General features: G+C 41.0%; 2 protein-coding genes across 2 annotated transcripts in view; one reads left to right on the top strand and one right to left on the bottom strand.

The window, feature by feature from the left end:
* Window positions 1-23,185: 23,185 nt before the first annotated feature.
* ppm1f (protein phosphatase, Mg2+/Mn2+ dependent, 1F) lies at window positions 23,186-40,198 on the bottom strand. Its single transcript, XM_041998787.1, has 8 exons — window positions 40,005-40,198; window positions 35,114-35,314; window positions 32,743-32,873; window positions 30,846-31,048; window positions 30,567-30,755; window positions 29,705-29,848; window positions 26,471-26,564; window positions 23,186-25,703 (listed from the first exon to the last, which is right to left on the bottom strand). The coding sequence occupies exons 2-8, from the start codon at window positions 35,287-35,289 to the stop codon at window positions 25,291-25,293; spliced, it is 1,350 nt and encodes a 449-aa protein (XP_041854721.1). The 5' UTR covers window positions 35,290-35,314; window positions 40,005-40,198; the 3' UTR covers window positions 23,186-25,290.
* A 10,095-nt stretch (window positions 40,199-50,293) lies between these two features.
* top3b (DNA topoisomerase III beta) overlaps window positions 50,294-72,089 on the top strand; it is a 29,680-nt gene continuing 7,884 nt past the window's right edge. The window contains exons 1-12 of the mRNA XM_041998786.1: window positions 50,294-50,545; window positions 53,500-53,631; window positions 55,202-55,308; window positions 55,384-55,458; window positions 60,126-60,322; window positions 60,395-60,551; window positions 60,883-60,996; window positions 62,561-62,651; window positions 64,435-64,589; window positions 65,065-65,170; window positions 65,821-65,967; window positions 66,671-66,844. Of these exons, the coding sequence (XP_041854720.1) occupies window positions 50,476-50,545; window positions 53,500-53,631; window positions 55,202-55,308; window positions 55,384-55,458; window positions 60,126-60,322; window positions 60,395-60,551; window positions 60,883-60,996; window positions 62,561-62,651; window positions 64,435-64,589; window positions 65,065-65,170; window positions 65,821-65,967; window positions 66,671-66,844 (1,525 nt within the window). The 5' untranslated portion in view covers window positions 50,294-50,475. The remainder of the gene's footprint in view (window positions 50,546-53,499; window positions 53,632-55,201; window positions 55,309-55,383; window positions 55,459-60,125; window positions 60,323-60,394; window positions 60,552-60,882; window positions 60,997-62,560; window positions 62,652-64,434; window positions 64,590-65,064; window positions 65,171-65,820; window positions 65,968-66,670; window positions 66,845-72,089) is intronic.

Raw genomic sequence — 72,089 nt, forward strand, 5'->3', positions numbered from 1 at the left:
AACATTAATTAACCCAGAACGTTGGAAACAAGAATGTAAACGAAAATAAATAAAAACTGAACAAATAGTAAAATAAACAGCAGACTTTGCTTTGTTGAAAAACATCAACAATAAAGGAATGTACACACACACACACACACACACACACACACACACCTATACACACACATATATATACACACTCACACACAGGAACTTGCCAACAGATGGATGACACATCTGGAAGTCCCTCCTACTCAGTGCTTGGTGTAGAAAGCAGCATGCAGCCATGGAGCTCTTTTGCACTATGACACATAATGTCCAAGTGCATCCCGGGTTAAGCCTTCCTGGTAAACAATGACTGAGCTGAGAGTAAATGTCTTCCCTTGGAGTACCAGATTAGAGGGGAACTCACACAAAGGAAATCCCTTCTGGTTGTTTTCTTGCATTTTAGATGCTGTGGAAGGGCTCCCAAGGTCGGTGTCTATCCACAAAAGTTCCCCAACACTATAGCTGTGGGTTACTTTCCCAGCACACGGCACTTTTCCAGAGGTGAGGTCTTCAGTTTTTAATGCAGCGGCACTGAGAGGCACTTTTGATTGGCCTGAGGCAGGTGGACTCAGGAAGGTTATCTCCTTGTTCCACAGCAGTCTTAAGATGAGCCATGCCAGATGCCTGCAGGACAGCAACAGAAGATGAAACAAATGGCACATACCTTGTGGTACGTGTGCTGAAGCTGCAGTACTGTGAGGAACATTGTTTTGTGAAATAAACACTTGTAATATTCCTCATCGTCTTGTCTATTACAGTTGAGATGTGACACTGTGCATCAACCTGGAGGCCACCAGACTTCAACTGGACAGCTTCGAACATCCACTCAGCAGCTCTGCCCTCTGTGAGTATGTCTGCTGGGTTACACCCTCTGTAGCCATGGCTTTTACCAGCTGCAGGATTGGTTGTCAGAGACTTCACTGCTAGCCACATTTTTGAAGGACCAACTGCCACAGTAAGCACAACACAAGCACTCACAAAAAGCATCAAATGCACAAGTGTTAAGCACAGAGATGCTTGATTTGCCGAGTTTCACAGGTTGTTGGTTGTTTCCATTTTTTAATAATCCCACATTCACCTTTTTTGCTTTCACAGATGGATCTGCATGAAGCTGTTCAGGACAAGCAGAGAGGTAGGACGTCCTTTTTGTTGTTTGGGTGGAACAGCAAGGCCTCTCCAGTTTTCAATTGGTTCGTCTTCTGTGCAGCCAACTTTGATGGCAGCATCAGACTCCTCACAAAGGTAAGCATCTCTTTTTATTTTTCTTTCTACACTTTCTGTAGTTGTGGGTGCTGGTTGGGCTGCTGTTTCACTCACTGTTTCCTAAGCTGCATCCTCCTCTCCAGTGTGTTCTGCAGCACAAATCCGCATGTTGCCTTCAATGAAGGAAAGATGGCAACCGATGAATCGATCCACCCTGATGGGTAATTTTTCATGCTTGAAAAGCCGTGTTTGATACTTTTGAATTCTGCTTCTACCTCGGCTGAGCTTGAGGTGACATCAGTGGTTTGGAAGAAAGGGACCATCACTCCTGTCTACAGTGGTAAGTAGCTGACTAATCTTGTTATTTGAGGAATGATCTCGGGGAGATATGGATATTCTCTCGATCCCCATTAGCCATGGCAAGCGACCTGCTTTCCTCACAGATTTCTGTTACCCGCTGTCTTCGGTCAGTCTGGATCACATCAGATGGATCCGCTTGTTTCAGTTGTTTTCCCTCTGCATCTGGAATGATAACAGATTCCTCTGCAATCTGGGCTTTCAGGTATTTCTTGCATATCTCTGTTACGTCAGCTGATCCTGAGTGCAACCCTCCGCTCTTGGTTCCTGCATGGGATTGGTTGGAAGGGACACACCGCTGCTTTCCCCGTTCCTATTGGACGCGGTTGGACCAATCCCAGCTCTGGAGAACGCCCTCCAGGAAATAAAGCCGGGAGTCCCACGTCAGTCAGGGAGCAACTGTTGACACAGGCAGTCTGCTCCCGGCCTTCGGAATTGGTGTCAGTGTCCCAGAGAATCTGTGTCTTTGTTTTGGTGGCTAGTATTGAATAGATCAGGCTGTAAGCTTGTGTTTGTTTTGTACTGGTTGATTTGCTAGCGTCAGAGTTTTGTTTGGTGTAGTACCTGTAGACTTGTATAAAGACCTCAAGCCCTTTTGGCTTCGCTTTCTGTTATTGTTATACCTCGTTTTGATTAAAGAGTTTCAGTTAGGTAACGTAAAACTAGTATATGCTGGGCTAGATACTCGCGGTACGTGTGTTTCCTTTTTAGTTTATTGGAGCTGCCTCCTCACGGTTATTAACGTAGCAAGCCAGTTTTATTTTCACCTGTAGTATCTTTGATTTCGGTTTTGGCTGGCTGGTTTTGAGTTAAGAGTGGTTTTGCTTGGTTCATTTGTTTGGGCAGCTTCGTTAACCCCAGCATCCGTTAAGTGCCGCCAGCTACCCTTGGTTCTTCCTGTTCCGCTTGCAACAATAAACTTACTTATTTTCCTTTAAGACCTGGCCAACGCCTCTTTTGTTACACCTTTCCTCATACCCCTGAGTCTGGGTCGTAACAAAGTGGGGGCTCGTCCGGGAGTTATATTGTAATTCCCATTGTATTCGGCGTTGTTGTGGCGAAGAAGTGTTTATTGTTTTGATCAGAGTAGGAAATGGCTGCGCCCTTTAATTTGGAGCAGTTCCTTGAGGCTCCTTCCGGTGCTGCTCTCGAAGGTTGCCACAAAGCTGATTTGATGCAGATTGCGGATCATTTCTCTCTGTTGGTCCCAAAACAGGCTACCAAGGAGCAGATTAAGGTCCTGCTGGTGCAGCGGTTGGAAGCCTGTGAGGAAACGTCGGTGCCTGGTGAAACCGCAGATGTGGGTGCGGGCGCTCTGGCTAGGGGCGACCCAAGTAGGGGGGAGGTGGACCCTCTCCCTCAGACACCCAGTCCTGCGACCGCTGAGATGGGACCTGGAGCAACGCAACGGGTAAAGACTCCTGTTACGCCTCCCAGGGGTGATCCCTCTTCTCCGACTCCGACCAGCCCTGAGGCCGGTGGGAAGGCTCGACTGAAGTTGCGGTTGGCTCAGTTAGAGTATGAGGCCCGTGAGAAGGCCGAGGCTCGCCAAGCTCAAATGGAATTTGAGTTACGGCGGCTGGAAATAGAAGCCGACAAAATTGTGAGGCTCCGACGACTTGAGCTGGAGGCTCAAGCCCAGGCACCGCCCACTCGCCCTCCTGCAGCATCAGCTGTGTCGTCAGTCTCTTTGACTTTGTTTGACGTGAGTAAGTGTATTTCCTTGGTGCCTGCTTTCAGGGAAGCAGAGGTTGATTCTTATTTTTCTGCATTTGAGAGAATTGCTGGCGCATTGAATTGGCCCCGAGAGGTCTGGCCCTTGCTCTTGCAATGTAAATTGACTGGAAAAGCCCAAGACGTGGTTGCTGCTCTCTCCTTAAAGGACAGCCTGAATTATGACACCGTGAAGGCCGCTGTTCTTCAGGCATATGAACTTGTCCCTGAAGCTTACAGACAGAGGTTTAGGCAGCAGAGAAAGACAGCTGACCAGACTCATGTGGAGTTTGCTCGTGAAAAAAGACTGTTGTTTGATAAATGGTGTGCTGGGTCTAAAACCACAGATCTTGAGTCATTAAGAGAACTGGTTCTTCTTGAGGAGTTTAAAAATCGTTTACCTGAAGGTCTAGTTATTTACCTAAATGAGCAGAAAGTGGCAACACTTTCCTCGGCAGCATTACTAGTCGATGAGTATGTGCTGATTCACAAGAGGTCACAGCCTGTGGATGAATTTCACACTCAACAGTTTGAGAATAAGACCGCACCTGAGAAATGCACTTATTCTGTGAGGAAAACTCCTAATGTGAATGCACTTGAGGTGCGGGAATGTTATTATTGTCACAAACCTGGTCATCTTATTTCTGAGTGTTTGTCGTTGAAAAGGAAAAACCAGAACCGATCCAGTGCACCTAAAGGTGTTGGATTCATCCGGACACAGACCCACTGCAGAGACATGAAAGCAGATAAGTCCAAAAATGTTGATTCGTGTTTTGCACCATTTATATTTAACGGTTCCGTCTCTTTGACAGGGAACACTGGAGACGAAGTCCCAATCCGCATCCTGAGGGATACAGGAGGCTCCCAGACCCTCATGTTAGCTAATGCGCTACCCTTTTCCCCAACCTCCTCATGTGGATACAATGTGGTAATCAGAGGAATAGAGATGGGATATGTCCCCAGACCAGTTCATCGCGTGCATATAAAATCCGACCTAGTGAACGGCAGTTTCCCTGTGGCGGTATGCCCAGAATTACCCATGAAAGGGATTGCATTGTTAATGGGCAATGATGTAGCTGGAGGACACGTAGTCCCAAACCTGGAGATTTTAGACACTCCTAGCGCTACTGTCTCTGCAATTCCGTCGGAAGTAGAGACCCACCTGTATCCTGCTTGCGTGCTAACCCGTGCACAAGCACACAGGTATAACAAAGTTGATCTGTCGGACACTGAGCTTGCCCGCATGATTAAGGAAGAGATCCCCGGTAGTGGCATTGCAGCAAAAACTCTGAACCTGCGCAAAGAGGATGATTCTTCCCCAGATCCTAGTTCTGATTCGTTACCTGTCACTGGCGCCCAGTTGTTGGAGGCTCAAAAAGTTGATCCGACGCTGAAGAAATGTTTTGACAAAATAAATGGCGACAGTACCATTACGAACCCTCAGCACGCTTACGTCATAGAAAACGAAATTCTAATGCGTAAGTGGTCACCGTCTGGTTCGGGGGCGGATGAGTGGAGCGTGGTAAAACAGATTGTCATTCCACAACAGTTCAGGCAAAAGGTAATTTTGTTGGCTCATGAAAGTAAGTGGTCTGGACACTTAGACATAAAGAAGACATCCCAGCTGTTGCTGAAGCATTTCTTTTGGCCCGGCATGACCCAAGATGTGTCCCGTTTCTGTCGTAGCTGTCACGTATGTCAAGTTGCAGGAAAACCAAACCAAGTTATACCTCCGGCACCGTTATCCCCAATACCGGTGGTTGATCAGCCGTTTGATAAGGTAATTATAGATTGCGTTGGTCCCCTGACCCGAACTAAAAATGGACATCAGTTTATTCTGACCATTATGTGCGCAAGCACTCGATTTCCTGAGGCTGTCCCCCTCCGCTACCCTTGGTTCTTCCTGTTCCGCTTGCAACAATAAACTTACTTATTTTCCTTTAAGACCTGGCCAACGCCTCTTTTGTTACACCTTTCCTCATACCCCTGAGTCTGGGTCGTAACAATCTCTGATGTGCGAGGGACTCCAGAGTTATCAGTTCCTTCTGCCTCGCTGAGTGCCACAATAGTGATGGCATGTATCAGTTCTTTTGCTTCAGGGATTGTGATTTAATGAGTTGTGCTATTCACAAAAATCTTTTTTGAGTGGGGTTTTGTTTTTCAAGCATTCCCACTGGCAGATCATCTTGATGCAGTGTGAACATCAACTCTGACAAAACAAGGAGGCAGTTTTGCACACTGGTTTCCTTGTAAGACACCAAAGCACTTGTTGATGTAAGTCTTGAGGTCACGATGAGGAGTAAAACTTGTTTTAGCACAGGTGCACCTGCACGAATCCACTTTGTGAGCCACTGAGCTGCTGTAACAGCATCATGTCTTTCTGACAACATCTGGACGACGGGCCCACTGGAGCTGTTTGGTCCTTTCAGGACTCCTTGATATAAGAAGATGTGGCCAGAGGAGCCATTTGGTCTCACCAGTTTTTTCACCACTGAGCCAGTTGCATCAAAACACACTGTCTGCTGAGATTTCTTTGACAGTATCTTGTAAACATGCATTTGTGTTTGACTCCAGTAGTGGCAGAAGAACTTGTCCAGGCCGATGTCCCTGATGCTACCACTGTGCGGAGCACTGTATTTTAGCATCTGCAGTGACTTAATGGGATCTTTGTCACCCAATTCCAAATCATTTCTCTCCTGTTTTGCTTTCCACAGGGTAGCCAAATTGGCTTGGCTCAGGATCTCCAAAATCCATCAGCGTGCTTCCCCATGATGCCGCCATACATGGGTTCCTTCCTGCCCTCACACAGCTCTGTGGCTACCTGCACATGCATGTATCCAGACATGAAGCGCTTGGACTGACCTGTGTGCTTGGATTCATCAGTGTTTTTTATTTTGCACTTTAGGACCATCGGGCTGTTTAGTGCAGGCTCTTTCTCACACTGAATATCTAGATGGCTGAGACACTCTGTGCAGTAGTCTTTTATAGATATATAATCTGTTGTCTGTGATGGATAGACCATGGCTCTCTTAAATACAGATGTGCATGGGCTTTTAACTTCTTTCCAAATATGCTCATTTATAATATGAGTCCAGATGCCAGGCTTCAAAATTTTGTAGTCCCTTTTTTTAGTTGAAGAACCCATGTCCTTATATTCCACATCTTCGGGAATAAACTGTATCCATTTGTCTACTGCTGGTTGTTTGGGCATCTAGTTGAAAGAGAGATATCTAGTTAGTTTAAGCACTTTAGTATTTTTAAACTTTATTGAGGACTTTATTTATCCCTTAGTAGAAGAAGTTAAATAATACTGACGTCATACTCTTGTATGAGTTATAGTAAACTATGGTAAATACTATGAAATGTTAAATATTGATTTATATTTCATATAACTTAGAAAATACATGTAAGAGGCTTGATTTGGTTGCAGGTAAGGCCTAAATAAACTTGAATGGTTTTGAATTTATTGACATAATTCTTTCATGTAAATGCCATCAACAACTTAAGTAGTTATTATCAAGTATTCTCAGTAATCTGTTAAGACTCTAGTGCAGTCAAATGAAAGAACGAAACATCCAAAGTTACACATTTTGACAATTTTCAGTCATCTGGGTGTATTATACTAAATATATGTGAATCCCCAAGAAAGTCTAATTGGTTTGTCTTTGCATTCATTAGATGAACCTCTTTTGCATTATGCTAAGTTACTGCATCTAAATAAGAATAATGTAGCTCTATAAAGTCTGCATTGTATAAACAGAGTATTACCACATTTTACTTACCTTTAAATCTTTTGAGAACTAGTAAAAAATTATTTTCTGTTTAAGGAAAAAATAGCTAAGGTTGCAGTGACTTTCCTTTATTAAATGGTAGGGCTGACAAGTAAACTACAAGCAAACTGGTTTTATGCCACAAACTTCAGGTTTTCCGGCACAAAAAGAGACCCAAACATGTTTCAGATTTTTACAACAAACTTTATTGAATACTGGATTAAAACAAGGAAGAAGCTGGATGATGAAATTGTTGATGGCTATCTTCCAAACACAGTTACATTCTTCTAAAAACACACTACAACATACTTCTCTGTAAAGAGAATTATTTGTCCAGTTTTCTGTATAATAAAATGTTGCATATCGGACGAATCACAAACGAGCATTTTCGTGGGGTTGCATGAACGGTTTGCCTGCCTTGGACAGCAGGACACGACTGGTTATACTAAGATCTCTCTGGATCCACACATCAAATCTTTGTTTAAGAGTTGCTATTAACGGGTTAAAATTTTCACCACTCCTTAGTTTCTCATCTTTGATAATAGTAACTCCCTGGTATTTAACTTTAGATCTAAAAGGGATTTCTGTTCCACTGCACAGTTTTATGGAAAACAATTCACATTTGGATTTGTTGAGTTTAAGACCAGAAGCTTTGGAAAAATTATTAAGAAATTTAATTGCAACATTCACTTGGGTTTTATCCTGTAGAAAAAGGGTGGTGTCATCTGCTAACTGGCTTTTTGACATATTTTTATCACCCACGCTCTTCTCCCTCGGTCTCTGGAAGCCCTCGCAGCTGCAGATTCCATCTACGTTTGTATCTTGAAAGCTCCTGAACCTTATTTTTCCAAGTTCAGATCTTCTGCCTTGCTAACTCACTCAACAGTGACTTGCAGCGTACCTTTAATGTCTTGAACATCAGCCACCCAAAAGAGAATAAATGCTTTGAGTTCATCGATCGACCCTCAGATTGTACACCCTTGGTCCCCAATAGCCAGTTTTAGCACCACCACGATGCTGTCTGCCGTTTCTTTCTCCATTTTTCCTTTCTTTGCACAGGTAGGTTGTCTCGGTGAAACGGCAGGAGTAGGATCACTTCTACGTTTTGAAAGCAAGTTGATTGATATTACAGCTTTTTATAAAAGCCGTTGAAGATGCTATACTTTGATAAGAGTTTGAGGAAAGTTGGAATTAGCGTCTACTCGTCAACCACCATCTTGCCCGGCCTCCCAGAAATAAGTAAACGTTGCATCTTGTTTGCTCTCCAAGGCTGAGTCTGAATGTGCACCCTCCTCCTACATAGTGCCCTATATAGGGGCCATGACATTTTGTAGGGGTGTCCGAATGTCCAGAGAGAAAAAAGTAGGGCACTCAAAATTACCCACAATGCATCTTGAAAAGTAGTGAGCATCGATGGTCACTAGACAGGTCAATGTAGACCACAATACATTGCGGGTAGAAGCTCAACATGGCGCAAGGAGGCGAAAAAACATTTTTTATTGAATTCAACAAAGAATAAAAAATAGCATAAGGAATAAAAATAAAAATATTTACAAAACTTTGGACTGGATTTGGAATGACATCTTGACGAGCATTGTGGTTGCCGTGGTAACGGCTGGTAGTCATGGGGTCTGCGACAAGGGAAAAATAGGCAGCTTCGTGTCCAAATCACCAGGAGAATGAGTCACTATGTCGTGCAGCCTTATGCAGTGAAGGAGGGGTTAGAGAGTAGGATGGATATTACGACACATCCTAAGATTGCGTCTGAGTAATAAGCGGAAGTGCCGGCCCCTTTACCGTTCCCACAGCAACAAGAGAGAAAACAAATGTTCCGCCCCTCACTTTTACATAAAAAACCAAGAACTGATATAATCACAAAATCGTCACAAATAAAAACTCAAATAAATGTGGCGACCCTGTTTTAGGTGTGCCACAGTTAGGTTAGGAAGAGCTGGTGTTATGTTGTTATGTTTATAGAGATACTGCAGTTTACCCTTAAAAAATGCAATAACTTTAAAGTTTGTAGCAGGAAAAAAGCAAAAGAAAAGTGTTTCTTTGCATTTTTTCTTTTCTTTCGGACAGTAATAAAAATAATCTTTTTTCTCTTTAATAGTTGAGATTATAGTTAAAGATATAGAAACAATAGTGAAATGGTCACAATCTGGAACAGTAATGGGATTACTTTCGCTGTTTCATGCTTCAACTATGTGATAGAATTGGATCAGGTTAGTTTATTTACACACATTTTAATATATCCATTATAATCACTGAAAATTTTGTTTTACCAAACCGTGGAGGAATAAAATAGTTAAATAATTAAATTTTTTTTGTTTTTGATGTTGATCACCTGGACGGAAATTATTCAACTCTGTTAATATTTCGAATATCAGATAACACGTTCTCATGTCATCAGTAGAGGTTATTTTATCATTATCATTGTTTTATTCTTTAAAAATTTTAATTAAGTGACATTAATATTGTGTTAATTTCCTATTCTAAATAAACAGCAATAACAGCATTTAATTATTTAACTTAAAGGAATTTTTGACATTTCTTTTTCATTCCAAGCAACAATTTGTTTTCATTTTATTTTTATTGGGGTGTTTTTTTTTTTTTTGATAAACATAAAAAAAAACTACAATGTTAACCAAGACCAAAATAAATAAAATAAAATAAAATGAAATAAAATAAAATACAATAAAATAAAATAAAATGTGGGGGTGTCATCCAGGGCTCAATACAACTTCTTAAAATTAAATGTACCACATGACCATATACAGTGCATGTTGCTCATTTAAATATACATGTACAGGGGTAACTATACACACACACACACACACACACACACACACACACACACACACACATGGAGGTAGGTCTGGCTGAGTTCAAATCAAGTCATTCTCCTTGACTGTCTTCAGTTAAATGAGGAGGAAAACAAACAAAATCAACATTTTTATTACATTTCATTTTATTTATTTTTAATAAAACAATCAACATGAAGTATCCAGGAGTACAAACAGCAGAAAACAGTCGTAAGAATTAAATGCATATTAGATTTCAGCCTTGTAAAACACATCTTAGACTTCAGATTTGAATGAGCAGATGTGCCCAAGCTTTTTAATTATTTTTAAAAAGGCTCAATTTTAGGACTGCACATTTAATTTTTGCACAACGAGAGCCTATTTTTGGGGGTTGAATGTCTCATTTTCTTGGTCAGACTGTGTGGTCCTACAGATCTTTTCCAAACGCCTTTCCGTGCAAGCAGCTCATTATTTGCTATTTTAAGGCAGCGTCTTAGAGACATGAACCCAGCTGGAGAAAACAGTAACAGACAGCCAAGTTACAGTAGGACAGCCTCAGGCTGAATACTTGTGTGAGGTGGAGACGGCGTGCAGGACACTACATGGAGAAGAAGAGAAACCTCAGTTATGAAAATGACTTGCTGCACCTGAAGGTATCATCACAAAGATGTACGCTGGCTTTGAGGTCAGGTTCAGATAACAGTCAGGGTGGTTACCAAATATTCCACTTGATGATGTTCAGATTATAAACCAGTGTTCAGAAATTCTGACTGAGCTTCTTTATCTGTTTGTGTTGAAATAAAATGGTCATGGTTTTTAGCAGAAGCTTTAAATTAATTAACGGTTTGGATGAATAATAATTCTCAATGGTCAAAGAAAACATTGATAGTTGACAAAACTGCAAAGCTCTAGATAATGTTGGTTGGCACAATGAATTTGAGATCCTACAGTTCAGAGGATGTTTGCACACACATGGAAGCAGCAATGCTAACACGTAGCATAGTAACATGATGGTAAGAAGCTCAGTTTTATTCCTGTAACAGATTATGTTGCTCAGAAAAGGAACAGATGGGACTCATCAAGAACATAGCTTTTAATTTTCTATTAACTTACATCTCACATGGATTTTCTTACAGACAAGAGAAGCTTCTCCCCAAGGAGGAGGAAAGTCTGGCTTTTGAGCCCCACTCAGGTATTTACGACTTGGTTTGATGTATAAGAGAGCAGAACATATCAACGCTTCTCAGACAGGAGGAAAAGTTGGACTTGCTTGAACTATGATTTGGTTTTTCTGGACAAACCTCCTGCAAACCCGCAAATCTGTCATTGGGATGATAAACTATCATGCGAACCGTACTAATGTTTATCTGATCCAGATGTAGGTCTGGAACTGATGACCTGGAACTACTTTCTTTCACCCTTTGTGTTCCTCAAATTAATACGCTACCATCTACCACAGGTTTCTCTATTTCTGTGACACAGACCAGAACATCTTTGGATCTCTGCAGATCTTATAACAAAAACTTAGTTTAAATTAAGTCTTAATTAAAATTAATCAAGAAGGTCCTGGTGGTTTCCATGGTGATGAAGGGGGTTTTATAGTGAAATATTTACTTTTCCTATTATATACTATCTTGGGCTTCACTTCTTTCCAGATCCTCATGGTGTTTCTACATTTGGGAGTTTAGGACTATTTAACTAATTCCTAGGACTGCCTCACTAATTCCTAGAACTACTTTACTTATTCATAAAGCTACTTTACTAATTCCTTTACTTATTAACAGAACTACTTTACTAAATCCTATGACTACTTAACTAATTCCTAGCCTCTTAAGCCCAACGGACCCACCGGTGGGTCCAACAGGTGTAAACACAAGTTCATGTGTGTAAAAAATGTTACTTAGTGATGCAAGGATATTTTTTTATTTATAATGTGTCTCAAAGAAGAATACCTAATGCCACTAAATCAACTCTCCAAGTGCATTTAGTCAACAAAGTATTTGTTTAATAACAACTTTAAAATAGGTATGCCACAAACAACAGCGCCACCATAACCAGTAACACCCCAAACAAAATGCAACACAACACGTGATCCGTTCACTCCACCCAAACATATCGGGTATCAAATGAAACTAGAAAAGCTGCACTTTCATATGATACCAAGCATAAAAAGATATTCGCCAAGCACCTCACGTCAGTCTCAAAACAAACACAAAGCTAACCGTCGCATGTCACAGTTAGCCTTATCAGATAGCATGTTTATCACCAAATACACCAAATCCCAAAGCTATTCTCACAAACAGCAATATTTTTTATTTCCTTACCTGTTTGTGGTCATTTTCAGTCTATCCACATTGTTCTTAAACCAAAACTCACAGCGTAGTAATCCATAATGGTGAAACTGCGGCATGCCCTAACATGTCATTTGCTCCCATTCACAGCCATTTTGTTGTCTTTTTGTGGGTCTTGGCAGTGTAAATAAAGATCGTCAAATTCTACATCTTACAAGCTTTCCAACGATAACTTACACTTGAACAACACTTTATCCATCAGGTATAAATACTTGCGCGTAAACAATGGAGCATCGTTGCCATTTTGCTGAAGTTATGCACGTGGGCGCACCGGAAAGAGCGAATATCGAACAGCGTTCATTTCTTTGCTTCATTTTGACTTTTTATCCATTTAGAATGAAGGATAAAAGACATAAACATGTCCAAGAAATTACAAAGAACCAAGTACACTGTGTTAGAAGCTCTGGAGGAAATACAGACACAGGACAATTTGGCACAGTTTGGGTATCCAAGGGGCCAAATAGAGAGTCCGCCTGGTACTATCCACACTAAAACCTGCATAAAAGCTATGAGCTTTGTTCTATTCTCATAAAACTTTGTACAGTTGTAGTCAAGGAGTTGTTGAATGCATGCAGTGGTATCTTTATGCACAGAATGATTTCTGTCATGATGTTTTCATCTGTTTAAAAAAAAAAAAGTAATTAGGCGAGGATCATTTTTTTATTTTTACCTATGGTTTATCACAATTTGAACAGGCATATTAACATTTACAATGTTTCTGACACTGGATTTATATTCCATAGGGTCTTACCTTTCCATTGAGACCAAGGTTATGTATATTAACCTGAAAATTACAGAGTTACTGTTGATTTAATTTGGTTAGGTCTGTTCAGGAGAACTACACCTCTAAAAACCCTAGGGTTTAAGAGGCTAGGAGTACTTTATGAATTCCTAGGAATACTTCACTAACTCCTAGAACTACTTTACTTATTTATAGAGCTACTTTACTAATTCCTAAGACTACTTGAGTAATTCCTATGACACTATGCTAATTCCCAAATCCAAGAACCATTTTACAATTCGTAGTATTACATATTAATTCCTAGGATCAAGTTACTCATTTCTATAAACCACTTGACTCATTCCTAGCACTATTTTACGAATTCCTAATTCCTAGGACTATTTTAATAATTCCTTTAGACAATGGATCCCCAGTCCGGTCCTCAAGGCCCACTGTCCTGTAGACTTTCAACGTTTCCCTTCTTGAGCATACTTGACTCAAATGAATGCCTCAAAGCAGACTTGTGCAGAGCTTGTCTAAGATCTATTTAATTTTAATGAGGTGTGTTGCAGCAGGGAATCATCTAATACCTGCAGGATAGTGAGCCTTGAGTACTAGGGCTGGGGATCACTGCTATAGACTATTTGACTAATTTCTAGGACTACTTTACTAATTCTTAATTCCTAGATCTACTTTTCTAATTCCTATAGACTTCTTCACCCATTCCTAGGGCTAGTTTACTAATTCTTGGGAATATATTACTAATCAATAAGTTACAATACTAAATCCTTAGACTACTTTACTAATTGTGAAGACCAGAAGCTCAGTTTAAGAGGTCAAGCTGAGTTGATGTCTCCATGGGTCTGTGTTGTATTATCTGAAGGAGCATATAAATCTCTTCAGTATGAGGCAGGTGGTCCTGATGCCGTGGCCGACTGGTGGAACATGTAAAAGAACTGACCCACATTCGAGGTCTCATTCTGGACCTGGTTATTTCAAAGGGTGTTGATATTTCTTCTGTTGCAGCCACTGACTTGGCCTTGTCTGACCATTTTTGTATTTTGTTTGATTTGCTGATCACTCAGAATGTCCAACCAACCTGCTTCTCCGTTAGAAAGAGGTACATTAATGAAAGAACAAGTGCTAAGTTTGTGGAGGCCATAGCTATGCTACCAACAACCAGTGCAAAGTCAGTAGATGGAGTCCTGGATCATTTCAATCTGAAAGTCTTGAATGTAATGGATGCTGTTGCACCGATAAGAATCAGGAGCACTTTGAGCAAACAGAAAACACCATGGAGAAACACCACTGTGGTTACCAGCCTAAAAAGAGAAAGCAGGAAAACTAAGTGGAAATGGTGGAAAAATAAACTTCAAATTCACTATGAGCTGTACAAACAAAGCCTGCGTAACTATAACAATGAGCTGTGCAAGGCCAGAGAGCTGCATTTATCTGGAATGATTAACAGGAATGTCAACAATTCTCTCTGTTTGCTATGATTGAAAAACTTACAAATTTTCCTAAACAGATAAGCCCAGAGCTCCTTTCCACTGAGAAATGCAACCAATTTACCAACTTTTTTAGCCAAAAAATTAAAACAATTAGGCAAAATATTAATTCCACACAGTCAAACAAGAAAACTAGTCTGTGTCTAAAACCTGGAAATAATTCTGATGTTATGTCGCAATTTAAAATGGTTAATTTAAAAATCCTACAAGAAACAGTTTGGCATTTGAAAGCAACAACATGCACTCTGGACATTGTGAAAGAAATTTTGCTGCATATGGTAACCACTCATATATACTCATATAATAATCACATGTATATTCAGTTTTCTTTATTCATTTATTATTGTTAATCCATTCACTATTACGTTTTCATACTGTGTGTTCTCATTCTACAGAATACTGAAGTTACAGTTTTCATTGTGTGTGTGTGTGTGTGTGTGTGTGTGTGTGTGTGTGTGTGTGTGTGTGTGTGTGTGTGTGTGTGTGTGTGTGTGTGTGTGAGGTCAGACTGAGCACTTTCGTCCCAGAACTCTGATATGACAGAGTTGAGACTGGTTTTCCACCTGCTAGATAGCAATAGTTGTTTGGGATATCAGCTGTTGTAGTATGTGGGCTTTGTCTGAAAACTGGAAGAAAGTGGTGCCACTCAGTCTCTATTCCTCATTTATTATTTTGCTGTTTGACCTTCAGCTGGAGACCAGCTGAATAAAACTGTTTCTCTCTGATGAATCATCAGAGTCTCTCCCGACTTCAGGTGAGTCAGGACGGCCACTCTCATTACTTGCAAGTAATTCTTCATTCAGTACTTCTCCTGTAAATAAACCTTATATACTTTCACTCATTCCAGACTCTTGGTAATTTTTCTATAACAACATGATCCAATCTAACTTTTTAAAACCAGTTTTTACCTCGGTAGAAAATGATCTCCTACTGATAGTTAACAGCTCACTGGCATCAGGCATTTTCCCCAAGTCACTAAAGATAGCTGCTATTAAGTCTCCTAAAGAAAAGGACTCTAGATGCCTCTATAATGAACAACTATAGACCTGTCTCTAACCTCTTTTATTTCCAAGATTATTGAGAAAGTTGTATTTCACCAGCTTCATGACTTTTTAAATTAAAGTGGAAATCTTGATAAATTTCAGTCCGGCTTCCGACCTCATCACAGCCCTGAAACAGCTCTGGTCAAAGTGTTAAATGACATTAGGTTGAATACTGATTCTGGTCTAGTGTCAGTCATGGTTCTGGTCTAGTATCAGTCCTGGTTCTGGTCCTGTATCAGTCCTGGTTCTGGTCTAGTATCAGTCCTGGTTCTGCTGGATCTCAGTGCTGCATTTGACACTGTAGATCACAGAATCCCGTTAAACAGGCTGGAAAACTGGGTTGGACTTTCTGGAGCGGTCCTTAACTGGTTCAGGTCCTATTTAGAAGGCCGGAGTTATTTAGTTTCAATCAGCAGCTATGAATCCGAGCGAGTGGCCATGACTTGTGGAGTCCCCCAGGGGTCAGTCCTTGGACCAATTCTGTTCAACTTGTATATGCTCCATTCGGGTCAAATATTACAGAACTAAAGCATATCCAAATTTATGCAGATGATACACACCTTTATGTGTCTCTGTCACCAGACGACTGCAGCCCAGCAGACTTACTGTGTCAGTGTCTGGAGCAAATAAACACCTGGATGAAGGAGAATTTACTACAATTACATGAAGACAAAACTGAAATTATTCTGTTTGGAGGAGAAACTCCTCCATGCATCTCCAGTAGGCTGGATTACTGTAATGGTCTTTTAACACCTGCAGCTCATCCAAAACGCTGCTGCTAGAGTTTTAACCAGGGCTAAGAGATCTGAACACATCACACCAGTTTTGAAATCTTTACACTGGTTTCCATTTTCTTCTGGTTTACAATCAGTCACAGAATAGATCTTAGATCCAAAGACTCTGGTCAACTAGTCCAGACCAAAGTCCAGACCAGAGTCCAGACCAAAGTCCGGACCAGAGTCCAGACCAGGGTCCAGACCAGAGTCCAGGCCAGAGTCCAGACCAGAGTCCAGACCAGATTCCAGACCAGGGTCCACACCAGGGTCCAGACCAGAGTCCAGACTAAACATGGAGAAGCAGCATTTATCTGTTATGCTGCAAACAAGTGGAACAAACAGCCAGTGGAGATTAAACTTTCACCACATGTAGACATTTTTAAATCCAGGTTAAAAACATTTATTTTCTCATGCGCCTATTCATGAAATCTGCATGTTAACTTTTTAACTCATCTTGCTTTTAATCATTTTAATGTAATTTATTATTTTATTGTGATTCCTACTATGTGTTGCTGCCTTTTATTATTTCTTAATATCTGTAATGTTTTTGTTATATGTAAAGCACTGAATTTTCCAGTATATGAAATGTGCTGTACAAATAAACTGCCTTTCCTTGCTTTATAATTGTTGCTTCAAATTTTGTTTAAAATAGATTTTCATGCATTAAAAACTTGTTTTTTACAAAAACTTTAAAACTTTTTTACTGGACTACTTTTACTGAACCCTTGCTGATGTAAAAGGGCCGTTTTTGTTGCAGTATCATCTGCTACTGGAGTACAGTTTGGCTTTAAAGTTAAATTTAACTGATGACTGGCCAGAAATAAGTGTGTACTGAATATACAGTTATGATTATAGCCTGCATGGTATACCGCATATACATCACAAGAATCTTAGCTTTCCATCTGTGTTTAACATGTAGGTTCTTGGAAAGAAGACTGAAATACGTATTTACTTGTCACGCCTCACCCACGGAACAACTGGGACCAACATATTAACTTAATTTCTATTTTTCCCATATCTCCAGACTGCAGGCAGATCTCCTCCTGACATGAACTGACTAGCCAGTTTATCATGTAAATATATAACAAAGAAAGCAACACTTGTACACTTTTCATGGACACAATGCCACATACTCAACTCTGCATCCCATCCCACAAATACATTTTCCTTTTAAATGTAGCTCCATTTAAAGGGGAAATAAACAGACTTTCCAACTGTAGAGGAATGTTTGTTACAACAAAGAAATAATCCACTAAACCCTCATTTACTGACTCTTTGTTCTGAGTTTGACTTTTTGTTCATTGTCACCATCTGACACGTGTAGCATCCCCACCTGTTTTTAATTTACTGTTTCATTTATTTTTCCATTAAAATACAAATGGGATTTTGGTACATTTCTGTACATTACATTATGATTAAATAATTTACCAGTAATACAGAGAACACTGACAACAAAATTAAAAATGTAGGGAAAACTTGCTCCTGAAGGATAGCTGGAACTCTCAGTGGGACAATAAATAGATAAATAAATAAATAAACAAATACATTTATTGCCACTTTTACAGACACAATTCAGTCCCATTCATTGTAGTCCAGTTCTACTGCATGATAAATGAATGAGAAGTGTACTGTTCCTGTGTTGATGTGACAGTTTGAGGCCAAACACATTCATTAGAGAAACTCTCTGGTTTCTCAGCCAGCCGCCGTCTGCGTGTTCACATCTTTACTGAGCGGGTTTACATGGGTTCAGCAGCTTTCAGAAGAATCCTCAGGCAACATCACAATCTGCTGACTGGTCCATGCTAAACATCTGAAATATCCATTTTACTTCATGCAACAAAACACCAAAAACAGCAACAAGCAGTTATCAGCTCAGTTTATACTCCATTCAAAAGAAGAAGAGGATTCCTCATTCAAACGGACAGTAGATTCAGTAAATTCAGTAGAAACATGGTTTATCTGTCTGTGGTGGGTACATCTTTTCCTCCATTTTGAACCCTAACTCAGAAAGTCTCATCATACTGGCTTTAGTGCTTCCTTCCCTCATCATTAACATGGGCCCAGCACCAGCTGGAATATTTAAAGGCTCAGTTCAGCCTTTTCTCTTACAGTACTTCCGTTCTGCTGCCCCACAAAAACAAGCATGAGCAACGCTGTGAGGCAGAGGTGTCAAACTCATCTCCTTTCAGGTTCCACAGATAAGACCAATCTGGTCTCCGGAGGGTCGGATCAGTAAAATAACAGCATAATAACCTATAAATAATTAATAATAATTTATATTAATAATAATTTTAGTAGAAAAAAGTAAATTATTAAGATGTTTGCATTTTAATGAACTATCCTTTTAGAAAACATTATGAACAACCTGAAATTTCTGTAGAAAAATAAGTGATGCTTAAACCACATTTTTCCTCACTTGCACATTCACATACCCTCTGAAGGATCGGTTTTGGCCCCTGGGCCGTATGTTTGACAGCCCTAATGTAAACTAGCATTAACAGATAGCTCGGACCAACTGCAGAGGAAGATAGAGACTATGACATCCGCCGCTGACCTGCAGACTAATGATGGATCCAGATAATAATGATCTAAACTAAAAATGTCACCGTAATGATGAGACAGATGGCGTCTGGCTGACTGAACCCTGGTAATGAGGGAGATTTCAGAAGCACCTGCCTTTCCTGTCCACCAGGAAGAGGCTGTTAAATGCTAGCTGATTGCTTGCCTGCAGAGAGAGAGAAAGCAGCTCCTGTCTTCGCGATCACAATGATGGTCATAGTGCAGCTTCATCAAACATCAGCTTCATCATCCTCACCGGTCTGCTAGACTCCACCCAAACCCTCTTACTGCATGAAATCCTAATTATTAGTGCTCGTGCCGACAATGTGACAGAAACAACCTCGATTTGAAGATTGACCAAGAGAAGGGGAAGAAGTAGCAGGAGACTTCCTGTTAGCCAAACCTCTGTGACACAACATTCACCATAACCAGCTGGTAGAAGTCCAGCAGAGGCCGAGGCCACATGAAAACAGGTCCATCCTCCATGAGGACAGCAGAGCAGTGGAGGACTGAAACCACAGACCATCGGCTCCAAAGCGGCCAGGAACCAGAATCAGTGTGTCCTGGATCACATTGAATGAACAAAGAAAACTGTCCTGCCAAGTCCCACCAGACAGACTGAAGTAAAATGAAGCACAGTGCTCGCATTTAAAGCTGCAGCGCGGGACAACATCCAAGGTCAATGACACAAAAATGTCATTGGTCATTAAAAACTGGATTTCTATTGGTATCTAATCAGTTTTATACATAAGGCACTTTTCCTGCCAAAGGCAAAACTAAGAGCCTTAAAACAAACCTTCACACACCAAAGTAAGCAACACAGGAATTTCAAAAACACAATCACTATTATCTCTCTTACATGCAGTCACACAGACATCCACACACATGCACAAACAGAGCAAACACAGAAAATAGAAATAACTGAAAAGATGGAAACATTTGAAATAAATTTGCGTAGTTACTCAGACTCAAATGAGGGAGCAACAAACTATTAGTAAACAAGGACGTCATGATCATTTCATGACCCAGATTTAATGATTAGTTAATGATCACCTCACCTTAGTTATTTCAAAAACAAGCCAGGAACGAGAGGATAGCTTTTGCCTTACAATGTTCTTTCCTAATAATTCCTAAAGGAGTACTTCGCTGAGAAGTTCCAGAAAAACAAATCTCCCAGTCTGTTTTTACTTCTAAAAACATCTGAACTGGGAATTCTGGATTAACTCTTTACCCTTTAATGCCAGATAGCATAGTTCATTCAGTTTCTGAGACCTATTTCATCACGTTTTGGTAAAAATTTTCCTCCAAATCCTGTTTTATACAATCTGGTACTTGTTTTCTGCCCTCTGGTGGACACCTATGGGCTTACAATAATTCTTCATTGATTTGCTTTTATCTTCATTTTAAGAAAATTCCAGCTCATCTGTCAGTATTCAGTCAGTCATTAGAAATCAGAGGAGGAGCAACATGCGCTGATTCTGGGATTTCATTCATGTTTATGTCATTTTTCAATTTTTCATTTTTCAATTTTTTCTGGAAAAATCGAATTTTCTAGGTATATTTCACAAATCCAGAATATTCAGCTATTAAACAATTATTTCATATCCGAGTTTAATTGGTTGATATTCTTTTATTTATTTATTTTTTTGTTAAAGGTAGACCTGAAAGTAGACAACTTACTCCAGTGTGAAGATAACTATGTTACTGAAACTAACTGTTTGACTTAATATCAGTTGCATATGTTTTCAAAAGGACAAAAAATACTGGCCCAATGAAAAAGGTTTATTTTAAAGAGGACATCACAGTAGCTGTATAAGTTAATCTAAAAACAAAAATATAATCATATTCTTTTAAAATTCCAAAAAGGTCTTTGAACTGATATGTAAAATAAAAAAAATGGTTTACACAGAACAGCTGGAAGTCTAAAAGAAAACTTCAATCCCTGAAAAGAAATGGTAAAATATTAAAGTAAAGTACAGTAGATAATCCAGTTCAGCTCTTTTCACTGGTCTGAACTATCTGAGCATCACACTCGTGACTTTAAATGAGGTATTAAATCATCGCGAGTCTGATGTGATCAAACGATCAAACTAATTTCGGTGTGATGGAGGGAAGTTTGGGACATCCTGCTGGGATAAGATTAGATAATATCTAATTACTCACAACACAAGCTGTGGTGCTGCAACAGAGCAGTTTTGTGTTTGGTGGATGGGGCCGGCTCTTTTGTTTACTTTCAGTCTAACCGCCTACGTGTCCATGCAGAGGATGGAATCCTGGGAAACTGGTGAATTAGCATAGAACAATGTGGATGTTCCTCCCTGTCCCAACAACAAGCTTTCTGTCACACAGGAGTGTGAATGGGGTCAGTGCTCAGAGGAATCCCTCGTCCCTGTCCAACAGAAAATACCAGCATTGTTCCTTTACAGTTTAGACTGAATAGACTTTAAGTTGAACCACTGTTCCAGAAAGATCTGGATGCTGTGGAAATTATAAATAAAAACACCACAATTTGCAAAGCTCATAAAACCGTATTTTATTAACAATAGAAGGCAGTAAACACATCACATATTCAAACTGAGACATTTTACTTTTTATTAAAAATACCAGCTCATCTTGAACTTGGTAGTAACACCCAGGTTAGGTCAGGGTCACGTGCACGTGTGCAGTGTATTAATCCACATATGCAGGATTCATGGCCACAACAGGTTAATATATAATGATCATTGATGGTGATCAGGTCATCACATCACAGCATGAAGCTGCAAACCAGCAGGTAAATTATTCCAGTTTTGTCTACATCTTAAGGAAACTGGTGAGACTTAATTACTTCTTATACAGAGGGAGCATCAGGAAGGGTTTCTGTTCCCATAAACCAGATTTGTTTCAGAAAAGCACTTTAGTCATGTGACTTCTGTCAGATTTTTACATACATGAGCTCAGAAACATGGAGTGCAAGTAACAGCATTTAATACTGATGGTGCAGAAAGAGCATGCTGAGGAGATCTGGTGGAAGAGGAGGGCAGCTAACACGGATCAGGAAGATAACATGGATCAGGGAGAAAACACGGATCCGGGAGGAAACACGGATCAGGGACAAAACACGGATCGGGGAGAAAACACGGATCAGGGAGAAAACACGGATCAGGAAGATAACACGGATCAGGGAGAAAACACGGATCAGGAAGAAAACACGGATCAGGGACAAAACACGGATCGGGGGGAAAACACGGATCAGGGGGAAAACACGGATCCGGGGGAAAACACGGATCAGGGAGAAAACACGGATCAGGGAGAAAATACGGATCAGGAAGAAAACACGGATCAGGGAGAAAACACGGATCAGGGAGGAAACACGGATCAGGGAGGAAACACGGATCAGGAAGAAAACACGGATCAGGAAGAAAACACGGATCAGGGAGAAAACAAGGATCCGAGAGGAAACACGGATCAGGGAGAAAACACGGATCAGGAAGAAAACACGGATCAAGGAGAAAACACGGATCAGGGAGAAAACACGGATCAGGAAGAAAACACGGATCAGGGAGAAAACAAGGATCCGAGAGGAAACACGGATCAGGGAGAAAACACGGATCAGGGAGAAAATACGGATCAGGAAGAAAACACGGATCAGGAAGAAAACACGGATCAGGAAGAAAACACGGATCAAGGAGAAAACACGGATCAGGGAGAAAACACGGATCAGGAAGAAAACACGGATCAGGGAGAAAATACGGATCAGGAAGAAAACACGGATCAAGGAGAAAACACGGATCAGGGAGAAAACACGGATCAGGAAGAAAACACGGATCCGGGAGGAAACATGGATCAAGAAGATAACACGGATCAGGAAGAAAACACGGATCAGGGAGAAAACACGGATCAGGGAGGAAACACGGATCAGGGAGAAAACACGGATCAGGAAGAAAACACGGATCAGGGAGGAAACGCGGATCTGGGAGGAAACACGGATCAGGGACGGGCGACCCAGCTCAGTGTGATTAGAACTTCTGTTCCCATAAACCAGATTTGTTTCAGAAAAGCACTTTAGTCATGTGACTTCTGTCAGATTTTTACATACATGAGCTCAGAAACATGGAGTGCAAGTAACAGCATTTAATACTGATGGTGCAGAAAGAGCATGCTGAGGAGATCTGGTGGAAGACGAGGGCAGCTAACACGGATCAGGAAGATAACATGGATCAGGGAGAAAACACGGATCCGGGAGGAAACACGGATCAGGAAGAAAACACGGATCAGGGACAAAACACGGATCAGGGGGAAAACACGGATCCGGGGGAAAACACGGATCAGGGAGAAAACACGGATCAGGGAGAAAATACGGATCAGGAAGAAAACACGGATCAGGAAGAAAACACGGATCAAGGAGAAAACACGGATCAGGGAGAAAACACGGATCAGGAAGAAAACACGGATCAGGGAGAAAACAAGGATCCGAGAGGAAACACGGATCAGGGAGAAAACACGGATCAGGGAGAAAATACGGATCAGGAAGAAAACACGGATCAGGAAGAAAACACGGATCAAGGAGAAAACACGGATCAGGGAGAAAACACGGATCAGGAAGAAAACACGGATCAGGGAGAAAATACGGATCGGGAAGAAAACACGGATCAAGGAGAAAACACGGATCAGGGAGAAAACACGGATCAGGAAGAAAACACGGATCAGGGAGGAAACACGGATCCGGGAGAAAACATGGATCAGGGAGGAAACACGGATCAGGGAGAAAACACGGATCAGGGAGAAAACACGGATCAGGGAGGAAACACGGATCAGGGAGAAAACACGGATCAGGAAGAAAACACGGATCAGGGAGGAAACGCGGATCCGGGAGGAAACACGGATCAGGGACGGGCGACCCAGCTCAGTGTGATTAGAACTTCTGTTCCCATAAACCAGATTTGTTTCAGAAAAGCACTTTAGTCATGTGACTTCTGTCAGATTTTTACATACATGAGCTCAGAAACATGGAGTGCAAGTAACAGCATTTAATACTGATGGTGCAGAAAGAGCATGCTGAGGAGATCTGGTGGAAGAGGAGGGCAGCTAACACGGATCAGGAAGATAACACGGATCAGGGAGATAACACGGATCCGGGAGGAAACACGGATCAGGGAGAAAACACGGATCAGGAAGATAACACGGATCCGGGAGGGAACACGGATCAGGAAGATAACACGGATCAGGAAGATAACACGGATCCGGGAGGGAACACGGATCAGGGAGGGAAAACGGATCAGGGAGGGAACAGCCCTTTTCTTAATGTAGAACCGTCTTTCATCTCTGAATACTGAAGCTAAAAGCTATTAAATGTAAAACACTTGATGTTCCAGGTAAAATAATACGGAATATTTCAGATGTGTTAAACCAGTTGATTAAACCGGTCTGTTATAAAATCTTTCTTTCATATATCACTGCACATCCAGACCATGCAGGTCATTAGTGTCCCGCTTCCTTTTTCCCTGCTTGTAGAAGCCAAGCAGGATGGCGAGGACTCCTTTTCCACTCCTTTTAACAACTCACACCAGAAGTGACGGTCTTCTAGCTTTACTGTCTGGTTCTTGTTTGCTGGGCACAGTTTCAGATTATTTCAAGCGAAGCGCTGCAATAACTTAAATAATTTGAATACACGAGCTTTGTGTCTACATTCGCCAATCTGGTATAGAAAAACCTTAAAATAAATTTAAATTTTTAAGCAATTTGAAAGCTTTCACTCATATTTCCAACCCATTCAATTCATAGTTCATAATTTAATCACATAAAAATAAACCTCCAACAAAGAGGACGTCCTTGTTACGCTCAGTAAGGAGACTAAAAGAGGACATTCTGAGAGAAAACACACCTGTACACGTTCATTGAGGGTCAGAGCAGAGCATGAGAAAAACCATGATCGGCTTTTATTTTCCTCCTGAAATCCCAACGTGTCTCTGTCTGTGCAGAGGTGTGTGTGAGTGTGTGTGTGTATATCTATGACAGGAAATTGCCATAGATATGCACACTATAGGGGGGGTCTGACGTATAGTTAAAGGACACCAGCTGGGGCTGGGACACATCTGGCTGCAATGAGGTCCTGAATGCTGTAACAGACATTTAAGGAGATGCAGAAACTACTGAAACTGGGTGAAGACCAGTCCAACACATTATTCTAAACCGGAAGCATAGCGGGGAACCATCATCTGTCAGGAAGAAATGTGGTGGGGTGTGTGTTACAGTTAGAAGATCAAGGCAGAAACATGCAAAGCTTCCTTTGAATAAACTCGTCAGTGTTGGGTTTGTGAGTGGTTAACAGATAAAAGGTGGCATGAAGCTCATGTCTCATCATCATCAGATGTTTCTCAGACGTGACTCGGACAGAGTCGAGTCAGGTCTTCTTGGGTCTGTTAGCAGGATGTGCGAGGGAACCCGCTGACCAAAGCATGTTCAGGAACAAGATGTCAAACAGGTGTTTGGGAGGCTGGTATCATGGCAACAGGCTGCTGTGGTGCATCTTGGGAAGCGGAGTCTCCTGGAACTCGTGTTGTGGAGGAGTGTGGGTCCAGCAGCTCCTCCGGTGGACGCAGAAACACCAGCATCACAGTGATGTTATCACTGGAACCAGCAGCTTTGGCGTGACCTACCAACCTCTCAGCTACTGTCTTCTCCTCACGGGGATCTGGTGGAGCAGCTCCTTCTCCATCAGGGTCACCTGTCTGCTGGAGAGCCTCTACAACCAGACAGGGAACCTCAGAAGGTTTGACTGCATCAAAGAAGCCGTCGCACGCCAGCAGCACATAGTCTTCATCCCCCTGCAGCTGGACTGTGGAACAGTCAGCGTCTCCAGATACGTAGGGCTTCTGGTCAAAGTCACCTGGAGGAGGAACGAGGATGAAACACCACGTCAGACGAACATCAAGCCTTTTCTCAGAGGAAGCTCATCTTCAGGTTTACATGCAGTTATGTTCAAGGCCTCAGCACCACCAGTGGTCCTGCAGGAGGACCGCTGCCTCTACTAAGGGTCTGTTTTCTTGATTTAGATTTCACATCCTCTAAAATGTTTATATTATGATCTCATCATTTATCTCTTTTGTTCCCTCACACGTTTTTATCTGTTCCCACAGTTTTTCAGCTTTATGTCTGAATGTGGTTCAGAACATAATCCTTTAATTGCAGCAGAGTTGGGGTGGGGGTTAGTCTTTTATTAGTTTTTAGTTGCTGTATTTTACATTTTATACACAGAGGGGGCTGTCTCTTTCAGGAACTACTTTCTTCTCTACAGTGATCATAAATGAGGAACAAAGAGACAGTTTGACTGGTTTAGCTTAGTTTTTTCCTACGTTTCAGACATAGAACATATACATAGAAAGATTTTCCCATGTTTTCCATGCTCTATGTGGAAAACTAGAAACGTCCATGGTACATTTGTACTAAATACAACAGCAAAAATAAAGCTGGGAGTGGAAACATTAATATTAAAATAACTAAGAACTAGTAAAAACAATGATGTAGTGCACAGAAACGATGAAGAGGAGGAGGAACGAGACTGATCACTGAATGTTCCTTTTAGAGAAGAATTTGAAGCGTCATACAGACACATATGTGGATGATAAACATGCAGATTCATGGTGAATTACTTACCTATGGCTCTAGAGACGGCATAGGTACCATTAACCCGCCAGCAGCCCATGAAAGTGATGCAGCCGCCCAGATCCTCGATTCTCTTCTTCTCGTCCTGTAAGTGGATAACAAGTATGTCTCAGCTCAGTGGCACATAAACTGTGTTTTAATGTGAATCCGTGGTGGCTTCAAGGTTTTTACATGAAGCCAGATTAAATTTATACTACAGACAGAGACGTGTATGTCTCAAAACTCAGAAATTATTGTCTTTGGTCATAAACACACATTTTTGAGCAAGATGACATAACGACTCCAGGACCGAACGTTTTATCAGCTTTAGTAAAATGCTGCAGAAATATGAGTAAATGCATTCAGGAACCAGTCCAGAGGGTTAAGAGTCATGCTGGAGGGTCTAAATAAAAACATCCTGCCCAGTTCATCCGATCATTTCAGTTTCATTTTTACTTTCATCCATCTCTGACTCTGAGGTTGGACAGAAATGACGTAAAAAATCTACTAAAGTTCAGAGTTGATCATTTCAGAGATAAAGTTTCTTTGTTCTTTGATGGAAAAGAGAATGATGAGGCAGTTTTTTATGCCATAAACTTGTATGATTAAATGCATTCAGTTGAATTTGTAATCTGGCTTTTTTTCCCTGAAAACAGTTTTTCTGGTGGAAACTCTGGCTGATCATCTCTGTGAAACTCTTTCAGCTGATCAGTCACGTTTGCCTCCTGATCGTCTCCTTCATGTGTCCTCCACTTCCTGATCCCTGAGATTTGAGGACAGGTGTCCAGGATCAGGTGTGAACTGGTTTTTAGTGCCTCGAACAGATGCTGACCAGCAGAACGTAAAGCTCTTCTTTTTGTTCAAGCTGTAAAGAGGAGATGCAAGACTGACTGATACCAATGTATAACGTATAGCAGTAGTAGTCTGGAGCTCACAAAGGCATGGATGTCCTCCAGATCACTGTGACTGAGGAAAGGCTTTACGTGGGACAATAGACAGAGCTGAAAGAAACTTGCTTTCACAACAGCATCAACCTGACTGTCCAAATTTCAAGCGACAGTCCAGTTTTACCCCCAGATGTTTAACCACCTGATTGAGGTGGGGGCTGAAAAACCTGGACTGGGTTTAACGTTGTGATGACAAGCTGGATGCTCCCTCTCCTCTTTAGTCTGCAGGACACGGCGTCCATGCTTTCCAAAAAGAATTTCACATTTTCATCCATCTGACCACAGAAAACTTTTCCACTTTACCCCAGACCATTTTAAACGAGTTCTGGTCCAGAGAAGACGGTGGTGTTTCTGGATCCTGTTCACCGATGGCTTCTTCTTTAACGCTAAAACTTATTTTAAGGCACTGGTGGCCTAGACAGGAAGTGGGGCACAGATGCCCTGCCTAAGACCTAAGACCTAAGACACAAGGTTAGACTGGTTTCACAGGAGCCTCTGTGTTGGTGCTGAGCCAGTTTAGCTATCTGGCGCCACCATGTGGCTCCTTTTTCAGAGGACAGAGATTTAACCTGCATGTTTCCAGATCATCTGAATCTTGGCATGTTCTGTAGATAATTTAATATTCAATTTTTACAATTTTATGGTGAGGATATCTGTAGCTGCTTGTTGCTAGGCAACCTGACTACATGGCATCAATTTCAAGATGAGCTCATAAAAACCTATAAAATGTCTGACTGTAGATCCGATACGTTATAGTCGCTGGTTCAAGCCTCGGCTGAGGGACGTTCGAACATGGGGGCCTCACTGCGTGGAGTTTGCATGTTCTCCCCGTGTATGCGTGGGCCCTCTCCGGCTTCCTCCCACCGTCCAAAGACATGCATGATAGGTTAATTGGTCACTCTAAATTGTTCCTAGGAATGAGTGTGTGTGTGAATGGTTGTTTGGCCCTGCGATGGACTGGTGACCTGTCCAGGTGTACCTGCCTCTCACCTGTTAAAATGCTGGGATAGACTCCAGCTTCCCCGCAACCCGAAGTGGACAAAGCAGTCAAGATAATGAATGAATGAATGTTTCCCACAGTGAGCTGGAGATGATCTGATCAGGTCTCAGTAACTTCTGATCAATCTTCCCAAAAAAGTTCCTGTTAAAGAGTTCCGCTGTGATCTGGACCAGAACGTTCCAGATCTCTACAAACTGGACAGAAACTGGTGAAGATCTCAGAGAAAAGAAGCAGGAGACACGTCAGACAGAGCGATGCTGGAAGCAACGCTGGGAATGCTGCTGGGAATGCTGCTGGGAATCATGCTGGGAATGCTGCTGGGGATGCTGCTGGGAATCATGCTGGGAATGCTGCTGGGATTATGTGTGTATTCAAATCTCCTTTATTTCTCCAGAACATCTAAAATCGACTGAAGCTTAGTGATGAGCTTCACAGGATAAAACTACAACAGCTTGCTGCGGAGGTTCTGGTGGTTCAGTCCTTCTCTGTGATTTTTTTAATGACACTATTTATCCGTTTCTTTTGTTTCTGACAGGCAGTCCCTGATCTCTCTGATCCACATCATCGCAGTCCCTGATCTCTCTGATCCACATCATCGCAGTCCCTGATCTCTCTGATCCACATCATCGCAGTCCCTGATCTCTCTGATCCACATCATCGCAGTCCCTGATCTCTCTGATCCACATCATCGCAGTCCCTGATCTCTCTGATCCACATCATCGCAGTCCCTGATCTCTCTGATCCACATCATCGCAGTCCCTGATCTCTCTGATCCACATCATCGCAGTCCCTGATCTCTCTGATCCACATCATCTTTCCTCTCTGCAGCGTTCATTTATTTTTCTGTTGTTTATTAAACTTGGTTTCTTGTTTATTGTTAAATCAGATTTTCTCCTGTTTTGTTTCCATGAGTGTGAAACTCACTGCATTTCCTCCCTAAAAATAAATGTTAACCAAACCTGAATGAGTGAACTAAACAGAGATCACTGGCCATCAGCTGATGGTGGACCACCTGTTTGCAGACTCAGGTCTGGTAACTCAGGTCCAGTCACAGGAGGCCGGGGATTGTAAACATGAAGACAGGTGAATCATCAGGACTCATTGTAGCCCCAGATCCCACAGCAGGTATCTCTGTCCTAGTCGCCATAGTTTAGTTGCAGATAATTTGCTGTGTTGATTTTTAACACTCATTGGGACATTTCCTTGGAAGTTTGTATTTGTGAATTGGCATTAAATAAATAATAAAATAAACTCAACTAAACAAACACAGAGCTGCTGCAGTGTGTGTGACATCTTTACCTCTCTTTCTGGTTTGTGAGGGTTCATGAGTGTAACAGCTTGTCCCTCTCTGACCAGTACAGCCTGGGAATCTCCAAGCCAGGCCACAGTCAGCTCCTGATCCTGGATCAGTACGGCCACTGCAGTACTGCCACTCCTCAGACGCTGCCAACACACACACACACACAGCGGATGGAAAACAGTGTTCGTTGCTGCTCTCAAGACTGTTTCAGTGAACACACAGTTGGAACAGCCTCCTAAATGATGTCTTAGGCCATTTCTATGAAAATGTAAGAACTATTTTTCTATTAAAAGAAAACATGATCAGACATTCAAACTATTGTTAATAGAATGATTATTAAAGCATAAGAATCTGTTTACTTGAACTTTTCTTGACACACTAGCTAGGAAGCAGTAATCCCAACATGTAGCATAACAACATGACGAAAGAAGCAACTCAGACTCCACCAAGCATCCGCATCCAAACCAAACCCAGTTCAAACCCCAAGCAGTCATATGAGAATGTAAGAAAAACATGAAAACAGCTCTGTTCACTTTAGAGCTTCGACTACTTTTCTCCTTTCTCTGACCACTTTACTAATTCCAAGGACTACTTCAGCCATTCCTAGAACTACTTCACTAATCAGAGTTAATGACAACGGTCCCTCTCATTGGTTTGGGGAGGACATTTTCGGGATTGTTGCTCCAACCCACGAGACTGCCTCACCTTACATACCCGGCTTCATCCACCTGTTCAGACATGAGGGCACCTGTAGCCACGGGAACATGCGCATCTTGTACATTCAGCCGGATGACAAAAGGACCACCAAAAATACTCAAATCACAGAAAGATTTAAAGCCCATACTACTGTCGGGTCGGTACCTCTCTCTTGGCTTTGCTTCTGAACATGTCGTCTGTGCGTTTGAAGGCACTTTTAAAAGCTGCCGCGGTGTCACTCTGCAGTGCATCCTGTTGACTCAGAACACCATGGAGGTGGGTGGAGGCGTAGGTGGCAGCATCCACCCCTCCATGGCCGTCAAACACAGCATAGTAGGCACGCTCCACTCCGTCCTGGACGGTGGCGGGAGAAACCTCACGTTAGGTTTTCTAATGAGACTGGAAGTTTGTGTAAAAAGCGCCATTTTGGTTGAAGTCTTGTACCTGGATCCCAAAGAGCTGGTTGAACTCAGGCAGGACCAAGTGTTTGTCTTCCATCTTCCTCCTTGTGTTCTTGATGGCATGAACAGAGCAGTGAAGGGAACGAGAGGTGGAGGGCTTCAGCTTGGGCGGGTCTTTGTGCCAGGCCAGCGCTACGTCCACCAGTTTGCTCAGGAAGAGGCGCTGAACCGCCTCCGACTGGAGTACTGACAGGAAAACGAAAAGAACAAAATGCATCCCAATCACTGGTTTCACTCATCTTCCACATCAGATTCCAACCATGTCTTTCCCTCCCTCACTGAACTGGATCTCACTGACCTAAACAATGATTTTATGCATACATACAGTACTTGTTCTTATCATTTAAGACTTTGTTTTTATTCATTTATTTTTTTATTGAGATTTATTTTACAAACATAAAGTGCTTTATAAATAAAATTCATTATTACTACCATTATTATACATGAACTTCAGCTGGTTCATGACCCAAAACATCCAGGTTTCCATGACTACATCATGTATGAATAAGCTCATGAGACAATAGCAGGCTGGTTTTTTACAGTCAGACTCTCAGTGATGAAACCACCGTACACCTCCTGCTCAGGAGAGATTACACATCAGATTTGGATCTTAAACAAAGCGAGCACCTGGGTTTACCTCAGCTAACGGGTAACTACCCTCCAACTGGATAATTCCTGCACAGATGATTACCTTTTAGCTGCAACAACTTATTTAACCCAACTGATGCAGAGAGCAGCTTCTCATTTCTTAAATAAACATGTGCAGAGACACATTCCGTGGTTGTGGAAAAGATGTTCATCTGTTTAATAAAGGTTAGATTATTGGCATCAAGCGAAGAAAACATGTAAAGAGATGCTGAAACTACTTAAACTACTAAACATCGTCTTCCAGGAAGAAATGTGGTTTGAAAAACTTCTTCAGTGATGGCGATCACGGAAACGTTTGGTGAAATCAGACAGTAAAAAACCACCAGTAGAACACAGGGCGATGTTTAATAGTAAAAGGAAGAACATTTCCACGTGAGCATTGTGAAGGGAACTTGGGATCGGGACTGAACAGCTGTGTAGACATAAGAAAACCACTACTCTGTGAGGATAATCTAAAAGAAACTTTGGTTTACTAGGAAGCATAATGATTGGACTCTGGAGCAACAGAAAAAGGACATGTGGTCTGATGAGTCCAGATTTACCCTGATGGATCATCAGGGTAAGAAGAGAGGAGGATGAAGGGATGCAGCCATCATGCCCAGTGCCTACTCTACAAGCAGGTGGGGGGAGTCTATGATCTGGGGTTGCTGCAGTGGGTCAGGTCTAGGTTCAGTGGTTCGCCTCTTCCATCATCAATACAAGATGTTGGAGAAAAAATTATGCAACTCTGGATGGAAATAAATGTTGTAAAAGCTTCCTGAGATGAAGCCACAGAGAATGCTGCTGGAAACAGAACTGAAGGAGGTCAACAAGGTATGATGGTGGATAATTGTTTTGTTTTTGTTTTGGGAGGGACAGTGCATCTTTATCAGAAGTTGCTGGATACCAAACCCTCTGGACTGAAACTCTGAACTGTTATAGACACCATCAGAACAGGTAACAGCTAACATGATGAACATTTTCATCAGAGGAACAGATTCTGTCCAGATTACACCACCAGCTGCATGGTAGGAGGTCTGGAAAATATCCAGACTTTATACCAGAATGAGGACAGAGCCTCTGTCTGAGGATCGTCCAACATCTTCCTGGATGCCTACAGATAGTTCACTCTCTGTATTGTGGAAATGTCTTTAAACACATAAGTCATCTTTATGGATGAGTCAGAAGTCTCTGACGTATGTGTGGAAACTTCCTTCAACCCATCAACACAGTTCAAGCAGCAGAAAACTCACAGACTTCTTTCTCCTCCTCTTCCTGGTTGGCATCAGCTTCCTGGATGAAGTGGAAAGGTGAAAGGTCACTTTTCTGAAGCTGGGACAGCGCTGCCTGGCATAGCAGGGCACCGAGGCCTGGAGGACAACCCCTGAATCAACAGAGATACACGTCAGAATCTGAGACCTGAGTTCAGACGAGTCATCTGTCACTCAGACACGTATGAAAAGCAAACATTGCCCTGGTGGTGAAGACTGGGTTGAGGAAACAGGAAGTGAAGAGAACAATAGTGTTTTTGCAGACAGGATATAATGTCTTCCTCACAAAGAAAAATATGAACAGACCAGAGACACAGTTTCTATTTTCTGTGCTCAGTTCCAGCACATCGGGCTGCTTTATGATTGAAATGCGCCTTTATATTCACACTTTATGTTCTTGGCTAACTTTCTGTTCAGGTATTTCCCCACCGGACCTCACTTTTCACTGCACTGAAAAATGATTTATATCCTTAATGCACAACTCCTGTTGTAAGTAAAACTGGAATAATATGATTTCCAAATCTCATCAACCCATATTTTATTACCCAGTAGAGTCCGGTCCTCGAGATCCTGCAACTTTTAGATGCACCCCTTCTCCAACACACTTAAATCAAATGACTGGCTGGTTACCAGGCCTCCACAGAGCTGAATGACATGTGGATGGCATCTGATTCAAGTGTGTTGGAGAAGGGGTGCATCTAAAAGTAGCAGGATGGTAGATGTGGAGGACCGAACTTGGGCACCCCTGCAGCAGAACATAAACATCATATTGGGCGTTGAAACTGACATTTTATCATTTTATGGAAAACGTGAGCTTACTGTGAATCTGATGGCAGCAACACGTCTGTAAAAAGTATTTCCAGCGTGATGTTTAGCATCGTGTAGCATCCCCTACGGTGGCCAGGAAGTGCAAAACAATATAATATCGAGTGAAAAAATTTTACATTTCGCGATACAAAATTACATCCACGGCAACACTTTCACATTGTCAGAATGCACATTTACATCACACGTGTTTCATGTAAATTTAAAGTTTCTTCGTCGTTGGTAAGTGTGTTTTGGCATTGTACTTTTGTTTTCTAAATGTAAACACGGTTTTGTTTTGCACTTTCATCCAGGTTTCAACTTTGCCTCGGACATTTACATGAGCTTTGGTCCAGAAAAGACGGCGCTGGTTCTAGGTCCTGTTCACTTTATTCTTCTTTATTCTTTATTCTGATGGAGTTTTAACCTGCATTTGTGGCGTCAGGGTGAACTGTGCTCACAGATGATGACTTCTGGAAGTCTTTTCTAGTAGAGAACCTCTGTCCATCTTTCCATCTGAGCGACTCTGCCTCTCTGAAATGCTCCTTTTATACCCAGTCAGTCATGTTACTGACATGTTGGCAATTAAACCTAATTAGTTGTGAAATCATCTTCCAGATGTTATTTTTCCAGCCTTTTGTTGCTCCTGTTTATTTTACAAACGTGTTGCTGCATCAGATTCAAACTGAGCTCATACTTTTCATGAAATGATAAAACGTCTCCGTTTCAACACCTGATGTGTTGTTTGTCTTCTGCTGGGAATAAAAGATGTGTTGGTGAGATTTGGAAATCATTGGATTAAGTTTTTATTTACATTTTACACAGAGACCTGACTTATAGAGGTTGAGTTAGTGATAACTGTATATGTGATAATAATTACAGTACTTCAGGATATGCGCCTGTAATCTTTAGGAAACCTCCACTGAAGGTTCTAGACCTGGGGTGCCCAAAGTAGAACCGTGGACCAAATTTGACCCGCAAGCCTGTTAACGTCTGGACGTCACACTTGAAAGATTGGCTCACACCTCAATGACATACTCACCTTATCAGTGGGCCAGGTGCAACCTAACACGAACCAGCTTCAAGTCCCACTAGTGCAACATGCCTGGTTGAACATGCATCGTTTGTTGTTGGTGACATTTTGAACTATATTGCGATTATTGTTTCTTCCAGCTATGCCTTTATTCTTACTTTGCCATACTGATGTCTGCAGCATGTTATTTGCACTGATGGAAAAGAATTCATTTGCATGCATGAACAATAATTAAAAGAACTATGATTTATTTGTGTTTCACCCTTAAAATTGCTGTGTTTGACCCGTGGCTCACTGGTACATTTTCACTTTGGCCCTTGGAGGCAAAAAGCTTGGGCACCCCTGTTCTAGACGGCTTATATGATGGGACCTTCAAGGACCTGCTTAGACACCGCTCCAGATGGTTCTGTAGAACAAACCATCAGATAGTCCAGGTTCATTTCCAGGTTAGTGCAACTGTGTAGTTTTTGTCCATCTTGGTCTTCAAGCGAACCAGAAATGTTTTCCATGTCCCACCTGTTAGCCAGCAGCCTCAGGCCCAGCTCCAAGCTCTCTCCAGGCAGCTCCTCCAGGGACATCCTGCGGCTCAAAGCGTTGACCGGCAGCACACCTCCTCCCTCCAGAGCAGCAGGGAACTCCTCCTTAAACCTTCCCAGGAAGACCCGGGCCTCCTCCTCCATCTCAGTCAGCATTTATTTTTTGGCAGCTGCGTTTGCTCTGGAAAAAAGCAGGAATAAACTACGAAAACCCACTTTGATTCAGTGATATTAAGATAATCCAGAGAGAGAAGTAACACATATCTTCATCTCCAGCTGTTTCAGCAAATTAAACAAGAAGAAGTGCATGACTCTGGCAAAACATCTCCAATTTGGCCTTCAAACTGTCCAACTGATGAGCTTTTTTTCAGGGTCACATTATCATTTTCCCTTCTGGAAATACTACAGCCAACATGCAGCCTCCACCTTTTAACCCTTGAAACTCCACTAGCTCTCCAGCACTGCCCAAGTGCTATAACTTCTATCATCAGCAGCTTCTCAGGAACAGTAGTGTGCAACTCTTTGGGGTACATTGTGATGGATAGTTTACTGATTTATGGAAGTTTTCTAGGCATTTCTATTTCGTCCAGGACGTTTACAATCCAGCCACAACATGTAGTGACTCTATCTGGTAAATCCACAATGATCCATGATAAAACCATTTATCACATTTTTATAATAAAAAAATCACTATGACTACTTTGTTGCTAAGAGACCTCTATTTAGACCTGGACATGATGATGAAGCCACTTCCTGTCAGACTTTCCACCAATCAGAGAGCTTAGATTGACGGTAACGTCCAATCAGGAGCAGCCAAAGATCAACCAGTGAGCAGAAAGTTCTATGTGTGTGTGAAAAGAAGAAAAATAATGCTCCTCTATGGCTGGAATAAAGCCAAGAAGACGTTCCTGATGCACGGTGGCGCCACAAAGCAGCTGAGCTGGAGTTGGTTTAGTGAGGATAGCAGGTAAATAGTAGCAGGAATAACTGGAAATGAGGAAAAAGTGGAAACATGGAAATAGTTTCTGTTGTGTGTTTGTTTCAATAACAATATTTTTTCTCCTGAAAGCCAAGACTTGAGAGAACGATGAGATGAGAAAAGGTTTGGTCACTGTTGGTCTGTGTGTTATTTCTACAAAGTTCTGTTAGTAATAAATTCTGCTTTCTTCTTCTGGTCGACCTTTATGCTGCTAAATCTATTCATACATTCATTTTACATCATTTTACCTCCCAGTCTGACAGCTGAGGCTGTCCTAACAACATCTGAATGTTGACTGGAATGAAAAGGGTTCAGCTTATACGTGCAGTTTTACATTTTTTAATAAAGGCAAACCAAACATAGATAAAATGGTTTGGAGTTTTAAGGTTTAAACTAAAACTTCTGCTTTAGGTTTATATGTGTCCAAGTCTTTTTTCCCCATTTATCAGTGATGAGGTTTCAACAACCACAACAACAATTAAGACATCAGTAAATCTCACTGGGACCTTGGAAAATCCTCCATCCTATTCAGGATATGAGCTATGTGGTCCTGCTGGGGTGGAATGAAGACCAGGATGCTTCAAAGCAGCCTTCAGCTCTTCTGCATCGCTCGGTCTCATGAGTCTCATCTTTCTCTTGGTAAAGGTCCATAGATTTTCTACGAGGTTCAGATCAGCAGAGTTTTGCTGGCCAGTCAAACACAATAAAAACCAGGTTGTGGTTCTTGAGGCAGTGTGTGCAGGTGCCACGTCCTGCTGGAAATAAAGTCAGTATCTCCACAAAGCTTTTCTGCTGAAGGAAGCATGAAGAGCTCTAAAACCTCCTGGTAGACGCTGTGTGGACTCTGGACTTAATAAAGCCCAGTGGACCAGCACCAGATGACATGGCTCCCACATCACCACCCACTGTGGAAACTTCACGCTGCACTTTAAGGGTCTTGGATTGTTGCCTCTCCGTTCTTCCTCTAGACTCTGGGACCTGGATTTCCACATGAGATGCAGAATTTGCTTCATCAGAAAAGAGAACTTTGGACCACTGCTCAGGAGACCAGGGGCCTTATTTATAAAACTGCATGGCAAAGCAAAAAGGCAGAATAGTGGCAGCAGGTGGTAGATACTGTCATCAGTGTCAGAAGGAAGACACGCCAGAGACATCGCAACATCTGGCTGGTTATCTCAGTCAGTAGAGCATCTGTCTGTCATGCAGCAGATCGAAGTTCAAATCCCAGAGTGGTGAATCGCTTTGGAGAACAGCTTCTGCTAACTGACATTAATGATTCTGGTAATTTGTTTTAATTTATTAAATAAATATGTACAGATACATCTAAGATTGGTAGCAGTTTATTTAGTGTTATTTCTTTCTAGTTGCTGGGTGTTCCAGCTGGGTGGGCGGTGCTCCAGCTGGGTGGGCGGCGCTCCAGCTGGGTGGGTGGTGCAGAGGGACACCATCACCGCTATTAACCAGGTGGACAAGGAGTTGTGGGAAATAAAGACCGTCTGGACAGAAATGAGGACAATAATAAAAACATTGTGTAAGAATAAATAAAGGAAATCCTCCTCTTGTGTGTTTCGTTAGCGTAGCATCACTTCTAGACCTCCAGCCTCCAGTCTGGTCCCGCTCTGCTGGAATGAAGGACCAAAGCTACTTTCCACACTGATGCTACATGCTGGCAGCAGACTGGCTCCTTATTTATCTGGATGGGTTTTATAACATGAAGTTTTGTTTCAAAATGACAGAACATGTTTTAGTGGTTGAACTTCTTATTAATATCGTCTCCCTTCTTCTTGGAAATCTTGTTTTTTGTGTTTTTTCCCTAGCGTGCGCTCTTAGGAGAATTTTGAATGTTTTGAATTGAATGTGCATTTTTATTCATTTCTGCAAACAGCTTTAATATCTAACATGTGGTGTGAAAGGTAACAGTGGATTGTGTACAAATGTCTCATTTCACATCATTTCCTTGATTTTATTCTGGACCGTTGGTGTCGCAGTTTCCCGCTGCCGATTGGTCCAAAGTTCTGTTCTCTGATGAAAGGAAATATTGATGTCCTTTGGAAATCAAGGTCCTAAAGTCTGAAGAAAGAGAGGAGAGGCACAGAATCCACGTTGCCTGAGTTGGAGAGTAAAGTTTCCAGTCAGTGATGGTTTGGGTGCCATGTCATCTGCTGGTGTTGGTCCACTGTGTTTTCTTAGGTCCATGGTCAACGCAGCGTCTACCAGGACGTTTTAGAGAACTTCATGCTTCCTGCCGCTGACCAACTTTATGGAGATGCAGATTTCATTTTCCAACAGGACTTGACACCTGCACACAGTGTCAAAGCTACCAGGACCTGGTTTAAGGACCATAGTATCCGTGTTCTTAACTGGCCAGAAAACTGGCCTGACCTTAACCCCATAGAAAATCTCTGGGGTATTGTGAAGAGGAAGATGCGATACACCAGACCCAACAATGCAGAAGAGCTGAAGGCCACTATCAGAGCAACCTGGGCTCTCATAACACCTGAGCAGTGCCACAGACTGATGGACTCCATGCCACGCCGCATGCTGCAGGAATTCAGGCAAAAGGAGCAACGACTAAGTACTGAGTGCTGTACATGCTCATACTTTTCAGTTAGCCAACATTTGCAGAAATTTTTTTGTATTGGTCTTAATATTCTAGTTTTCTGGGATACTGAATTTGGGGTTTTCATAAGTTGTCAGTTATAATCACCAAAATAAAAAGAAATAAACATTTGAAATATGTCAGTCTGTGAGGAATGAATGTCTTCATTATACAAGTTTCACTTTTTGAATGGAATTACTGAAATAAATCAACTTTTTCATGATATTCTAATTTTATGACGAGCACCTGTACATAATAAATGTCACTGTGACATCAAAACGAGTAAAAAACACAGTTAGTTTTAGTTAAAGTTACATAGTGCTATTTTATGACATTATCTACAGGCAAAGGCCTGAAATATGCTAATCAAAAACATCTGTATTTCTTAAACTCATCTCACTCAAAGGCTGTTCAACGTGATGCTGCTGTTGGAAAAACAGAGAGGATATCAGCTGTCCGGACGGATTACTGTTGATGAAATGGACCAATGAAGACATAGCAGGCGAAGAAATATCTATTCAACTATTCTGAGGGCAAAATTTCTGTTTAAAAGGGAAAAACAGAGATAAAACCTTAAAACCCGCGTTCAGATTTAGTCCATCAACAATTCAATTTTTTAATTTATAAAAAAAAAAAAAAAAACAGGAAAAAGAAGCAGTGAAAAAAAAACGTTCTCTAACTTCATGGTGTCTGTAGTTGCGAGTATGAGCGATCACGCGCTTGTTTGGACAGGGCAGAGCTGTGTTGGGTAGCAGAACACGATACAACACCGGTGCAACAAACCAGTGTGTTCCTTCTGCTTCCAGCAGCTTCCGCTCAGATTCAAAGAACAAACAAAGACAGGCTGGGAGAGATAACCCTAAAAATCTCCACATGACGGTTAAACAAACCCTGACATGGTCATAGAAATAAATTTAAACGTGGTGTTGACGAAGATGACGATAAAAACGAACTCTTCCGGTGTTGCAGCAGATCACTGATGCCTTTAGCTCACGGTCGACAGTTAACTTGTTAAAACATGTTGAAGACCGGATTGTTGCGAAGAAAACGCGGTCAGAAGGAAAACCATGCAGCATTTACATGAAATGTTTAATATGTTGATTATTTCAAAGTGAGTCCTTAGTTAAACCTCAGTAAAATAACGGAACCTCAGCTCAATAAACTGCTGGTAGTTCAAACACCGACACCCGACACACCTCCTAGCCTACATGACAGCAGAAAAACACCAACATTGCTTCAACTCTTCATAAACACCCGTTTTTCCACGAGGAGAAAGTAATTTCTTCTTCTTACCTCGGACTGGGAGTAGTTTCCTGTCAGGCACGCGGACAGTCTGCAGGAATCACGCACTTCGGTGGGACAAAGAGTATAAACAGAGATTCATTGATAAAACGCGCGCACACGCAAACAGACCCCCGCCTGGCAACCCGGAGAGAGTAGTAACAGCAGGTCAATGTGGAAGCGTGCACGGTGCGCCATCAACGCTGTTTACAGAGCTGTGGTCAGCGCAACATCCTATTGGACCAGGGCTTCACTGACGTCATCATTCTCGTTTCCATTTCCGCTTTAAGTTTAAAGGGCTAAATTGCCTTAAACCGGGTGCTTCTATTTTACTACCTTTTTACTACCCTGTGTTGCTGTTATCAACTACAAAACAAACAAACTAATATTTCATTTGAACTAGTAAAATATCTTAACATCTCATTTAAAAAAATATGCTATACTTTTTTGGAGTATGGGGGGGGCACTAATTTTTTATTTTTTCTACAGCTTGTCTGTCTTTTTCCATCCATCCATCCATCGTCTGTACCGCTTCGTCCATTAAGGGTTGCGGGGAAGCTGGAGGCTCTCCCAGCGTGTAGCAGGTGAGGAGCAGGGTACACCCTGGACAGGTCACCAGTCCATCGCGGGGCCAGTCTTTTTATAGGTGCTTCTGAGGGTTGTCAGGTTTGTTTTCTTAAAGATGTTGCAGGTGTTTGTTTTGTTGTTGTTTGTTACCTTACATGTGTAGCAGCAGGTTGTCTGTTCTTGTTTTTGCTAAGACTGAACAGCTGATGTTGTTACCTTCTATCTGGTATGTCTTTGTCATTTTTTTTCTCTCTCTCTCTCTTCTCTCGTTTCTTCACTCTCTTTTTCTCTTTCATTTTCTTTCTTTTGTTTATTGTCTCCTGTCTTACTCCATATGACGTACTTTACATCATCTTGCACTTGTGTACTCAGACCCTGCTTAACCCACAAAACCTCCATGGCGGACCTCCATGCCATGTTTGTGCTGCTACATCTTTTTAATTTATTTGGTCTGTTGAAGTAAAACCTGGTTCTGGTAGATTCTTTATGGCATCAGCAAAGACGCGTAGGCTACATGCACCAGATAATGGTTGACACCTTCTGTTGTTTTTTGCCTCAGCAACCGTTGAAGCTGTGGTCCTCTTAGTCTGCTGATACCTGTCAGCTGCCTCCACAGTCCCATGAGCCTAAAAGGCTTGATAGGACTCTTTCTTCAGCTTGACGGCATCCTTAGGAGCTGGTATCCACCAGCGAGTTAGAGGATTACCACTGCAACAGGCACCGACCACCTCATCCCCACACCTCTAGTTGGCCGCCTCAACAGTGGAGGTGGGAGATGAAGCTCTTTCTGACAGGGGACTCTGCTAGATATTCCCAGCAGTCATGACTAGCATCCCCCACCATCTGAGCCAGCTCACCACCAGGTGATCAGTTGATAACTCTGGCCCTCTGTCGACCCAAGCGTCCAAGACATGAGGTCACAAGTCTGATGATACGACACTTGGGCAAAGGACCGGCCACCAGATGCTTGCATCTGTGCCCCACCTCCAGGCCTGGCTCCAGTGACCATGTAAGGGAAAGGAAACTGTAAAGCAATTGTTTTCCATCATAGGGGTTTGTTGAGCCACACACTGTTTTCCATGGCTGATAAAGTCCTTGATAACATAGCTTCTATGATCTGTGGGACGTGCAAACCCCTAAACTGTGGTTCGGTGGCAGCGCTGGGAGGAGCAGTCTTGAAGTTATTGAAGAAAATTGCATTTTCTCTAATGGTGGCAATCTGGGTTAGCTTTTAGTGTACTTAACATTTACCATGATGTCATCTTGTAACTGATCCATTTTTGCTGTGATGGTCTTTCCTCCCTGCTGCTGTCAGACTTTACAATGTACACATCTAAACTGTGTTTAAATATTTGTATGCATGTTTATGTACATATTTATACATTGTACATACTCACCCTGTCAGACCATATACTGTACATATTATTACTTATCGTGTGGGTGTGTTCTTTTTATATCTTTTTATATAATCTTCTGCTTACTGCACCTGTACTGTTGCAGCAAAGCAGTTTCCCCACTGAGGGACTAATAAAGTTTTTCTCATTCTTATTCTTTTTCCATTTCTGAGACTTCCTGAAAATTAAATAAAAATCTGTTCATAATTTATTGAGTTATGTTGCTAACAAACCAACGCTGCCAAAAACATAACCTGGGCGGAGGTGAGGATCTGTCTACAGGTGCAGATGTCACTGAAGTATAAGATAATTTGCTTATTGTTATTTGAATATGTTTCTAGGAACAGACTGTACTTCTGATAGACAGTAATGATGCACTGAACACGTCTTTAATCACTTTGATCAGCTATCAACAGGTTTGTACTGAACAGTAACATTTTTATTGTCCACAGGATAATTATTACAATGAATAAAATAGACAGTTTTTCAGAAATTACTATATCAACCTTTTGTTTTGTCTAAAAAAACATTTTCTCAGAGATTTCCCATGTCTGCAGTTGATATTTGCACATTCAGTCTTGTTCAGCTGTTCCGAGAAATGGCACAAATACAGGCCACGGTGATCATTTCAAATTCCAGAGAGTAGCTGGCAGACGGGAAGCAGGCAGGATTTTTCTTCAGGACGGGCATCCTGAGGGACACCGGTATGGTCTCCAGGCCGAAACTGTTCTCCAGCCCCCTGCAGAAGTGGCTGGTGTGGCAGCTGGCCTCGTGGATGACCTGAGGTACACGGTTCAAGTCAATGTTTTCCCTGGTGATAAACGAAGATGAGAATTATCAGCAGAGATCACATTTCTCCAGTTTTATCTTCTTTTCATTGTCTCCTTGTTAAATTCAGAACACAATTTAAAATTCTTCTCCTCACACATAAAGTTCTTAGAGAGAAAGCTCCATCGGATCTTAAAGATCCAGATTTTCTCTTCTCACTTCGCTCTCAGACTGTACTGGTGGTTCCTAGAGGGTCTAAACGTAGAACGCGAGGCAGAACCACCAGTTATCAGACCCCTCTCTGTGGAAACCAGCTCCCAGTTTGGCTTCAGAAATCAGGCCATCTTTTTCTGTCAAGTTACTTGTTAATAAAGGCCACTAGTGCCCTGGTGGTGTTACTTTACTCTCCCTTGCAGGTCGAGGCAGATGACCTCCCCTCCTGACTCTGAGCTCCATCTCCATGTTTCCCACAACCTTTGGACTGAATTTGACTTTAACTTGATGACATGTAATTTAATTAGATTTGATTAGTTTGGATTTTTATAGAACCAGATTATTTTCTGTTTAATAACAGAAAACAAATGCTTTGAAGTAAATGAATTGAGTTGTGTTGAACTGAATTGTACGAATACATGCAACTCACACGTAGCTCCAGGTCGCGATGCTGCGCTCGTTGATGTGGCTGGGCAGGCTGACCAACTGGCTGTGGTAGTCCTGCAGGTTGTAGGTGCAGAAAGACTCATCAACACACTGGCTGCTGAGGGGCATGGCCATGCATTGGTGGAGAGTCAGGATGCACATCAGTATGACACGCAGCAGCTGCACGGAGACAATAACCAAGACTGCGTTAGTGGACAGGTCCCTGTGTGTCACATGTCCTCTGTTTGCCTGTTCGAATATAAAACTGTCTACAAGTTTTATTAACTTTTCATGGAAGAAACTGAGTTTGTTTAAATTTCTTGAAATATAGGTCTCAGCTTTACATATCTGGAAATCGGGGTGTCTACAAATAATAAGGACATTTATAAATTTAAATTAATATTTCATAAGAAGTTTAACTTCAATTAAAAGAGATTTAAATCAATGATTTTGTCTTCCTCTATCGTGGCTTGTCAGAATTAGTTGAATAAAAGTGAAAATACTTCCATTGTATTCAGTGCAACTGTAACTCCTTTGGATGAGTCATATAACCATATCAGACCTCAATAAGTCGTTCTTAAATCATATCTGGCATGGAAAAAACCTAGATTAAAGATAAAAGTTTTACAGTTACCAGTTGAAAAGGGCGGTTTGTGATTGTCTGATTTTCCACACTAGAGCTGGGCCTGCCATGCGCGTATAGTCTGGGTTGGTTAGAGAACTTTAGGGAGATACGCTATCTCTCTCCCTTTAGTTTTATTTCTGAAAAAGTCGATGAACTACCAACAGAAGTTAAAAATAAGTTAGTTAATTCCAGTACTTTAAAGATCTGGCGAGACATCTGCAAACATACTGGACGTTATCCTACACGACGCTTGTGCCCTCCAGCGCTGGCTCAGAACAAACCTGCCATCCTGGTGAACCGTGTCCTCACACAACCACACAATAATAGCTTCAGTGATGCTGCTGACATCTATGAAGGTGATATTCTTATGTCTTTTACACAATTACAGAAGAAATATGAGCAGCCTCAAACACAGTTTTTCAGCTACCTCCAAATAAGACATTTTATTACATCTAAACTGAAGCTTCCTCTGGTCCAACCGTTATTCAGCCCCACTGAGAAGTTCATCCTAAGTTATAATTTAAATACCTTAAGTGATAAAGGTTTCATTTCTCTCTTTTATGTTATGTTATTTGTGAATGATTCAAATCTTTGTAGAGGTAAGGAGTGATGGAACGAAGGTCTGGGGTTTTAAGTTAATGGATAATCCTGGTCAGCTGCTTTTTAATCTTCCTGTTGTCGTTGTTTGTGTGTAGCAGACTTGCAGTGTAGACAGGTTGCAAGTATATATGCACACTTAAAAAGGATCAACCCACGAGTTTCCGCCCTACGTGTGAAATGTAAAAAACAAGTTGGGACCTTTTTTCATTATGTCTGGTTGTGTTTTTTGATATGTAGATACTGGGAAAAGATTACCTGATCTTAGCTCCAGAAGAGACTATTAAAGCTGAGCCTCTGAGCTTCTTATTAAACATACAGAGCGACCGGCTTTACCTAAAACACGGCTCACCTTGATGGGTAAACTTTTCTATCCAGCTACATGTTGCATTTGGCTTGAAAGGAAATGATGAACTTTTCTTTGGAAATGTTTCTTGGTTACCATCCTAACGCTTGTGTTGCAGCATTTCCAGCCTGTAGAATTCCCACAAGTTGCTGCCGTCGTATTAATGATTCTGAAACCAAGAATGCTTGCACACTTGTCTGAAGGGCTTTTCTTCTAGTGATCTGTGCTGTCTGGTTTTGTGTGTTCTGTTTTCATGTAATTTAAACATAAATGATATTTCCTGAGAAAAGAAAAAAATAAACTGGTGATCTGCTCTCACTGGTGATATTCCATCCTCTACAGGTTAAGAACTTCTTTGATTTCTTTCTTTGAGCCTGAGAATCAAAGAGTAACTCGGATATTAGTAGGAAATTAAATGGAATTAAGTAGTAAAAAAGAAAAACAGGAATTTTACACAAAAACCTCCAACACAGAACAATCTAATCATCTCTTTAAATCAACTCTAAAACACTAAAGTTTAAGGATTTGGTTGAACAGTCCCAGTTATTTACAGAGCAAGAACCCAATCTTTGCTCCCCAATATTCAGAATTTGTTCCAGTTGAGACAAAAACCTCATGTTTGACAAGCAAGAACCAACACAACGTACCAGGTTCCAGGAGAAGGAGGTAGTTTGTGGAACAACTGCACGGATGAAATGGAAAAATGTCCAACAGATTATGTGGAAGAATACTGTTGTGTTTAGTATAACTACCTGAAGTCAGACGTACAGATCACAATGTTTGTTATGAATAAATCATCTTGAGATGGCTGCATGTCGGACAGTAACTAAAGTGATGTGTCTTGATTTTATTTTGCCTACTTTTAATTCATTCTAAATAAAATATGTTTATCTGAATAGATTTTTTTATTAATCCCAGAAGGAAATGAGAAAGTATTAAAGAGTATTATGTCAAACAGTCTTAAACAGTCAGACAGGTCTCATTGAAACGATGAGAAGCAGCTTTCTTACCTGCAGCTGTTCCATGGCGGAGGTTCACGGCTGGGTTTCGGTGTAACGGAGCTTCTGATTTAGTTGATTTGCTGGTTGTTTATTTTGTTTTCATTAGTCTTCGGTGGAGTCAGTCTTTGGCTAGGAGTCAGTCGGCAGCACGTAGCGGGACCCTCCTGTATTTATACACCGTCTTCTTGTCTGGGACCCGGCTGTTTGACCACCTGATTGCCTGGTTGTGATGATTGGCTTGTCCACATGGACTGGAGTGGCTTTTATGTCGGTTGGAGGTTAAGGGTGTGGGTGAGGACATCATGGTCACCATCATAATGGTTTTCCTGGCATTAGCATTCAGCCTTGAGACATTGGGCTTATTCTAATGAGGAATGATGTCAGCATGTAGAGATGATTAATCAATGTCAGAACCCTGATTTTTATCTAAAAGCTTCCGGATGATGGACTCAGTCCTACCTCTCTGGTCTCTGGTTTGATCTCCATGTCCGACTCATCAGCTCTGGTTTCTAGTTTTCAAAGAGATAAAAAGTTGTTCTTCTTTTTCTCAACAGGAGAGGAAGAGGGAAAGGAGGCAGCCGCCACAGAGAGGTTGGAGAAGTTTGTGCAAACTCTGGAGAAAATGTGAGTCTGGGATGAACTTTTCAGAAACAGATTAGAAACAGACCTGTTAAATATAACACTCAATGAAAAACAAGTCCCTTACATCTAACTTTACATCTAAATTAAATATCTTTTTTGTTTAAAAACAGCAGATGGGAGGATAAAAGGAGATGGCACTGATAGAAATGAGTATCATTTACAATTAAACAGCTAATGATTTCTTCAACATATTCACATTACCTATTCCTAGCAAATCCTACCGAAAGGGTTTGCTACGAATTTCCAGCAACACAGCAGATGGATGGGCCTGCACCACCCCCGCATTCATCCACCCTGTTCATTCAGTCAGAAAAATGATGACAGAAAACTATGGATGATATGCATTCACCTGACGAAGTTTGGGAGAAAAATGTTTACATTTCTTAGTAAACTATAAGTGTATGTGTCACTTCCCTGCTAATATCCATCCACCGATCCAGCTGTGGGTCATGGAGGAGGTAGACTTTTTCTTTCCTCAGCCTCTTCTCTCCAGCTCATCTGGGGGAATCCTGAAGTGTTCCCATGTCGGCCAAGAGAGGAGTTCCTCCAGCACATCCTGGATCTTCCAGTGCCCTTCTCCCAGTGTGTTTCCAGCTGCATGGCGCTGCTATGGGGAGTTGTGACTCTTCATCAAACTTAAAATTGTAAATATTGAATTGATAACATATCAGTATGTATGTGTGTTTGTGTGTGTGTGTGTGTGTATGCAGGGAGTTATTAATCTTATTGTTAAATGGGTGTAAATGTATTTAATCCACACATTTACAGCCATTGAACTCAGGACCAGAGCTCTCTGTAACCGCTGGTCTTCATGAGGTGAAGGTTCAAAGGTCAGTTTTTCAAATACCATCATGTCGAGTCCACACTGACATTCTCCAGATGCAGAACTTTCCAGTGATTCTTTTGGTTTAGTTCAAGCCAAAGTTTGATTTTTTTATCATTTAACTGACAGAGGCCTTCAGGGAGCACCTGGTTGGAAAATGAAGCTTTTTTTTCTTCAATTTTTTGAGAACGATATTTCAAAAGGAGTCAACTTTAGAGTTATAATACAATAATACAATTTAGGACATTTATAATCTTAAAAGAAGACCTAATATGCTGGATTTAGGGTCAGAGTCAGGGTTACATCACAGATTATCACATATGTACCCATCCATAGGCTACCATTTAACAACCCATGAGAAATAATGTGGGGAAAAATAACACGACAAAAGTTTTATTGGGATAAAACTGGAACATAAAAACTACTTACAGAAGGTTTATAAGCTGGATGTAAAACATTTTAAGTGTTAGGTTGTGCATAAGTAATTAAATGATGCACCGCTTGGGTTTTAATGCATTAAGTCCAGTTTGATTAAATAAATGAAAGTAAAGCAGGGTTTAATGTGATGTGGTCAGTAAAGACCTGCAAAATCAAATATTGACTGTGTTTTTAATATAATATAGTAATTATAGTTTAAAATCTCTTGTATAGTCATGAAATATACCGGTCAATAGACATAGAGAAAGCCTAAAAACTCCTGATGCCTCTGCCCGGTGGTAATTTGAAATATTAAAAGCATGTTTTCTGCATTTTCTGCATTTTATGTTGTCGTTTCAAAACCCAGAGAAGTCCTCCAGGCAGCACACAGAACACCTTTAGTGACTTGGACACCATCTGGCTCAGAATTTCGTAGGAATATGTACGAATGTCCGTGCCCTGCTTTTTATAGGAAATCAAACAAACCATTTGTGAAAGCAGCCTGACTTGTTGAGCCATTCCAGGCCTGCAGGAGCTCTGTTAGCTGCTGCTGGAGCTTCCTGGGCTGAAGAATCTGAGTCTTTCTGGCCTCCTACATCCTCTCTGTGTCTGCAGTTCCCTGATGCAGGAGGTGGATCCCTCAGGTTCAGACCAGTCCTGGACTGAACCTGGACACGTACCACTTCCAGCTTGTCCGGTGGATCAGAGCGTGCTGGGAGATGATCAGGGATCAGAATCTTTATCAGCTCCTCCACATCTGGTGTTGGACCACAGAAGATAAAATAAAGAAATCAGATCCTGGTCGTCCTAAAATCCTGTCCTACAAAACAACATCACATACACACTACTTACATAAAGTTAGGGAGAATTTGCCTGTATGACGTCAGAATGAACCTAAAATCCACCAGAATCTTTACATGTGAACATAATTTTACTTTCTTTAAACTTTTGAACACACATGTACAACTTTTCATTGTTTAAGTTTTTACTGGATAACATGCTGCTTTCTAACAAGATGATTAACAACAAAAAACAAATAAAGTGTCTGAATCATGAGTGAATGAACTTTTTACTTTTTACTACTATGACAGCAGGTTGGCAGCCATATTGGATTCCATAATATATCTCATGTTATTGGCTGCATGGTGGCGTCAGTGCCGCGGCCTCACAGCGGGAAGGTTGCTGGATTGAGCCTCAGCTGGAGGGAGGGAGGTTGGATGAGCGGCTGGGTTCTCTCCGGGTACTCCGACGTCCTCCACGGTCCAAAGACATGCATGTTAGGTTAACTGGTTATTCTAAGTTCTCCCCAGGACTGAGTGTGAGTGTGAATGTTTGTCTCTCTGCCAAGCGATGGACTGGCGTATGGAACAGGGTGGATCTGCCTCTCACCTGTTATTTGCTGGGATAGACTCCAGCTTCCCCACGACCCTGAATATTTTAATATTTTATAATATGGGATCAGCAGGGAGACTTGTTTTAGATAAAGGGAATTATATTATATTATATTATATTATATTATATTATATTATATTATATTATATTATATTATATTATATTATATTATATTATATTATATTATATTATACAAGTCATAGTTCATAATAAAATTGCAGACTACTTTTTTTAATAGTGGCTGAAGATGGAGTTGATTCCAATGTTTGGTATTGAAAGACGTTCCAGTCACAAAACGGACAGCAGCATGGTAAATGATGTCTGCTTCATGAAGGAGAGTGTGTGAGGCACACTTAGAACATCGCCATAGCCCAGAATAAGAAGCACTGTCATTTTGTTTCAAAAGAGAGTTTGCTGTCAAGTCAGACTCCAAGATACTTATAGTATATGATGACATCAATCCAGGGACAAAATTTTAGGGAGACACTCAGCTTCTGATTTTCAGTGGACCAGACCATTAAAATAACAGCATATAACTGAAAAATAATGATTATGGTCAGTGTCAAGGACCATGCTGTAAAGCAATGTGAACACAGAAAGAAATTTCAAAAACTGGGTTTTTATTGACCCAAAAGTAATACAAAAATCCAAAAGAATGAATAAACTAGCTGGCCAATAAAAGAGGTCAACTAAATTTAATGATACAAAAGTGTAACTTAAACAAACTCAACAAAACAAAATGGACGACAATAACTAGACAAAGACTCCAAACTAACTAAACTAAACTAAACTTAAACCCCCTTGTATCCTCCAATCATAGATCAGATACAAGTTTACATATAGGATGTTCGTGTGTTTAGATCCAGTCTGTAGGACAGAGAACCTTATATGGTAAAACTTGAGTGTGTATCATAAAAATGCTATGCTTAGATCCCTCAAAATAAACTGTCAGCCATCCTGAACACATGTCTTCACAGCGTGCAGCATAGCGCGCGCACACAGACATTGTTTCTGGATGTTCTCGGAGCTTCCAGCAGGAGGCGCTGTTTGCTTCCAACGGAGCTGATCAACGTCACGTTACACCGGAAGTGAATCTGCTGTAACCTAGCATCTTACGTTACCTAGCATTTCTATTCATCATGGACATTTTCATAACTGAGACCTAGTTATTGGTGGTATTGTACTTGTTCTTTCTCTAGAAATCCGTCCGGACTGAGAAAACCGGAGCCGATTCGAGTTTTATAAACGATCTACTGTCAGAAGTTTGTTAAAATGAGGACTGTTTTAATGGTGGCAGAGAAACCCTCCTTAGCTCAGTCCATAGCCAAAATCCTCTCCAAAGGTAAGTACGACCTTATAACTACACGTTACAGCACATTGTGACAACCGGGTTGTTTAGAAAACGTCCCCGTTAGCTTGTGGAAACAACTTTGTCCTTAATATGTTAAAAACAGAAGGAATAGACTCAAAATCTCAATTATCTGTGAATTGGAAGTGAACATGTATGAGAACATGAAAACTGAGGACGTATGAATGGGACCAGTTAAGGAAAGGTGACAATAGAAATTAGGATAGACTTAAGATAAAGCGACTCTACTATTTATCAGCTGGATCCACAAGGAGCTGTCCTCATTCTGCATGTAAGTTCTGCAGACATCTCAGTTATCAGAGGTTCCACAGCCCTGTCCTAAATGCTCACAGTGTGGGGGGAAAGATTTTCCCAAACCGTCCAAAAGGTCAAATAGGATTTGTTTTTAAAGTGACACAGGTGTGTCTCAGTCTTTACTTGCATCACTCAACTGTGAGGCAGAAGGATGACTTCAAGTCCTCTCTCAGCATCACATTATTATCCTTTTTAAGGATTTCCTTCTGATCATTACCTATAAATAATGATGGCTATTTAAATTAGTATGAACCAATATGAGGTTCAGGAACGAATGTTAAGAGGAAGAAATCATTTTACAACCAAACTCGAAGGTCTTCAATGAACTGAATGAAACATTTCAGACTGGGTCATGAAGCCATGCAAATTTCCCTCCTACAGATTTATGTTTAATCCACTTTTAATTTGTTTCAATCTTTTTCTTGAGAATTATCTACGTACTTAGACTTGGAATTCATGAAAGGCGTCTCCCCTGCTGTGATGGTGTATATACTGGTCAACCAGACATAAACCTCAGGTTTAGTTTTTTTATTTATTTTTTTATTAAATACATGGCCTTGGCTGGCTCTCCTGTCAGTAGTTTAGTCAACAATTGATATTTTTCCCCCTGTGGATCTTCTCCAGGACAGCTTCCAGATTCAGCTCAAAAACTTGGGTGGAGTCTGACGGAGGCTGCTCTGGTTTTCTGCCGACGTTCCTCGTTAGCCAGTATATCTTAGCCTGATGCTTCACCAGGAACAGATGCAGCTTTTTTGTTGTTTTCTAGAGCCAGTTAGGGTAGCGGTTCTTCATTCTTGGTGTTTCGGCTGATAAAATAGCCTGCCATCCTCATTTGAGTGTTGACGAGGCAGTCATCCACCTGCTGCAGCGAGCCCGTTTGCATCTGCATGGTGGCAGCACTGTGAGTAGCTTTCTTTGATTTCTCGTGTGCTTTTGAACACCATCCAGCCACTGCTGCTGGGTGAGAAGCTGCAGGGGATGGGTGTCGACAACTCCATGGTCTCCTGGATGACTGACAGCTGGCAGGCAGGCCACAGTTTGTCCGTCTGGGCAGCGTCCTGTCTGACGTGGTGCTCCTCAGGGGACTGTGCTGTCTCCTTTCCACTTTCCCTTATACACCACTGATTCCCAGTACTACACTGAGTCCTGCCACCTTCAGAAATACTCTTATGACTCAGCGGTGGTGGGGTGTATAGGAGAGGGAGGAGAGGAGGAGGACAGAGCACTGGTGGACGGGTTTGTAGAGTAAACTGGCAGGAATCACCTGCATCTGAATGTCACCAAGACCAGAGAGATGGTGATAGACTTCCAGAGGAAGAGGACTCCTCTACCTGAATATCATGGAGCAGGAGGTGGAGGTTGTTGAAATATTTATAAGTACCTGGGAGTGACCATCGACCACAGACGGGACTGGAAGTCCAGCACAGATACTGTGTACGAGAAAGGGATGAGCAGGCTCTACTTGTGGAGATGTCTCACATCCTTCAATGTCTTTTATCAGTCTGTCGTCTCCAGTTTTCTTGTCTTTGCTGCTGTGTGCTGGGAAAGCAGCATCGGAGCAGCAACTCCAACAGACTGGACACACTTAGAAAGAAGACTGGCTCTGTCATCGGGTACAAACTGGACCTGGAGAGGTGGAGAGGAGGTCGCTGAAAAAACTGGTTTCCGTCATGGAGAACCCCGACCACCCTCTCCAGCACACACTGTCAGACAGTGGAGCTCCTTCTCCACCAGACTGAGACGCTCCGCTGTCGTACGGACAGATACAGGAAACCTTTTCTGCCACATCCCATCACTCTGTTCACACCAGGCTCTACCTGCTGCTTCTGTCCACTTACCCTTTTATTCTACTTCTTAAATTCTATTTTGGTTCATTTTTCTTACATTTGATTTGGCATGTCCTTATTTAAATTTTTATACTTCTGTAGCCAATTCTTCTTACTTAATCACTCGCTCTGTTGGTTTGTTGTACATTTTATTATTTTGTTTATTATCTGGTTTATAGATTTCATGTTTGTTTTGCTCCTTTATTTTGTTTGTTATCTGAGTCTTTATATCTATCTGTCTGTTTGTCTGTCTGCCGGATGCTGATGGCGTTACCATGACGACCCAGATAGGATAGATGTCCAGACATATTGATCAGATGTAATCATTCCATCTGATTTGAGACAGAAATCTGATCCATCTTTAGTCTGCATGTGACCTGAGGAATCAGCAGGGAGACATGTTTTAGAAAAAGGAACAAAATGAGGTGCAGTTGATATTAAAGGTTTTTAATTTCACATAAAGTCACGTTTTAATTCATTCTAAAACATTTTATTGTGAAATTCTAACATATTGAATAGGCCGCAGATCAACCTTTTGTTTAGATTTAATACTGTAGGTTTGGGATCTGGAGACGTTTTAACCATCAGAGCTGAAGATCTGAAGAGTTTTTATTACCCGTCTTCCTTCTTGTCTCCTTGTCTTCAAGTAAATATCTTCAACCTTTACCTCATGTTGCAGCTTATAGTGAGGAAAAAACTTTAAATTTACAGACTACTGTAATAACTTGGATTCATCTACGATCACCACTCTATGAAGTGACAGTGTTGACGTGTAGATACTTTAATCTTCTTTTTTTTGGTCTTTAGGAACTTGTTCCAGTCGAAAGGGGCTGAATGGAGCGTGCTCAGTGCACGAATACACCGGCAGTTTCCAAGGCCAGACCGTCCGCTTTAAGATGACTTCTGTTTGTGGACATGTAATGAGTCTGGATTTTATTGGTGAGGAAAATCCTTTTTACCTGTCATCTTTAGATATTTGGCAGAATGAAAATCAAACACTGAACAAACATACAATAATGTAACTGTCAACAAGTTTCATCTGGTTGTGCCCAAACAGACAAGTTGTTTTTATAAGATTATATCTCAGTAATCTCTGTACTTTCCGCCTGTTAAACACACTTTTTTCTTACTAGTGACTTACGTTTTCTGTCATTTCAACTGAAATCAAGCCGTAGATTATGGGTCAGCTCTGTGTCACTATCAGCCATGTTGCACCAGATTTCATCAGGTCTTCAATTAAAAACAGAATGCAGTGATTTGAAAATCTCACTAACCCATAATTTAATGTCCCCTGCACACAGAGATTCCCCCTGATTCTCTGAATCTGTAGATAATACTATAAACTGTTGATGGTGGGATCTTCAGAGTCTTCACAATTTTACATCGAGGAACATTTTTCTGAAATTGTTCCACAATTTTTAGACACAGTTTGTGTCAGACTGTTGAATCTGTCCATCGATCCATCTGAGAGACTCTGTCTCTCTGAAATCTTCCTCTTCTTCCCTTTGGCCAATTTAACCTAATTAGTTGTCAAATGCTCCTTCAGCTGTTTTTTATTTGTACCAGTTACTTTTCCAGCCTTTTGTTGCTCCTGTTCCAACGTTTTACAGACGTGTTGCTGCATCAGATTCACAATGAGTTCATATTTTCCATCAAATGGTAAAATGTCTCCGTTTCAACATCTGATTGGTTGTTTATCTTCTACTGGGAATAAAATAGAGATAATTTCATTCTGGTTTTAGTTACATTTTACTCAGCATCTTGATGTTTATGGAACTGGGGTTGTAAAAACGGCCTATTTCATGGTGAAACATTGATGTGCTATTTACATTCCCTTTGGAGCATTAGCATGTTTGATACATTTGTTATAAGAATAATAAATGTTATGGCTGTTGTAGGCCTTCGATGTTCAGGTCTAGATATGAATATAAGTACCAGGTGCTCTGCAAACCACCAACCAGTACAGAGACACACAAAGAGAAAAGGATGGAGACAACAAAGAGAACAAAACTCTGGTGAGAATAAAGAAAAAGTCATCAGCTGGAACATGCAGCTTATCTAAAAATAAAAAAGTCTGTTCTAAACGTTTGAATTCATTCTGAGTGAGAATTTTTCTAAATGTAGTCATAGACATGAAATATGGTTGGAATCCCTCATTTATTCTGAAAAGAATCAGGCGAGAAGCTAGAAAACAACAGATTTATAACAGTTTACAAACCAGTGATCCTCCTCTTTAGGCCGTATAATCATCTATCATTGAGTCCTGAAGGAGCTACAGAGAAGATATTTAGCTGCATTTAACTTGATTTATTAACACATTTCAGGCTAAAAGCAGCTTCATCAGACAACGTGCTGCTTCGCCTCTTTACTGAGCCGCGACCATAAACATCAGCACAGAGGAGGCACAGCTGCATTTCACAACACATCCAGTCAGATTAAATGGCTGAGTGCTTCTGATCCAGATGTGGTTCTTGGGATTGTCCTGACAGCTTCATGTTTCTCTTTCCAGGGAAATACAACAACTGGGACAAGGTGGACCCTGCAGAGCTGTTCAGTAAAGCTCCAACAGAAAAGAAGGAGGCCAATCCAAAGCTCAACATGGTGAAGTTTCTCCAGGTAGGCTTGTTTTCACACCGTGTCCCTCAATGAGTCGAGTCGGCTCATCTAACCCAGTCTCTGTCATCCGGACAGGTTGAGGCCAGAGGCTGCGACTACGTGGTTTTATGGTTGGACTGTGACAAAGAAGGCGAGAACATCTGCTTTGAGGTAACTTCCACAGATCCCAGGAACAACATTATGAATGTCTGTCCAGAACAGCTCAGGCCAGGAGCAGCTCAGATAGTCCCACTAATATGAACTTTAGTTTCTTTTGCAAATGATCGAATCTTGTGAAACACTGGATGAACGACAGTCTGTGAAGGTGCTTCAAGACTTAATATCACCAACCTGCATCTGTTAGTAAACCTCCGACCAGGCCTGATGAACTAGAATACCTTTTTCCAAAGTTAAAACAGTCACACCTGACAGGACAGACTGAGTTAAACAATGAGGATAAGAAGAAGAATCAGCTGCAGAGATCTACAGTATGATAAAATCAACACAACATATTTATAAAGCTGCAGCTGAGTAGATAAAAGTAATCAGACATTTTAGCTTATTTTGAATCTGATGCAGCAACACGTCTGTAAAACGTTGGAACAGGAGCAACAAAAGGCTGGAATGGCATTAGTACAAATAATAAAACAACTGGCAGCAGGTCAGAAACATGACGTGGTAAAAAAGGAGCATTTCAGAGAGGCAGAGTCTCTCAGATGGAACAGTGGACAGAGGTTCACCAATCAGAGAGAAACTGGGTCCAAACATTGTGGAACAATTTCAGGAAAATCCTCAAGGGAAAATTTTGAAGACTTTGAAGATCCCTCCATCTACAGTTTATAATATTATCAAAAGATTCAGATAATCAGGAGGAATCTCTGTATGCACTGGACAAAGCTGGATGCTGGGGATCTGGGGGGAGGGGAACGTTGGAACAGACAAAGTCGCTGTGAGAAACTTCCTGTTTAGCGGTGAGTGTTTTACTACCGGCTGTAGTAATAAACACCACACAGCTCTTCTAGGTCCAGCAGAGTCCGTGTCTGCTTCATTGCTGCTGGGCAAAGTGAAGCGAACTAACCCTGAAGCCAGATGCTGCTTTACACAGAAGTAGTCACCTCTCCTCCGCCTCCCAACCTTGGTGTGGAGGCTGAATGTTTACCAGCTGTTTCTATCAGAGTTTTTAGTGATAGAACAGACCAGAGCAGGACAGTAACAAAACCTCTAGATCTATTGCTTCAGGAGCAAAAAGACCAGACGGAAAGACGAGGAAAATAACTGGTTTTAACCCTGTAAATGCAGCCAACTAGGTTCGATCCTGACGTCTCCCTGACCCACTTTCTCATCTACCTGCTGAACAATAAAGAACACCAGAGCCCACACAATGGAAAAAATATAACAGTGTAAAAACACCTGTTTATGGAACACAACATACAAATAACATGCCATACACGTTTTACAGTTCCATTTGGAGATAAAGTAGGTTGACCAGATCTGAGTTGGTAAAAAACAAGTATGTGTATGTTGTATACGTGGCATCACGACCATGTGGGTAAATAGAAATGTGTCCACACACACATGCAGGCTACTGCAGTGTGATGAAGAGGCCGCCCTTTTTTTTTTTTCCCCCAAGATTAAATAAAGTGTGGCGTTAAATGTGTAAAAAAAATAGTCTGGCATTCAGTTCACTCAGTGGAGGAGAAGATCCGTTTTCATCAAGTGTCTTTCTGCTTTCTGTTTGGTTTTTGTCCCTTTATATATCAAAAACGTAATAAATATATCCTGCTTTGCACATCACACACTGAGCTTCCCATGCACCCCCACCAAGACCAAGATGGAGTTTTTTTCTGTAGTTTATCCGTGAATTTACATGTCGGTTTCTGCATTTTCTAAAACTCCATGAGGCCATCAGTCCAAAACATGAACCTGGTCTTCACCACATCTTACTGAGCTGTTTGTTACAGACTGTGGAGAAAGTGAGGGAGTTGAAACCTCTGACCAGGAAAAGCTGACCCATGGGTGCAAAACCCATCCGAGACTAAAGAGGATGGAGAGTTCTGCAAAAACACAAAGTGATGCTGTGTTACAGTTTTCTCCTGATTCTGAGTGGTCGAGAGTAGGCGATGTCATCACCAGGTAAATCTCTGCAGCTGCCCCCTCCCTCTCCTGTTGCTCAGCGTCTGAGAGTAATGATGTAAATGTTTTTCACACTGAAATGGAGCAAAATCTTGGACAAATTAAAAAATCTGGTTCAACGTAGTTTTTGTCTCTCAAAAGAAGAGAAGTCCGGGTAAAAGAGGACGTTTGGTCACCCTTTGATAAAGTATTTTATCATTTTATGTTTTGATGACGTCACAATGAATCCATTTAGAAAAGCCCGACCAGGCCTAAAATTCTCCTCCCGCCTCCTCACTGATCCAGTTTTACCTTCCTCATGAACTGCTCCTCCGACCTGCTCCCACCATCGGCCTTGGCTTTCTGCATCAGACCTGATCACTCGGGATGGAGATGAGGCGAAAGCAGGTCTGTCTCCTCTTTTCCTGGTTGCCATGGTGACCTGACGGTAACAGGGTCACACAGATGCTTCAGTAGAGCTGATTTTCTGATGAGAAATATAAAAATACCAAACTCTTGCTTTGTTTTAAAAGATTAATTTAAATCCAATCTTTTACTAGTTTTAGTAAACTAAAGACAGATTAAATAAATAAATAAAATATAATAATAATAAAATCTCCCACCTCCAAAACATGTATTATATGAAAAATATCTCATTTTCCTACTAGTTTTTTCCCTCTTTTTTTCTAATACAAACAGTGACATCATGGAATCAAATGGCATTTAAAGGGTTAAAATCATTTCAATAATTCCACATTTAGTTGTTTTTGATTATGACTGAAGTTGATTGAAATATTTGAGAGAAAAAGTTGGAAAAGAGAATCTATAATGTTTTTATAGATGTTTTTGGGAGAGGACTTTTTTCCACAAATGACCTGAAAGGGTAGGAAATTTAATTGACTGAAGTTAGAATAAAAAACGGTTAAAGAGTCATTTTATCTGATGAGAAGAGTCTTTACTCTGATGTTTCCGCTTTTAAATAAATCAGAAGTTTGGAAATTTGTGCAAATTAATTGATGATAAAACTAATAATTAGTTACACAGTTTTATTTTTTTTTTTATTTAACCTTTATTTAACCAGGTAAAAATGTTTGAGAACCAGTTCTCATTTGCAAACATGACCTGGCCAAGAGGCCCCAGCAGGAATAAATAACGTATATACATACAAACATGCAACTGTGCATACACAAGAACCACAATACAACAATACAAAAAATACACCTAACAACGCAGAGCAAATACAAATATATAAAAATGAAAGGGGTATGGGAGTAGGTTTCAGTATGTGGGACAGATCTATGTGAAAAGATAAGCATAAGTGAGAGTCAGCATCGTCAGCAGGAACAAGTGTCGACAATAATCTGTTGAAATCTCTGTCTAAACAAGGAAACAGATATCAGAGATGGAAGTTTAAGAGTGTTCTGCAGTGTGTTCCAGTCATTTGCAGCGGAAAAGTGGAAGGCGTTAAGGCCGAAAACAGTGGAAGTTTTGGGAGTAATGAGCTTAATAAATTCGGATGACCTGGTGTGATGAGTGCTGTGAGCGGAGTGGAGAAGGGATGACAGATAGAAAGGTGTCTTGTGCATGATTGACTTGTAAATAAAAAGAAACCAATGATGGAGTCGCCGGGTGTGAAGGGAGGACCAGCCCACCAATTTATAGAGATCACAGTGGTGGGTGTGGAAAGGGGCGTTTGTGGCAAAGCGTATGGCTGAGTCGTAGAGAGTGTCTAATTTTTTAAGGGCTGTGCTTGTTGCCATTTTATAAATGATGTCACCATAGTCAAGAATTGGAAGTAAAGTCAATTTGACTAAAGTGCATTTGGTTGCGTGGGTGAAAGAGGCTTTATTATGGAAAAGAAAGGCTAATCTGGCTTTTATTTTGGCTTGAAGATTATTGATGTGGGTGATGAATGACAGACATGAATCCAGCCAGATGCCCAGGTATTTATAGGAATTGACATATTCCAAAGCCGTGTCGTCTAAACAGGTGAGTATTGGTAGGGTGTCGGCACCAGTTTTCCGACTAAAAAAGGATGCACTTTGTTTTACTGGAGTTGAGGCGAAGGTGGAGGTTGTGGAAGGACTGCTCTACTGAAGTGAGGCTAAGTTGAAGAACAGCTGCTGCAGCTTGTGGAGAGGGGCCGACTGAATACAAAATGGTGTCATCGGCGTACAGGTAGATCCGCGAGCTGCCAGCAGCTTTATTTATGTCATTGATGTAAATGGAGAAAAGGGTGGGGCCCAAAATAGACCCTTGAGGCACACCTTTGGAGATAATGAGTGGTTCTGGCATGATATTTTCTGCTTTCACTAACTGGGCACGGTCAGAAAGGAAGCTGGAGAACCAGTCACAGCAGGAGATGGACAGACCGATATTGGAGAGCCTTCGTAGAAGGATCTTATGGTCAACTGAATCAAAGGCCTTGGCAAGGTCGATAAAGGTGGCTAAGCAGACCTGCTTAGAGTCTAGCGCTGTGATGACGTCATCCAGGACCTTCACAGTGGCTGTTATACATCCATGGCCAGGCCGAAAGCCAGACTGCAGATCAGACAGTGAAGATGGATGTATGGAATCACCTACATTAAGTCTTGAGTTGACAGAAACGTAAAGTTTAGTTTGTCTGGGTTTTCTTTCCAATTCTCCTCTAATATAAATAATATTGTCAGTTCTTCAGAACATGAGATTGAAGTAAAAACTGAGGCAGTGCTGCTTTCGGTTCCCAGGTTTTGGATGCCATCTTGCCCGTGATGAACAAAGGGAACGTCGAGGATCGGAACATTTATCGAGCCAAGTTCAGCTCCATCACGGACACCGACATCTGGAACGCCATGAGCCACCTCAGGGAGCCCAACCGGAATGAAGCTCTGTCCGTCGACGCTCGGCAGGAACTGGATCTGCGTATCGGCTGCGCCTTCACCCGGTACGCCGCTGCCATGTTTTTCTCATCATCGCTCATAGCTGTTCTTAAACCGGATCTAAACTTGTCTTTCAGGTTCCAGACCAAGTATTTTCAAGGCAAATATGGCAACCTGGACTCTTCCCTGATCTCTTTTGGACCATGCCAGACCCCGACACTCGGTTTCTGTGTGGAGCGCCATGACAAGATCCAGTCTTTTAAACCAGAAACGTTTTGGATCCTCCAAGCAAAGGTGAGGTGACCTCAGACTGCAGCATAGCCACCTGGTTTTTCTGTATGTGGTTTGCAGCCCTCTGTTTTTCAGATGATCCTGACCTGATTGAAAAGCTGAGGACCCTCACACTTGTGTGCTTTATTCTAAACTGGAACCATAAATCGATCCACTAACATCATTCCTAACCAAAGAAAACCTGAAAGTACCTGCTAAGTAGAGAAAGTCACTATAAATGAAGTTATGAGTCATTTTGCGTGGCTTCATCCTGGCCCTCGGCTTTAAAACTCTGCGCTGCTTTCACTCCTCCATCCTGCAGGGTGCATCCACATATAATCTGTGTTTTGGTCAGGTGTTTAAAGGAAAGGACAGTCCACTGACTCTGGACTGGAACAGGGTCAGAGTCTTCGACAGGGAAGTGGGACAGATGTTCGTCAATCTGGCCAAGACATCCAAGGAGGCCCAGGTGGGATAAATGTATTTTTATAGGAATCTAAACTGAGCCGACAGTGTTTAATAAGACAGTTAAAAGTTATAAACAACACAGATAAATTCAGCTTTTTCAAATTTTTTTTTTTTTGTAAAAAAAAAAAATTATTTTCTTCTTGTTGTGCTCTTAGTTGCTACTTTTAATATGGTTATTTAGGACCTTTATGTTGTAATCTTGATTTGTTTATAACTATTGTTTTTAGGCTTTATCTTAGAACTGTGAATCACCTTGAGATGTCGTTAGATTTTAAAGTCTGCCATACAAATAAAATGTATTATTACATCGGCTTGTATCTGGTACATTTCTGTCTGTTTAACCCTTAAAACTCTACTAGATCTCTGGTGCCCTCGGTAGTGTGTAAGTCTGGGGGTAAATTGGGGTGGATAGCTTACCCTTTAGGTGATCTATGGAAGTTTTCCAGGAGGTTTACAATCCAGCCACTAAATGTAGTTTTATTCAGAGACTCTATCTGGTAAATCCACAATGATCCATGATAACAGCATTATTTATCACATTTCACCATAAAAACATCACCATCACTACTATGTTGCTAAGAGACCTCTATTTAAACCTGGACATGATGATGAAGCCACTTCCTGTCAGACTTTCCACCAATCAGAGAGCTTAGATTGACGGTAACGTCCAATCAGGAGCAGCCAAAGATCAACCAGTGAGCAGAAAGTTCTATGTGTGTGTGAAAAGAAGAAAAATAATGCTCCTCTATGGCTATGACTCTATATATTTCTACAAAGTTCTCTTAGTAATAAATTCTGCTTTCTTCTTCTGGTCGACCTTTATGCTGCTAAATCTATTCATACATTCATTTTACATCATTTTACCTCCCAGTCTGACAGCTGCTACAGACTGGTTTATACTGGGATTAAAAGCTGCTACAGACTGGTTTATACTGGGATTAAAAGCTGCTACAGACTGGTTTATACTGGGATTAAAAGCTGCTACAGACTGGTTTATACAGGGATTAAAAGCTGCTACAGACTGGTTTATACTGGGATTAAAAGCTGCTACAGACTGGTTTATACTGGAATTAAAAGCTGCTACAGACTGGTTTATACAGGGATTAAAAGCTGCTACAGACTGGTTTATACTGGGATTAAAAGCTGCTACAGACTGGTTTATACTGGAATTAAAAGCTGCTACAGACTGGTTTATACTGGGATTAAAAGCTGCTACATGTAGTTTTATATTTAAAGGACAGGCGGAGCAGTTATAGATAAAAATGGAGTTTTAAGGGTTATTAAATGGACAGTGAGCTATAGGAGGAGCGCAGCTGACATATAAACTGATTCAGAGCAGATTAAAGCTGATTCATGGATCAGTAGATTTCAGTTGGTGTCATCTGCTGTTGTGGTTGGCTTCCTGACCAGATGTCACCTAATCAGACTCCTGTTGATCAGGAGTCCAGAAACAGCTGATTTCTGCTGCTCACATAGAAAACTACTTCACATCTGTAGTATTTATTAAGTATAGGTCACTTTTAAGCTTTGATACGAGCTCTTATTGGCTATCTTGTCTGATGCAGGTGGAGTCGGTGAGTAAGAAGGAGAAGACCAAACAAAGACCTCAGGCTTTGAACACAGTGGAGATGTTACGAGTGGCCAGTTCTGCTTTAGGTATTTGCCATTGATTCATCCTTTCATTTCACAATGGGTGTAATATTAACATTCATAGTTTTCTTGGGGTTAATGAAGTTAATGAGATTCCTGCTTTTGTTACTTCTGTACTTCTGTAAAGTTCTGCATGCTGGGCTCAACCTACGCTCCCTGGCTCGCCTAGAGTTAGTCCAAAATGCAGCTGCTCTGCTTTTAACTGGCACTGAAAAGCCTCACCCCCATCCTGGCAGCACCGCTGTTCTAACGTTTCATCCTACCCATCGAGACGTCCTACCTTTGTGCATATCAGGAAAGCGTCATGTCAGTGTGCAGTAAGGACACGCCCATAAATCCATGTTACGCTGTTCCAGTCTGTCTTATCAGCTGTTACTCCGTGTAATTTGTGGAAACTGTAGGCCCATATTTAAAATATTTGAGTTTTTCATTATTAAAAAAGCCTAAAAATAGAAACTGTCATTCATTTATACTTTTGAGGCATCTCACCTTAATACTTGGATGGGGTCTCACCTACACAAATATAGACTTCTGTATGAGGTAGCACCTTTTTATGGGGTAATTTACACTGCTGGATCATCCTACCTTCATAAATATATAGCGTACTTTTAATGGGTTAATTTAAATGTTGGATGCAGTGTGCAGTAAGGACACGTTTAGAGTCACAGCTGTACCTCCGTGTTGGGAAATAAACTTGTTTTTGTATATTCACATGAATGTTGACATAAATTGTATATTCTAAATTCTTTAAACTATTTTGAGTGTTTAATTATAATATGTGAACATCTACATTAACTAATGGACATTCTGTTTGGACATGGAAGCCCAGATCAACAGATAAAGCTATAAATTCAGCCTTCGGTAGCACGTTTTGACAAGGTAGCACGTTTCAGCAGAACACCGGCTGCCTGGGCGTTTTAGAGTTCATTTTAAGTTTTTTTTTTTAAATCTGTAAATAAAACGGCACCAAGATGCATTTCAGACCTTCACGCTCCATCCAAGGCACTGAGGTCTGTAGATCAGATCCTCCTGGTCCTTCCTAAATCCAGACTGAAAACCAGAGGTGACCAAGCTTTTTCAGTACAGGCACCCAAACTGTTGAATGAGCTCCCACTCCAGATCAAACTGGCTCCCACTCCAGATCAAACTGGCTCCCACTCCAGATCAAACAGGCTCCCACTCCAGATCAAACTGGCTCCCACTCCTGATCAAACAGGCTCCCACTCCAGATCAAATAGGCTCCCACTCCAGATCAAACTGGCTCCCACTCCAGATCAAACAGGCTCCCACTCCAGATCAAACTAGCCCCTCTCTGGAAACTTTAAATCGCATCCTAAAAAACACGTTTTTACTCGTCACCTCCCAGCTTGAGAACTGTGCATCTGTTTGTCTTTTAATGGATTTTAGCCTTTTAATTCCTTTATTGCAGCCTATCTTAATCTGTTGATTCCTTTTACTGCATTTAATTTATTTGAGTGTATTTTAGTTTTTAGATTTCTCTAGTATATTTCAGATATCAGTGGATTCTTTTTTCTCAAGTCTTTTTGGAGTGCAGCTTTTCTGGCCGTGTGTGGAACCTCTCTGTGGTTTATCAGTTATATTGTAAATGTACAGCACATTGGTAAACATGTGTTTTTATAATGTGCTATATAAATAAAATGGGTTGGATTATCTGGGAACATGTGGCAGCATTAAATCATCCGTCACTAACAGATGATGTTTAAATTGAACACTCCTGTTTTCATCCTGCAGACAAACCTCTGAGATGTTTTCTCTCCTCCACATTCAGGCATGGGTCCCCAGCATACCATGCAGATTGCAGAGCGCCTGTACACACAGGGCTACATCAGCTACCCTCGTACGGAGACCACCCACTACCCAGAAAACTTTGACCTGAAGGGAACCCTGAAGCAGCAGATCAACAACCCCATCTGTGCAGAGGAGGTCAGGGCTCACGCAGACACTTATTAAAGGAAGAAAATACTTTTCTCTACTTTCCAATCTGGATCTTAATCCCTGTCTAGATTTGATCTACTGTTAACGTTTGTGTCTGTAATGCTGTACTTTCCCTACATGCATGTACTGTATATACACCATATATATTGACACGTCATTTCATAACGAACGTAGTTCCTTAATATTTTCTGTCTCGTTCACATTGACGACCTCATCAGCTGCCAGGGTGTTGCGTTCACTGTACAGACGGTAGAGCTCAGTGAAGGAGAGGAGGCGAGATGGTCAATCCACACTGTAACTGCTGGAAAACAGATGCTGCTGTCTTTCTTTAGTGATTTGACCAAAGCATGTGACAGACATTTCTTCAAAACCTCCTTCAAGTCTTGTAAATTCTCGGACTCGGGACGCAGCATCTAAGTCCTGGTCTGTGGTTGCAGGTGAATGCAGGTTTGTTTTCCCTCAGGTTAAAACTCTGCTTGCTACGGGGATAAACCGACCCAGGAAAGGGACTGATGCAGGAGACCATCCACCTATTACACCCATGCACGCTGCCTCAGAGGCTGAACTGGGTGAGTCTGGAGCAACGAGAAAAACATTTTTATCTGAGAGGAAGAAAAAAAAACAACACAAGCCTGATCAAAGAAAATGCTTCCTCATATTTTAACTGCTACATGGAAAAGAAATGAACACAAGATTTTTCTAAACTATCCATTTTGTTTATTTATTCAGTTTATTTAAATGGGACAAAGCACATTAATTGACATTTCACTTTGAATTTGAAATGTAAATGTGCCAGAGGTAGCAAATGAGCTGCTTTTCATCTGCAGTGCTTTGGCAGGTCAACACAGCAACATACAGTAATTCCATTACAATAAAAGAAAACTATATTAAAATTACTGGTGATATAAAACAAGTTTATTACATTATAATAAAAGTTATGTAGACTTGTTACTCATGAATGTAAGTTACTTTTAATTCATTTCTTGGGTTGGGTTGGTGGTGGGGGTGGAGCTTGTCCCAGCTGCTGTCAGGTGAGAGGTGGGGTCCACCTTGGACAGGTGACAACATCCGTCCCAGAGCCAATTCAGAGCCACCAGTTAACCCAGCAAGCATTCAGCTGTGGCTGGCGGGAACATGTACAGTACATCTAGTCCCTGCATATTAACTTCAGCGTTTTCCAGCCTTTTACCAGGTTTCTTCCTCTTGTGTTCTTCAACAGGAAGTGACGGCTGGCGTCTGTACGAGTACATCACGCGTCATTTCATCGCCACCATCAGTCAGGACTGCAAGTACCTACAAACTACTATAGACTTCAGGATCGGTACAGAGGCCTTTTCCTGTGATGGGAAAACACTGATATCCCCAGGTAAAGCCACAATTCTGGGTTCTGAGTTTTATTAATGGCTTTGCTCAAAGAAAGTAATCGGCATTACAAACACGTGGATATTCAACCCTTGAATGTATCACAGGATCATCTGAGTTAAGCTGTAAAGAAACGTTAAAGTTACACGTTGCTCTCACTGCTTCCTTTGAAAGGAGGGGGCAGTGACATGGATACATCCACCCTTCGTTGTCACAACCTGAGTTTGTTTGATATTTCAAAATGCAAATCAGATCAGAATGTTGTGGTTCAGTCATTTTTCTTTTACAATGAAGACTGCTTTAACTCTCAGGTGAACCGGTTTCCTTCCCCTGAGGTGGAACGAAACAGTTCTTAAAGGAGGGTGTCCTTAACTTAGAAATGATAAAAACAGACTGATGGATCCATCAGAGGCCACTCAGGTTCAGGTCTAGTCTTTGAAGACGGGGATCAAACTCCCTTAATCTTTAGATCTTTAGACTAATCTTCATCCTGAGAAACTTTTCCACCAGAAATAGACATTTTATCAGTATCAGTGTGCACATTAGGTGCGTGCACATGCACATTGGTGCTTTAGCTAAAAACACTTCAGCTGATTACAAGAATCCGTGCTGGGTTGTTCACAGTTTCCAGTGCATGAACTGTTCAGTCCTTCCATCACTGAAGTCTCGCAGCAGCTGTAACTGCGTCCCGCTGTGTGTTTCCACAGGTTACACCTCGGTGATGCCATGGCAGGGCATCCCTCTGCAGGAGGCCATGCCAGTGTGTGAGCGTGGAGATGTTTATACCGTCGATGAGATCAAGCTGGTTGAAAGGCAGACTAGCCCACCCGACTATCTGACTGAGGCTGAACTCATCACACTCATGGAGAAACACGGCATCGGTACAAACACAACCCTGGTTATCACTTCTAAACTACAGTGTTTTTAAGGGAGAAAGCCACCTGAGCTAGTACCAGCTTCAAAATGGGATGAAAGTACCAGCTCTAATGGAGTTTGGATGAAATCTGATCCTCATTGTTGTAAGACTGCTGGTTTTGGAGGTTAATAACAGTGAGAGTGGGATAGAGAAGGGTCAGGGAAGTAGAAATAAATCTGCCTTCAGAGTTAGACACATCAGCTGGAAAAGGGGTTATTATATAAGCACTATGCAACTTTTTGACATAAAAACTCTTTCTGTCCTTCTGACCTTAGAGATGTGTGTTTCTGGCTGATTTTGATGGCACGCTGGCATTTATAGGGTGTGCAGAATTATTAGGCAAGTTGTATTTTTGAGGATTAATTTTATTATAGAAGAACAACTATGTTTGCAATGAACACAAACTAGCAAAGCTGAATATTTTTGGAAGTTGGAGTGGGGCTTTTTTAGTTTTAGTATCTTAGGAGGATATCTGTGTGTGCAGGTAACTATTACTGTGCATAATTATTAGGCAACTTAACAAAAACCAAATATATACCCATTTCACTTATTTATTTTCACCAGGGAAAACAATATAACAACTCAAAGTTTACAAATATACATTTCTGGCATTCAAAAACAAAACAAAAACAAATCAGTGACCAATATAACCACCTTTCTTTGCGAGGACACTCAAAAGCCTGCCATCCATAGATTCTGTCAGTGTCTTGATCTGTTCACGATCAACATTGCATGCAGCAGCAACCACAGCCTCCCAGACACTGTTCAGAGAGGTGTACTGTTTTCCCTCCCTGTAGATCTCACATTTGAGAACCACAGGTTCTCTATGGGGTTAAGATCAGGTGAACAAGGAGGCCATGTCATTATTTTTTCTTCTTTTAGACCTTTTCTGGCCAGCCACGCAGTGGAGTACTTGGATGCGTGTGATGAAGCATTGTCCTGCATGAAAATCATGTTTTTCTTGAACGATGCTGACTTCTTCCTGTACCACTGCTTGAAGAAGGTGTCTTCCAGAAACTGGCAGTAGGACTGGGAGTTGAGCTTGACTCCATCCTCAACCCAAAAAGGACCCACAAGCTCATCTTTGATGATACCAGCCCATACCAGTATCCCACCTCCACCTTGCTGGCGTCTGAGTCGGAGTGGAGCTCTCTGCCCTGTACTGATCCAGCCACGGGCCCATCCATCTGGCCCATCAAGACTCACTCTCATTTCATCAGTCCATAAAACCTTAGAAAAATCAGTCTTATGATATTTCTTGGCCCAGTCTTGACGTTTTATCTTGTGTGTCTTGTTCAGTGGTGGTCGTTTTTCAGCCTTCCTTACCTTGGCCATGTCCCTGAGTATTGCACACCTTGTGCTTCTTGGCACTCCAGTGATGTTGCAGCTCTGAAATATGGCAAAACTGGTGGCCAATGGCATCTTGGCAGCTTCATGCTTGATTTTCCTCAGTTCATGGGCAGTTATTTTGCGCCTTGTTTTCTCAACACGCTTCTTGCGACCCTGTTGACTATTTTGAATGAAACGCTTGATTGTTCGATGATCACGCCTCGAAAGCTTGGCAATTTTAAGAGTGCTGCATCTCACTATTTTTGACTTTTCAGTCCGTCAAATCTCTCTTCTGACCCATTTTGCCAAAGGAATGGAAGTTGCCTAATAATTATGCACACCTGATATAGGGTGTTGATGTCATTAGAACACACCCCTTCTCATTACAGAGATGCACATCACCTGATATGCTTTATTGGTAGTAGGCTTTCAAGCCTGTACCGGTTGGAGTAGAACAACATGCATAAAGAGGATGATGTGATCAAAATATTCATTTGCCTAATAATTCTGCACACAGTGTATTGTGTACATTCCTCAAACCGTTCCTGGTAGTTTTGAACGTGTACTGTGGCGCGCATCAAAAAAACCCAAGAGGACATTACCGGGGGAAGAGAACAGCAGACTGAGTTTTACTGGCTCAGGAAAGCTCAGAGAAGAAACAGGATGAAGAATTAAAGCTTTTACATATTCTGCAAGAAGCGGGAACTTTTTCCTTGTTCTTGAGGCCACGAGAACAAAATGACGTCATTTTGCTCTCGCGGACGTGAATGGGAAGAGTTCTCAACATGTTGGCCAAACAGAAGTTTTTTCTCGTGGGGCTTGGAGAAGTATTGTGGGATTGGTCAGTCAAGAATTAAGTGGGAAGTTGTAGCTTCCTCATTTCCCCTGAAGAGCGGTTGAAGGGATAGTTTTAATGAACATGATCGAGGTTGTCACGGACACCGCGCCGTCTTATTGCACATACAAACATGGACATCCCTCTGCAGGGATCTCCTCCTCATCGCAGATGAAGCTTCTCGTAGAGTATGAAATCACTGGACAAATACGAACTTTTTCTTGTTCTTGCAGCCTCAAGAACAAAAACGAACTTCTCTCCTCTCGCAGAGTATGTAAAAAGCTTTAACCGTAATCAGGGCACCTCACTGAGAAAATCTGACAAAGTTCAGTAGTGTTGCTTAAATGAATCAGTGGTGGTTCAAAACCAATGTGTTGATCAACTGTAACATGACGTTTCAGGCTGGAACAAAAAGTAGTGAAATGTGGCTTCTCAGCATCGTGGTGCTGCAGGAATGTACATAACGAACGCCACTGTGACATCAAAATGAGTCAGAAACACGAATCTCTAAGGTCAGAATGTTACAGAGTTTCTTTAAAACACAAAAATGAAATAATGAAGTAGATAAATGTGGTCTTAAAATCATAAGAAATCAAGTAGTGATTTTAACTTTCATGTTGACTGAAATTACATAATGAACAGATCAAGCAGAGCTTATTCTAACAATAGCAAGCTGCTTGGATGTGACTCCTAATCAAAATCTGATCAACATTAGAAATCTGGTCAACATTAAAAATCTGAGCAACATTAGAAATCTGATCAACATTAAAAATCTGATCAACATTAGAAATCTGATCAACATTAGAAATCTGAGCAACATTAGAAATCTGATCAACATTAGAAATCTGAGCAACATTAGAAATCTGATCAACATTAAAAATCTGATCAACATTAGAAATCTGGTCAACATTAAAAATCTGATCAACATTAGAAATCTGATCAACATTAAAATCTGATCAACATTAGAAATCTGAGCAACATTAAAAATCTGGTCAACATTAAAAATCTGATCAACATTAGAAATCTGATCAACATTAGAAATCTGATCAACATTAAAAATCTGATCAACATTAGAAATCTGGTCAACATTAAAAATCTGAGCAACATTAGAAATCTGATCAACATTAGAAATCTGATCAACATTAAAAATCTGATCAACATTAGAAATCTGATCAACATTAAAAATCTGATCAACATTAGAAATCTGAGCAACATTAGAAATCTGATCAACATTAAAAATCTGATCAACATTAGAAATCTGGTCAACATTAAAAATCTGATAAACATTAGAATTCTGATCAACATTAGAAATCTGATCCACATTAGAAATCTGATCAACATTAGAAATCTGATCAACATTAAAAATCTGATCAACAATAGAAATCTGATCAACATTAAAAATCTGATCAACATTAGAAATCTGGTCAACATTAAAAATCTGAGCAACATTAGAAATCTGATCAATATTAGAAATCTGATCAACATTAAAAATCTGATCAACATTAAAAATTTGGACAACATTAAAAATCTGATCAACATTAGAAATCTGATCAACATTAGAAATCTGATCAACATTAAAAATCTGAAGAACATTAGAAATCTGATCAACATTAGAAATCTGATCAACATTAGAAATCTGATCAACATTAAAAATCTGAAGAACATTAGAAATCCGATCAACATTAAAAATCTGATCAACATTAGAAATCTGAGCAACATTAAAAATCTGATCAACATTAAAAATCTGATCAACATTAGAAATCTGATCAACATTAGAAATCTGGTCAACATTAAAAATCTGATCAACATTAGAAATCTGATCAACATTAGAAATCTGATCAACATTAAAAATCTGATCAACATTAGAAATCTGATCAACATTAAAAATCTGATCAACATTAGAAATCTGGAAATCTGATCAATATTAGAAATCTGATCAACATTAGAAATCTGCTCAACATTAAAAATTTGAGCAACATTAAAAATCTGAGCAACATTAGAAATCTGATCAACATTAAAAATCTGATCAACATTAGAAATCTGGTCAACATTAAAAATCTGATCAACATTAGAAATCTGATCAACATTAGAAATCTGATCAACATTAAAAATCTGATCAACATTAGAAATCTGATCAACATTAAAAATCTGATCAACATTAGAAATCTGGAAATCTGATCAATATTAGAAATCTGATCAACATTAGAAATCTGCTCAACATTAAAAATTTGAGCAACATTAAAAATCTGATCAACATTAGAAATCTGATCAACATTAAAAATCTGATCAACATTAGAAATCTGATCAACATTAGAAATCTGGTCAACATTAAAAATCTGATCAACATTAGAAATCTGATCAACATTAGAAATCTGATCAACATTAAAAATCTGATCAACATTAGAAATCTGATCAACATTAAAATCTGGTCAACATTAAAAATCTGATCAACATTAGAAATCTGATCAACATTAGAAATCTGATCAACATTAAAAATCTGATCAACATTAGAAATCTGGTCAACATTAAAAATCTGATCAACATTAGAAATCTGATCAACATTAGAAATCTGATCAACATTAAAAATCTGATCAACATTAGAAATCTGGTCAACATTAAAAATCTGATCAACATTAGAAATTTGATCCACATTAGAAATCTGATCAACATTAGAAATGTGATCCACATTAAAAATCTGATCAACATTAGAAATCTGGTCAACATTAAAAATCTGATCAACATTAGAAATCTGGTCAACATTAAAAATCTGATCAACATTAGAAATCTGGTCAACATTAGAAATCTGATCAACATTAAAAATCTGATCAACATTAGAAATCTGATCAAACATTATAAAGATAGGGGGCCCTGGTGGCCTATACGCGACTGAAGCCTCACCTCTGGAGACCCATCCCCTGGATACTGATTTTATGGAAAATAATTCATGTTTCATGTGTTTCTTTTATGAATAATTAATGTTTCCAAAAATGAAACTAGTAGTTTGGAGCAGCTCTGATGTTGTTAGATTTATGAAAAAAATGCTTAA

Source organism: Melanotaenia boesemani, chromosome 11 (genome assembly GCF_017639745.1).
Source record: "Melanotaenia boesemani isolate fMelBoe1 chromosome 11, fMelBoe1.pri, whole genome shotgun sequence".
Classification (NCBI taxonomy): domain Eukaryota; kingdom Metazoa; phylum Chordata; class Actinopteri; order Atheriniformes; family Melanotaeniidae; genus Melanotaenia; species Melanotaenia boesemani.

Coding starts and splice junctions, on each gene's coding strand:
- ppm1f (XM_041998787.1), bottom strand. CDS start 35,289: ATGCTGACTGAGATGGAGGAGGAGGCCCGGGTCTTCCTGGGAAGGTTT. Junction 31,049..32,742: donor AGAGGAGGAGAAAGAAGTCT/GTGAGTTTTCTG, acceptor TTTTCCTGTCAG/TACTCCAGTCGGAGGCGGTT. Junction 26,565..29,704: donor CTCACAAACCAGAAAGAGAG/GTAAAGATGTCA, acceptor ATCCACTTACAG/GACGAGAAGAAGAGAATCGA.